Source organism: Clarias gariepinus, chromosome 18 (genome assembly GCF_024256425.1).
Source record: "Clarias gariepinus isolate MV-2021 ecotype Netherlands chromosome 18, CGAR_prim_01v2, whole genome shotgun sequence".
Classification (NCBI taxonomy): Eukaryota; Metazoa; Chordata; class Actinopteri; order Siluriformes; family Clariidae; genus Clarias; species Clarias gariepinus.
The window spans coordinates 2,596,397-2,668,485 of record NC_071117.1 but is presented as its reverse complement, the minus strand read 5'-3'; the positions used below and the strand labels follow the sequence as shown (position 1 = coordinate 2,668,485).

The following is a 72,089-nucleotide window of genomic DNA, read 5'->3' as shown; positions in this document are numbered from 1 at the left end:
GATGCGACCTCACCATTCAGCCAATCACAGCCCTGCAGGAACGCTTGAGTAGCTCAGCTTTACACACCATTTACGCAGTCGGATTTCATTACGACGAAAATCAAGTTTTACCAACTCAAACCAAGAACAGGATGCACGTCGATGTTATTACTTTATTTATAATAAATTTGCTAAAAATAACCAGTTAACCAGTTTATCATCTTTATAAACACTTTACCCTCATTACATGTTTGTAAATCAAGACAGAGTTTTTAATTTGGAGAATAGATGTTTCTGTGGGTCACAGGGTTTTCTGTTATATCTGAATGCCACCAGATTTGCTGTTATTTCATTAACAGCTCAAATGTGTAGAACATAATGGATTAAAGCTGCATGATTGCAAATTCACTTTGGTGCGTCACTGAGCCAGAGAGCGGGTGTTATTTATAGGTTTTATTAAACAGCTTCACAAACCGTCTCTTCAGTCACCATTATTTGTTATAATATGATTTCCTTGCTATAATTTAAATTATCAGAGGTCCTAGGATAAAAGTTTTTATTTCTGAGATAAACAATAATGTCTACAATGCAAACCGAGTTTTTGAACATTTTAAACATTTTAAAAGTAACTTAGCTTTAAATAAAGGTCGTATCAATTGTATGAAGAGGTGAAGACAAGTGGTTGCAAAAATGTACTTCATTCATTCATTCAATCAAGAGATTAGTTAAAAATGTTGATTTATCCAGTAATGCAATAAGTAAAGCCTTGAGTCTTGTGGGAGAATTATGTTTATTGTAAAGAATCAAAAATCATGGCTCTCCATTTATCCATTCATGCAGCTTAGAGTGAATTATTAACAATTATAAAAGACTGGAGACAGGTGACAGGAGTTAATTGATAAAAAGAAAATAACACCAGCATTACATAGCAGCTGACAAAACCTATATATATACGCAGCAAAAAAAGAAACGTCCTCTGACTTTCAAGTGTTTTCACTTTCAGTAAACTTAATGTGTGAATATTTGTATGAACACTAAAAGAGTCAACACCATAAGACATGAACTAAAAATGTTTCCCAATGTGTCCCTGAAGGAAGGGAGGCTCAAAATCTAAAGTACCAGTCAGTATCTGGTGTGGCCACCAGCTGCTTGAAGTAAGGTGCTGATTAGACAGCATGAATATTGCACAGGTGTGCCTTAGACTGTCCACAATAAAAGGCCACTCTGAAATGTGCAGTGTGAACCTTTGAGGGAGCGTGCAATTGGCATGCTGACTGCAGGAATGTCCACCAGAGCTGCTCATGAAATTGTTTTCTCTACCATAAGCCATCTTTAAAGGCATTTTAGAGAATTTGGCAGTACATCCAACCGGCCTCACAACCGCAGGGCATGTGTAACCACACCAGCCCAGGACCTCCACATCCAGCTCGTTCACCTCCATGATCGTCTGAGACCACCCCAGCCACCCGAACAGATGCAGCAACAATCGGTTTGCATCATCAAAGAATTTCTGCACAAACCGTCTCAGGGTAGCTCATCTGCATGCTCGTCGTCCTCATCGAGGTCTGGACCTGAATGCAGTTTGTCGTCGTAACCGTTTTGAGTGGGCAAATGGTCATATTCGATGGTGTCTCGCCCTTTGGAGAGGTGTTCTGTTCACGGATGAGTCCCTGTTTTCACTGTTTAGGGCAGATGGCAGACAATGTGTGTGGCATCGTGTGGGTGAGCGGTTTGCTGATGTCAGTGTTGTGGATCGAGTGACCCATGGTGGTGGTGGGGTTATGGTATGGGCACAACCCATACCATATGGGTACATTTTATTGATGGCATTGTGAATGCACAGAGATACCGTGATGAAATCCTGAGGCCTAATGTTGTGCCACACATCCATGAACATCACCTCATGTTTCAGCAAGACAATGCACGGCCCCATATTGCAAGGATCTGTACACAATCACTGGAAGCTGAAAACATCCTGGTTCTTGCATGGCCAGCATACTCACCGGACATGTCACCCATTGAGCATGTTTGGGATGTTCTGGATCGGCGTATACGACAGCGTGTACCAGTTCCCACTAATATCCAACAACTTCGCACAGCCATTGAAGAGGAGTGGACCAACATTCCACAGGCCACAATTGACAATCTGATAAACTCTATGCGACGGAGATGTGTTGCACTGCGTGAGGCAAATGGTGGCGACATCTGTGGCATTGTGCTGTGTGATCACACTGCACATTTCAGAGTGGCCTTTTATTCTGGACAGTCTAAGGCACATCTGTGCAATATTCATGCTGTCTAATCAGTACCATAATATGACACACCTGTGAGGTGGGATGGATTATCTCGGCAAACGAGAAGTGCTCACTAACACAGATTAAGACAGATTTGTGAACAATATTTGAGAGTAATGGGTCTCTTGTGTATATAGAAAAAACAGATCTTTGAGTTCAGCTCATGAAAAATGGGAGCAAAAATAAAAGTGTTGCGTTTATATTTTTGTTCAGTGTATGTGAATTGTATATTATGAATATGTATATTTTTTTAAGCATGTGAATTGCGTTACGCACGTGAACATCGTGTCTATTGTGTGAATTATTTATGAGACCGATCTGCCTCCATAATTCTTCTGATGTTATAGAGAAAAAACCAGCAATGAAGTGAGTAGGGTTAGCAGTGTGTGGGATAAATGCCAGCTGATTGTCTAGAGTTACCGAAAGTTAGTGACCCAATAGTTGTCCAGAGATCACAAGATCCTGACGGAGATAAATCACCTGGTATGAGCAGCGGTTTTACTGAGTGTTTACTTTAGTCTTTACAGGAACTGGACCAACAGCTTTAACCATAAACAAATTAAGAAATCGGAATATTGTTTCACTAAAGTTTACTGGATCCTATCTTTGCTTCTTATTTGAATAATGTACATTTTGTCGTGCAGCCCAGCCTTTTCTACTTTCACCAGTTCTGAGTAAAAATCAAAAACCTCTTCCTGGGTTTGGGAAACTGTCTACTGCTTGACCAGGTGTATATATTCAAATATCAAGGTAGATGAGACAGTTTGTGTTGCCATGAAGTGTTAGCAAAACAGCACCAACTGTAGACAAGTAGCATCAGTAATATATTAAACACAATACCTGGTCAAAAGGAAATCAGATTTTTTTTTCCCCTCATATACCAAAACACCTTCCACCAGCTCGATGCTCAACTCCACCCAGTGCTGCTCTACTCAGGGTTCTGGTTTTAAGAGCTACAGGAAATAAGGCTATGCACATATGTACAGTAGCAGCCACCTGGTAATGCATGAACCTTCTTTAGCTTTCTCTGTGAAGCCTGAAACAGGACGTGAACTGCTTGGTGAGCTTCCCAACATGGCGTTTCCATTCCCAGTATTCTAATAGACTGGATACTGTCAGTGTAATGCTGCCCTCCCAACTCATACATTCCACAGGCAGCACAGTGTTTCTTTAATAAAGTCTTGGAGAAGACAGTTAGCCTTCAATCCACAAACATGGCGACAATTAGCGCCTATATTTCATCAGCAAAGTAGAACAGGAAGTGGTCAAGTGTGGGTGACTGCTTTTTAAGGAAGGAAGGAAGGAAGGAAGGTGGGAGGATGGGAGAGAAAAAGAGAGTATCAATCCCTTCCTTTACATTAGGCTTCATTACTTTCTTAGTTTTTCCCAAACCTTTTAAACACATTTCTTGAAAGTGTCTCAGTTTCCCAAAACTCTAAACACAAAATAAAGAGTTAACTACTATTTTTTTTCTAAATGCTACAAAATTATAAACTATGTTCTGACTTCTCAAAACTGATTCCTTACACCGAAACACCACACACAGCTATCAAGTGAGAATCTCCAACAAATAAACACTGATGTGATAAAGTCAAATAAACACCACCAAAAGTGTTCGTGTATGCTTTGGCTTCACGAGGCATGTTACAGATTCAAATGCATACAAGTGTGTGAAAATAAGTTTCCTGTTCCCGTTTTTTTTTTGTCCCAAAATAGTATTACACAGTACTACATGTAACCCACACAAGTTTTTAAAAAAAACCTCAGTAATTTTATCTGCATGAGTACAATCTGAAACACAATGAACAAAATCAGAGCAACAGCACATAAAGGGAACAAAAGTATTTATTTGTTACTCCAATACAGAATGTTCAGTCGAACCCACAAAAGCAATTGCCAAATGCAGTAAAACAGGTCACTCTGCATCCCTCCTCTGATCGCATCCCACCTCTGATCGCATCCCACCTCTGATCACATCCCACATCTGATCGCATCCACATCGGCTGCCATGTTCACTTGGGCAAGCAGAGAAAACCAGTCTCTCAGGGAGTGGCTATCAAGTAAAGCCCTAGTTTTATTTATTTGTTTTTTAAGTATATTTATCTATTACATATTTTTTTTTTACAACATATTTATTTTCTTGGGATTCTTGGGATTAGTGGAGCCATGAAAAAAAACAACACTTGAAGGAGCCTCAACATAATCAGCCTTCAAATAAACCTTTCATATGGTTCAACCAATGAGATACACCTACACAGATAGAAATAATAAATTAGGGCACAACCGAATCATTAATACTTTAAAAATGTTAGGGTTTCTGTTCTGAATTAGTGATGGGAAGTGGGAATTGTTTTAGTGACTCGTTTTTTTTTTAATCTTGTTCATCAAAATGAACGAATCTTTTTAAATTTAGTTCATTTCGTTCTGTTGATCAGAAATAAATTAAAATGTTGCATTTTCAATAAAAAGACCCCCAACACGTCTACATACACAGACTTAGTCTAAAGTTCCAGTAATGAAAATATTACAATGTAACTAAGGGCATATTATAACAAACGGAATGAGTAGCTCACCTCTCATATCTTCTAGTCCGAGTCGTTCGTTCTTTTGAACCTATTGCACTGCATAGCGTCTATGGGAGTCTACCGAGCGCATTCAACTGATCCTTCGTGTCCTCCAGGCATGCCGGCCCTTGACATTCTGGCTGTGCCTGGCCTGACTCTTGCAGGTTCTTGACCTCGATTCTGCCTCAGGTTTTGGATTTTCTGTTATTAATATATAATCAAGTGTTGATTTCCACTTGCATTTGTTTACCTCCATCACTATCGTGACGATTACAACTATTTTTAACTTCTAATGTCTCGTCTAAAGGGATTTGCAACAGCACAGACAAAGCTCATCATGATGAGATGAAAGGAAATATAGGAGACAATGTATTACATAATTCATGGCGAGCTTAAACATATCATCTCTTTATTAATGCAATCTGTCCAATTTAAAATTGATCAACAGTGATGTGGAAGTATTACAACATTTTCAGTGGGAGGTTGAAGAGGTTGAGTAACAGAGAAGACGCTGAGACATATCCGCAACGGAAATAGATAGTATATGACAAAGTGTAAAAAGTGGACTAACGCTATAATATTGACGGAAACGTTTTTTAACCTGAACTTCAGTTCAGAATGAAGAGCTTCATCATCATCATCATCATCATCATTACCCTCTACCTGATCTCAGGTTAGTTATTGTACTTTAGATTAGAAACTACATGTGAGTGTGTGTGTGTGTGAGTGTGTGCATGTGTGTAAGGGTTTACGACAATGCTGTCGGATATGGGTTTAAAACTAATCTCAGTTGTTTTTATTGTCCCAGTAATATAAAAAGAACCCAGTTTAACAAACATTCATGTTAATAACACTCAATCTGCCTGAAATGTTTAAAACCTTGCTCATTGATTGTGTGCATTATTCTTATAATATAATGCTTTAATCAGGTTTATGGAAAGGTGTACACTCTTGCTCCAGCACATCTTTATTAAAACAGAGAAGAGCTCTTAGCGAGGTTTATAACGATGAAAGTAAAGAAATTCAGCCATAAAACTGATGAGTTTTGTAAACTTTGATCAAATTGTATATTAACTGTAACATTTCCAAAGTTTTGCATGTTCTTATGTATAATATAAAACATTTTATATTGAAATTTGTCAGTATCTTTACATATTATATTTGTTGTTACATTGAATATTAGGAATTTTGCCTGTCCACATTAACCATTAGGATAAATCAGAACATTACGTCTGGAATCTCAACAAAATGTTAAGTAATACTAACCCCCTTTAGTTGTACTGACAGACAGTGACATCATTCATGTTCAGAAGTGATGTTCGCACACATACAGGCTTCGTCAATCTCAACAATCCTACCTAACCAGGTTTTACCAAAAAGTGCTTTTATAGCTAAGAAATAAAAGTGATCCAATTTGGATAACACCTTGGGTCAACATTGTCATTAACATCAGATTAGCACAAAATCTTCATCCCTGTCACAGGGATGATACTACCCTACTACGAAAGATAAACACTACTAAGTCACATCATAACGCCCCAAAAAATATTTGAATACATACTTTTTTCAGCTTACTTAAATACAAATGGCACTAATTCCATAGAAGCAGCCTATTAATTTTATGCATCAAACAGGACCTACTATATATAGTCATTTAAATGATTCATACAGGGAAAATCCTGGATTTCTCATTTAGCAAAAGATACAGGTTCTAACAATTTATCCCAGTCCCAAGCATCATTGTGAACAAACATATATAGTAAATCATGTTCTTAAGCGTTCAAATTAAATGATTTGTTTAGATCCTTTGTTAGTGGCTGTTAATGCATGTGATGAATAAACAACTGTGTCACTACCTCTTTGGTTCAAGTGTGATGAATCACTCACTATAGCCTTTTGCTAACGATTGCAGCATACATTATGCGTGCGGAAAGCTCTGCACATTTACATCACTCACCAAACACAGTGCTCTGCTCAGAGCTCACTGACTTCTCAATTCCCTTCCATTTGAGCTGCCTTTAATTCAGGATTATCTCCTATTTCAGAACTCTGATGACCTTACCAATTATAGTCGAAGCTAAATTCTTGTAACCTGACTGTGCCTGTTAATGCTAGAACGAGCACCAGTGCCCTCAACTGCACTGTGAAACACAAAAAATATATTGAATGCAATCCAAAAAAGTCTGGCCTGCTTTGGCAGGCATAATCACTTTCTTTGGTATGTGGTTCTCCAGGATGTCTGGAGAACCGGATCTGACTCTGTCATGCTGCGAGCTAGACCATAACAGACATCAGTAGCAGAAAATTGACTGCCCATTGTGATACAACTCGCTCCACCAGTTTTCAGAAGGCCTTGGTGTCTGGGAGTGGCCCCTTCCTAGCCTTGGCGGTAGTGCCATCCACTGACAGCAGACTTCAAAGGAGCCAATACTCAGTGCAGAAGTTCCTAAAATTGAGTCTAATGGATTCTGAAAAAGGTGTGGACAACCTTGGCAAATGAGGACTCTCCTGAACATATCATCCTTCACTCATCCTCCACTTTCAACACTGGGGTAACACTTCTGAGATGTTCAGAGAAATAAAGGATCAAAAGATGGCTAGGGGAATCTTAAGTTTTATTCTTGTACCCTTGTATTGTGGAACATGCACACTGTCACACTGTCACCTTCTCTTCACCAAGTCTCGCTTTCTCCTACAGCCAAAACAAAGACATATACACCTGAAATGCATAATGAGCCGATAGTGGAATGCATTAGGTGTTTCTGGTTAGCTTTATCTGCCTCTAACCATCTGTAGGTTTAAGATTGACCACGCCCCTCCTGTAGCATATTGCATCTACTATTTGAAAATGCAGTGTGAGATCACAGAATTCTTTCCTTGGTAAAGAAAAACCCTTTCACAATATCTAACTATGTCAAGAACACTCTGATGGACCATCATGGTTAAGACAGATGAAACCAAGATGAACTTGTAACCGAATTGTGGGAGGAGAAGAATATGCAGAAGAAAAAGTAAGGCTAATGAGCCACAGAGTCATTTTTTTAATTTTATGAAACATTCAGCTCATGTTTTTTCATGTATACGTTTCAGGATACAGTGCCGCTAGATCAGATAGAATCAATGGCCTTGTTTAAGGGCTCAACACTGGAAGCCTATCCGCGGTGGGGCTTGAACCCAAACCTTTTGATCAGTACCTCCACTGAGGAGCCACCACTGCCCCAAAGTATTCCACATCATCATCAAACATGGTTTAGGCTGTATTTGTTGTTGCGACTGAAGACAGCTGCAGTGAAGCTTGAGCAGCAAACTCAGCATGTGGTGTTGAACATGAGCTCCAGACTCCAGGAATATTGTCTATGAAAATGCGAAAATGGCTGTAATTATTGAACAGTTGATGCAATATTTTAACCTCTTTCACTTAAAAGTCAAAGTCTACCCTTCCTGACTGCTTCTTTTCAAATCCATTGTGGTCAAAATGTAGTGATTTGTCAAAATGTAGTGATATCCTTCCATTTTTATTGGCAGGTCCAGTGGGCTGTGGACAGGTCCATGATGTGCCTGGTTACGAAGGAAGTCGTGTTGTAATCTACTGCTTCTTTCCCCAACCTGGTGTGTATTTCTGCAAATATACAACACAATCTATATGCAAGAATCTGATTGAACCTGAGGCCCAAGAGAAGAACAAATGGATTAATAAAGAGAAAGCTTCTCTGCTTGACTCCAGAGGATCATTTGCCTTGGTGTTTAGAAACCTGAGCTTACAGGATGCTGGAATGTACCAATGTGGGGAGAACGGAGTGTGGAGTCATGAGATTAACCTGCAGGTGAATAGTGGTGAGAACATTTTATTATTATTATTATACACTTGCCTGAGATATTGTTTGGGAAGTAATTTAGTTTTTAATTCTTGAGAAGTCTTCTTGTTAGGATTTTAACAATTCTGCACTAATTCGTGGTCTGATTGACAGATTCCTGTTGTACTGAGACCAAAACAAAACAAAGAAGTTATTTGGGACAGACTGTGACGATCAGCTGCTACTATCCAGGACAATTTGAAACTACCTATAAGTTCTTCTACAAACTGGACCATCTCTCTGAAACCGAATTGATCCGGACCAGAGGAACAGAACGAAGCCAGGATGGCAGATTCTCCATTTTTGATGACAGGACAAACAAAGTTTTCCATGTGAACATCAGTGATGTGAGAGAAGATGATGGAGGTGTTTATTCCTGTGCCTTGTGGACAGGGGATGAATCAGTTGGTTTTTGTTCCTTTTTCAAAGAAATTCATCTCCATGTTACTGGTGAGAGAACTGGTGTTACAGCATCCATGTTACTAGAGCTATTGGGATTACGGGTGTTATGTTTAAAACGAATATAATAACTTGTGTTTTCATCAACAGGGAATCAAAACAGCACAGACACACCCCAGCCTGGTAAGCCTTTACAAGACATCCATTTTTGTAAATTATAGATTTTTAAACCCTATTTAGAGTTATAGTTTGAATTTAATTTTTAAATACTCTGTGTATATATTGTAGAAAAGAGCCTACTGTATATTATCAAAAAAGTTTTTTCTAAAGGATGTTATTCTGTATATATAAACCATTTATGTATGGTACACTGATCAGCCATAACTATTGTGAAGGTCCCTTGTCTAGGCCTGGACTCCACTAGACCTCTGTGAGGTACTGATGTAAGCCATCAGTATTAGATTCCTGTAAGTTTTGAGCCTGAAGTGGAGCCTCCTTGGATCAGAATTGTTTCTCCAAGGACATTTAAACAGATTGTGATCTGGAAAATGTGTCATGTTCCTCAGACCATTCCTGAACAATGTCTGCAGTTCCCTTTCATTCAATTCACTCGGTACAACACATATTGTATGGGATATCACGCCCTCTCGTGCCCTGGTCAGCCAGCCACCTTTATTCACGCCGTAAAGGCAGGCAAACCTGTGGTGAGGTAGGTGTAGCCCCGCCTACACCTATAAACCATCGTCGCCACGGTTGACCCTCAGTTCTTACGCTCTTCACCTCGCTGTGAACACCTTTTCCGTAAAGTTTTCTAGGTGCTGCTAGTTAACTCTACATTTTACGTTACAAGACTGCGCTTAAAATCAGCTTAACTGCTCTTGTTGGTGTTAGCGACAACAGCCTCATTTTGGTGAGTCGTCTACGCGCAGAGCGCTGACTTTCAATTTCTCTGTCAGTCAGAACATTAGCGACATCTCAGTTTAGTTGGCTTCTGTTTAGCTGTGCTAACAGCGCTAGCTGGCATGAGCATGGAAGCTAATGTAGCAAAGAAGAGGTCCGCTGTTCGCCCCTGTCCTCAGGAGTGCGGCTTCTCCTTGCATAAGAAGGACCAGCACGAAGCGTGCCCCGTCTGTCTGGGAATTCTCCATGCTAGGAGAGCTCTAGCTGAGCCCGAATCATGTGCGCTTTGTCACCAGCTCCGGCGCTCAACGCTGGAAAGACGGGTCACGTTCGTGGAAAGGATCCTGGGGAGAAATACAGTCGCTCAGCAGGACCCCCTCCTTGTCGAATTAGCCGTCCCAGCTTCGTCTGTGCCTGCTGACGAGGAATATTCGTCAGAAGTTCCCGCACTTAGCTGGGCGGACCAGATGGAGTATCTCGAGGGGCCGATGGACCGTGGGCTCTCCTACAACACAACAGTGGTGTCGTAAATAAACAGACAAGAAGGGACTCGTTCACTTCCTCTGCTGAAACTATCTCATTCTCTATTGCTAGGGTCCAGTGTTCATCTTCTGTCACTCAGGGCCTATGACCTCTGTTCCCTGAAGGAAATGAACGAGGTACAACACATTGCTGCCCCGCCTCATAGTTACGCTCGGCGAAGAGCGGCTATCGAACTGAGGGTCAACCATGGCGATGATGGTTTATAGGTGTAGGCGGGGCTACACCTACGTCACCACAGGTTTGCCTGCCTTTACGGCGTGAATAAAGGTGGCTTCAGCCAGGACACGAGAGGGCGTGATATCCCATACAATATGTGTTGTACCTCGTTCCTTTCCTCCAGGAAACAGAGGTTATAGTCATAACCATTCGTTTGTCAGGGTGCCTTGTCCTGCTAAAAGAGGAAACTGCGATCAGGGAACACCGTCTTCATGAAGGAGTGTAACTCTGTCTGTAACAGTGTTTAGGTAGGTTGGACGTGTCAGAGTAATATCCACATGGAGGGCAGAACATCGCCCAGAGCATCACACTGGCTCTACTCGCTCGCCTGCTTTCTATGGTATATCCTGGTGCCATCTCTCCCCAGGTGAGCAACGCATGTGATTCGTCAGACCAGGCCATCTTCTTTCATCCCTCTGTGGTCCATTTCTAATGCTCACATGCCCATTGTGGGACCTTTTGGTGGAGAAAATGGGTCAGCGTGGGCACCCTGACCAGTTGACAGCTAGGGAGCTCCATACAGAGCAAGCAGTTCTGTCACCTTTCTAAACTTTCTATCATTTTTCTATACATTATCAGTAATTTATTAATAAACTTTTTCATCGGTGTGAGCCACAGTAGTTATTCTGTGGGATTAGACTACACGGGTCAGCCTTTATTCCCAACGCGCATCCGTGACCCTTGACTGCCCATGACCCCAACACTGGGTCTCCCCCCTGCTTGAAGAACGTTTGGTATATCCTCTCCATTGCAGTCCAGGAAAAGCTGCAGTCGTGGAGACGTTCTGACCCAATTAAGTCACTCTGCTCCATACACTTGCCCATTTCTTCTGCTTCCATCACATCAACTTTAAGAACTGTCCACCGTGGATGTGAAGTAAAGCTGAATTATGTTAGCGAAAAACAGTGTCATTTGTTTACGGATTTGTTTGTTTGTTTTTGTACTTTTTAGGCCTAAAATTGTACTTGAAATGTGCATTTTCTAAAATGCAGTACAGGTTTGTATAGAAGTAGTGATGTTATGCCTAGATCTCCGTAAAGTTACTCTGTAACAAGGTCTATTGATAAAAGGGCAATGCTTTAAATGTCGTCACCAGGTTCCTCACTCACTGCCGTTGTGTGTTCCTCTGTGACACTGTGTGTACTGGTACTGCTGATTGGAGGATCTGGACTATATAAACTGAAATTCAGCAAGACACAAGGTACTACTCTCTCCTAGACACATACACACACACACACACACACATCACTGGCCGTGCATCACCTGTGTGTTTTCTGTTTTTGTAGACTCTGCCCAGCAAATGGAAGGAAATCACACGGTAAGCAACATCCTGCCGTGCTGCAAAGAAATACACTGTAAAAAAAAACAAAAAAAAACAAGCCGCCTTAACATAAAAAGTTTATTAACAAGTTGCACAGCTTTTTTAAATTTCCTCAACTTTAAGAGGAATTTTCTGGCCAAACTAAATATTTCACAGTGCTGTTCAGTTCATACAACATCAGCCCACTGATGTCGTTCCTTAAACTGATTGGTTGGCCTAACAACACCCCAACAATTAAAACACACAAACAGTATTTAAAAAAAAAACTTTATTCTTACAAAACTAGTCAAAGTTAAAACAGTGATCTCCACAACACACATTATTGGAGACCACTAGATGCTTTTCAGGCTCTTACTGATTCTTTTACATCATAATATTTATAAAAACTAGCAAAGATTTGACTTTTGAAGACTGTGTCAGACACTGAAAATATTCTCTTTAGCAAAAAGAGTTTGTTTCTCAGCATGTGAATCTGAGGACAGTGTGTCTCTCCAAGTCATATATAGTGTCTTATAAATCACGTGACTACATCTCAATGAAGGTAAATTACTGGCCCAACTTGTTTTTTATTTAGTTTATTTACTCTGGTTCTTCAAAGTTTTCAAGAACAAAATGTCACCTGTTTTCTCAACAAATACCACTGTAAGAAGTTGGTCAACAATACAGTATTAATTCATTAAACATTTATCTAGTTGGATTTTTTACAGTGTATACACCTGTATGAGTGTAAATGATGTGACTAGAAAATTTAAGTTGTTCAGTCATTATATGAAATAGCTCTTGCCTTGGCTTGATGCAGGACAATAAATTGATCCTTCTGAAACACATTAACACCATTTTCACGACCATGGGACACGTCTTTGAACATGGTTGTTTAAGTAATGAAAAGGTTAGGATTGAAAGAATTATTGTAGCCAAAACACATCAATCACTGCAGTAATTATCTAATCACAGACTCTTAGGTATTTACTTATTTATTTATATACAGTATTTAAATACAAACTGTGACTTCTTTTTGGTTGGGCTCTTGTGGTTGTGTGCAAAATCTAAATGTTAAATGTTTTGTTCTGATGTGTTGTTCATCTCTATTTATTTCAGACTGATGCTGATCAACAAAATAATCTACTCCAGATTTCCAACATCACAATACAGTCAATGTACCAAAATCACAACACCAGCCAATCAGAATCAGCCTACCAAAGTGTAAACCCATACACCAACCAATTAGATTCAGCCTACCAAAGTCTAAATCCAAACACCAGCCAATCAGATTCAGCATACCAAAGTCTAAACCCAAACACCAGCCAATCAGATTCAGCTTACCAAAGTCTAAACCCAAACACCAGCCAATCAGATTCAGCCTACCAGTCTAAACCCAAACACCAGCCAATCAGATTCAGCCTACCAGTCTAAACCCAAACACCAGCCAATCAGATTCAGCCTACCAGTCTAAACCCAAACACCAGCCAATTAGAATCAGCCTACCAGAGTCTAAACCCAAACACCAGCCAATCAGATTCAGCATACCAAAGTCTAAATCCAAACACCAACCAATTAGAATCAGCCTACCAGAGTCTAAACCCAAACACCAGCCAATCAGATTCAGCATACCAAAGTCTAAACCCAAACACCAGCCAATCAGATTCAGCCTACCAAAGTCTAAACCCAAACACCAGCCAATTAGAATCAGCCTACCAAAGTCTAAATCCAAACACCAGGCAATCAGATTCAGCTTACCAAAGTCTAAACCCAAACACCAGCCAATCAGATTCAGCATACCAAAATCTAAATCCAAACACCAGCAAATCAGATTCAGCCTACCAAAGTATAAATCTAAACACCAGTCAATCAGATTCAGCATACCAAAGTCTAAATCTAAACACCAGTCAATCAGATTCAGCATACCAAAGTCTAAATCTAAACACCAGTCAATCAGATTCAGCATACCAAAGTCTAAATCCAAACACCACCTAATCAGATTCAGCCTACCAAAGTCTAAATCCACACAACAGCCAATCAGAATCAGCCTACCAGAGTCTAAATCCAAAGACCAGCCAATCAAATTCAGCCTACCGAAGTATAAATCCAAACACCAACCAATCAGATTCAGCCTACTATAGTCTAATCCCAAACATAAACTTTACGAGAAATGGAATCATACTTGTTTAAATCAGCACTAATTTATTTTTCAGCACTTGTACATTTTGCATGAATGTTGCTTTGATAAGATTTGTTTGTTTTTTGTTTTGATAAATTTTCCTAAAATTAAAATGCTTGTTTTGAAGTATGGGGGGAAATGTAATTGTGTATGGTCTGTTTTTGTTGTGCCCCCTCTAATTTGTGTTTGTTCACAAACCGCTTGTATCATACGCAACAAATAAATACGATGCACTGACAGTAGTGCCTCACAATCGCATTAAACAATCACAATCTGGACCTGTGCAATTATTTAATTTGAAAATGCTGCAATTTATTACAGTTAATATACACATAGTCAGGATTTTATGTATTTGAATATCAGTAACTTAAGTAATTATTTATTGTGTAATAATTTGATTGTAATAAAGTTTATAAATAAATCTCGGTAAACATCCACTTAATTAGATCATTTGTCCAATTACGATGTTTCTTTAAGTGTTTCTTTTCTTATTAAGTACCAAGGACTCAAATCATCTCTTTCAACTCCCTCCCACCCATCCCTGCCTCCCCCCACCCTTCATCCAAGAGCCTAGCTGCGTTCCGTTCCACAGCGTACTTTAGAATTGATGATCCATGTGCAGGGAATGTTGGTTATTTTTGACATGCAAGCGACCTGATTGTGCGTGTATTCGGTTGCACGTATGCCCGTGGAAAGTCAAGCAAAAGGAGTTTATAAACTTGGGGAATTTGCCTTTTTTTTGTTAACATTTTGTGCAGGACGGTAGCAAGAAGAAAAGGGAGCCGCTTTTAGTTTGGTTTTTGAAGCAGTCGGTGCCGAGAGGAATCATAAATTAAGATTAAGTGAGGTTTATTGTCTATTTATTTTAAAAAGTTTTCCTTCATTTACATGTCTTTTCTTAATGTTTTGATTGTGTTTATATGCAAACATATGATATTATTGTTGGAAATTGGTCATATGTTTTGGTGGCGGGAATGGATTATCTGTATGAGAACAGTACAAATTTTCACTTTAAGAACTCGCGGAACGGATTAAATTCATATGCCAAGGTTCTGCTGTATAACTGATTTTTAAAGATTGTGCCACTAGATCTGTTTAAACAAAACTTAAGCTGAGAAAAACAAGCATCCTGCTATTGTTAATTATTTATAATTGATGGATTATTGATTAACATGAACTATCTGTTAATAAATCCAATAGCGTTTATAAATCTTTAATTTGTGCTGTTTTGGTGCCATTTTTTAGTCTTTCGTACCTTATGCTAAGCTAAACCCGCTGTACATATTAGCTAGCTAACTAGCACATTACAAAGGGATATCTACTATTAGTTCATTATTTTATTTTTTTTTCCTGTTTTTCACAATCCAAGCTACATTTCTAGTTTCAGTAGAAATAAAATATACACTGTGTATACATGTTTTTCCTGAACTAAAGTCTACTCTTTTTAATTATGTTAAATTAAAATGACTAACCTGCATCAATCGCTTTCGGGTGTAAAATCCTCTGTAATTTAAAAAGAAAGAGGCAGGATTTCATTCTACATACTTATTGGTCAGATTCACTGTCAAACACCAGCCTCATGATGTGAAGTGATTCTAAGAAGTTTCTAAGAATTTCATCATGAATACGGGCCCAGGTCTAACAGGAAGAACATACTGTATGCTACAGTACTGTAGATTCACAACATGAATCTGGATTTACACTTAAATTAAATGTAAATAAAAGTTTGGACATGCCTACTAAATCATTGTTTGTTTTTTTGTTTAGTCATGTATTTTCTACAGTCTAGAACAATACTGGAGGTTTTAAATCCATGAAATAACAAAATAAAATTCAGAAAAGACAATGGAATTAGGAGGGGTACACAAACTTTTGACTGGTAGTTTAGATTAAGATAATTACAGTATTCTTGGGTGGCACGGTGGCTTAGTGGTTAGTGCTTACATGTCCAGGGTTGTTGGTACAAATCTCACCTCTGTTTGTGTGGAACTTAAATGTTTTCCCATTACTCTAATACAAAAATCTCCAAATAAAGACATTCCTGTCCATAGAATTGCAAACTAATTTTGAACTCATCTCGACGCATGTAATTGAATGCCAATTATTAAAGAGTAGGAGCCAATTTTACATTCATGGTGATAAATCTGGGAAACTTTTAGCTAACCAGTTAAGAGGTTTTAGAGCACAGCAACACATTACAAAAATTCGGATGGAGGATGGTACCATCACTACCGATCATCCTAAAATTAACGATGCATTCAAGAATTTTTATTCTCGATTATATACTTCTGAGTTTCCAAGGGACTGTAATTCACTTGAGAATTTCTTGAATCAACTAGATATCCCAACACTGTCCCCTGATTCTAGATAAAGATTAGAAAAGCCCATATCACAAGAGGAGATCAGTTCCGCTATCTCATCATTGCAATCTGGTAAGTCCCCGGGTCCTGATGGGTTCCCTGCAGAGTTTTTTAAATCATTCTCCTCATACCTTGCACCACAACTAGCTTTGGTTCTTTCTGAATCTTTTAAACAAGGTAAGATGCCTGCGTCATTTAATGAGGCTTGCATCACCTTTATAGCAAAGAGAGATAAAGACCCAACAGAGTGCTCTTCATATAGACTCAATTCAATTCAATTCAATTTTATTTGTATAGCGCTTTTAACAATTTACATCATCACAAAACAGCTTTACACAATCAAAAGAATTAAGTTTGTATGAAATGTGAATGTGTATGAATCAAAATTATATGATTGTCCCTGATGAGCAAGCCTAGGACGACGGCGACAGTGGCAAGGAAAAACTCCCTGAGATTGTAATAGGAAGAAACCTTGAGAGGAACCAGACTCAACAGGGAACCCATCCTCATCTGGGTGAAACAGATAGCAGGGATTGATCTGCATAATAGTACGCGAGACTGGAAGTTCAGTATAAGAGGAGATGTGTAAGATTAAAGTCCAGTTTGTTCCTGGAGGCTCAGGTAGACTGTGAAAAATTCCAGTCCTGAACTATTGAGCGACTGAAGTCACAGGTCCTCAGAGAACAGCTGTCTGCATCAGTCGAGGACAGGACCACCTTCATGGAAAAGTGGAACCAACCCCAGTCACCACACGCATTCCAGGCAGACCACACGGGGGCATCCATGTGATGAGATCTCCAACCAGAAGCAGGACTCCAGGATGAGTTAGAGAGGTCCAGCGGGCAGAGGGGGTCTGGATCACTGGCAGCTCAGGAGCGACATGTATAGCTCGACAGAGAGATAGGTAGAGGAAAAAAGAGAGAGGGAGAGAGAGAGAGAGGAGAGAGCAGAAAAGGAGAGAGCAAAGAGATGGAGAAATAACAGTTAGGTATGGTCACAGTCGAACAATGTAAAAAGTGAATGTATATTAACTGTAGAGTGCAAGCAGAGACTCCGGCAGGACTAACTATGACATCATAACTAAAAGGGAGAGCCAGAAGGAAACACAAACATGAGGGGGAACTGAGATGTAAAGCAACCAATCACCTCACCGTCAGCAAACCTGAGTGATCAATGAGAGTGAGGAAGACAGCATCTAAACATACCAGTTCACCATAATACTCTACGTCCATGAGTCCCCCAGATCTGCTCCTTTACCTATGGCAAATCTATTTATAAAAATGCTTGGCTAAATAAATAGGTTTTTAGCCTGGACTTAAACACTGAGACTGTGTCTGAGTCCCGAACACTATTTGGAAGACTATTCCATAATTTTGGGGCTTTGTAAGCAAAAGCTCCGCCCCCAGCTGTAGTTTTCATAATACGTGGTACTGACAAGCAGCCTGCATCCTTTGATCGAAGTAGGCGTGGCGATCGTAGGACACTAGCAGTTCGCTTAGGTACTGCGGCGCGAGACCATTTAATGCTTTATACGTCAAGAGTAGTATTTTAAAATTGATGCGAAATTTCACAGGAAGCCAATGCAATGTAGATAAGATAGGGGTGATGTGCTCATATCTTCTGGTTCGAGTGAGGACTCTCGCTGCTGCATTCTGGACTAGCTGAGGCTTATTTATGCACCGAGTTGAACAACCAGACAGTAAGGCATTACAATAGTCCAACCTAGACGTGATAAAAGCATGAACTAGTTTTTCTGCATCGTTTAGTGACAATATATTTCTTATCTTAGCAATATTTCTGAGGTGAAAGAATGATTCACAATGAATCTCTTAAGTCCTGCACACATTGCTCAACTTTAGTAAACTGTTTTTTTGTATCTGGTTTTGCTGAAATGTATACTTGTGTGTCATCAGCATAACAATGAAAACTAATACCATGTTTACGAATTATGTTGCCTAGAGGAAGTATGTAAAGGGAAAAAAGCAGTGGGTCTAAAACAGAACCCTGTGGAACACCAAACTCAACTTCAGAACATGAGAAATGGTCACCATCTAAATCTACAAACTGATAACGATCAGTCAAATAGGATCTGAGCCATAAGAGGGCCGTTCCCTTAATTCCTACTACATTTTCTAATCTGTGAAGAAGAATAGCGTGATCAATAGTGTCAAAAGCTGCACTGAGGTCGAGTAACACAAGTATAGTGACACAACCCTGATCAGAGGCCACTAGGAGGTCATTTACTACTTTAACGAGTGCTGTCTCTGTGCTGTGATGAGGCCTAAATCCTGACTGATACAGTTAATGTATGCTATTCCTATGTAGATATGAACATAGCTGCTGTGATACTACCTTTTTCAGAATCTTAGAGATAAAGGGGAGGTTTGATATCGGCCTGTAATTGGAAAGCTGACAGGGGTCAAGGTCAGGTTTTTGGATTAGTGGTTTAATAACTGCTAATTTAAGGGATTTAGGAACATACCCACTGCTGAGTGAACAGTTAATTACTTTTAACAGGGGTTCTGTTATAGCTGGAACTATCTGCTTGAGAAAATGTGTCGATATAGGATCTAATTCACAGGTTGATGATTTTGAAGAGGAACATTAGACGCCTTATGGATATCCTGTACACACCATCAGAGGGGATCCCTGAGTGTGTCCTTTCTTTGGATGCTGAAAAGGCTTTTGATCGTGTGGAATGGGAGTACTTATTTAGGGCTTTAGAAAAATTCAATTTTGGTCCAAGTTTTATCACTTGGGTTAAATTATTATATTCAAGCCCTACTGCCTCAGTTCTGACAAATGCTCAGCAGTCCCAACCAATCAGCCTTCAGCGGGGAACTCGTCAGGGGTGTCCTCTTAGCCCATTGCTCTTTAACCTTGCCATTGAGCCACTAGCAATTGCATTCCGCAGTTGTAGGGATATATCTGGGATTTGGAGGCAGGGAGAAGAACATAAAGTTTCCCTTTATGCAGATGATCTTCTACTTTTTATATCAAATCCAATCTCCTCCCTTCCACCTGTGCTGTCATTGCTTAGTGAATTTAGCTACTTTTCAGGATATAAATTGAATTTGCGCAAAAGTGAACTTTTTTTGTTTAATAACACAGCAGTAACAACTGGTATGCACAATTTTCCATTGAACATAGTGAAAAATCAGTTTACCTATCTCGGTATTACAATCACAAGGAAACATAAACACCTTTTTAAAGAAAACTTTACTAGGTTGTTAAACCAAACTAAAAAGGACTTGGGAAAATGGTCACCACTGTCCATGTCCCTGGTGGGCCGCATTAATGCCATTAAAATGAGTATTCTTCCTAAATGTTTATATCTTTTCCAGTCTATACCTGTTTTTATTCTCAAATCTTACTTTGGTGCTTTAGACTCAATTATATCTTCTTACCTTTGGAAAGGTAAACATCCACGATTAAATAAGTCCCTACTTCAAAGATCTAGAAGAGATGGTGGCATGGCTCTGCCTAATTTTCGTTTTTACTACTGGGCAGCAAACATTCGATCTGTCATCTTTTGGGCATATTTTTATAACCAACCTAATCGGCCTGCCTGGGTGGAAATGGAGATAAAGTCTGTAAAAAATCTCTCTGTCTCTGCACTCCTTGGATCTGCACTCCCCATTCCCTCAATAAAATCTATCAATAACTCAGTTGTTAGGCATAACTTGAGAGTATGGGCTCAGTTCAGAAAGGACTGCGGTCTTCTGGGCTTTTCTCTTTCCAGTCCTATCGTCTCTAACTATCTCTTCCAACCTTCTTTACATGATTCAGTGTTTCAGGAATGGTACAATAAGGGCATCAAGCTTTGCAAAGATCTGTTTGTTGACCATAAGTTTGCATCGTTTGAGCAGCTTTCTGAAAGGTTTAACCTACCCAATTTAAACTTTTTCCGATATCTGCAAGTAAGACACTTCATTCGTTCTTTAATACCAAATTTCCCTGAAGCTCCTGATGTAAATATTCTAGATAATCTCCTATGTTTGTCCCTGCTGCGTAAAGGCCTAATATCCACTATTTATGGTGAATTGATGGGTTTGAGTCACACCCCTTTAAGTAAAATTAAAACTGCTTGGGAGAAAGATTTAAATCTCTCACTGTCAGATGATACGTGGAATTCAATTCTTAAACTTGTCAATTCAACTTCCTTATGTGCCCGCCACTCTTTATTACAGTTTAAGGTTGTACACAGGGCTCATTTCTCCAAACTTAAACTTTCCCGTTTCTACCCAGGCATTGATTCTTGTTGTGAGAAATGTAAAAGTGGAGAGGCGTCTCTTATTTATATGTACTGGACATGCCCAAATTTGAAAAAAATTCTGGGGGGATGTTTTTAAAACCTTGTCGTACATATTGAAATGCAACCATGAACCAGACCCTCTGATCGCTCTCTTTGGTGTCACTGGAGAGAAAGACAAGCGTCTAACTCTAGCTAAACAGCGTTTGTTATCTTTTGCGACACTCCTGGCTAGGCGTTCTATTTTATTCAAGTGGAAGGATGCCACGTCACCCACTCACGCCCAGTGGCTCAGAGATATTATGTCCTGTTTGTCCCTGGAGAAGATCTACTTCTCTATCCGTTATTCAGACTTAAAATTCCAACAGGTGTGGGGGCCCTTCCTTCGCTTTTTTCATATACATTTATAGTTTGATTCCCTTTTTATTTAATCGTGTTTGTTTGTTTTCTTTTCCCTTTTTGTTGTTGTTGTACGCAAAACTAAAAAACTTCCAGCTCCAGGTTCTTTTTTCTTTTTTAGTTTCTCTCCTTCTTTGTTATGCCTGGCGTCTAGCCTTTCCTTATACTTGTAAAGCTGGCTTGGAGCTAGGGAGGGGTGGGGTGGGTGCTATAGGGATTTGTAAGGAGGTTTTAAAATTCTGTATTAAAACATTACATGTCTACCCTGTAATATCCCTGTTTTAAAATCAATAAAAAATATTGTTGAAAAAAAAAGACGTTCCTGTCTTGGTAAACAGATAGAGCTTCCATTGTTTTGTATTTTCTGCTTAGATGTCTGAAACCAAAGCTAATGACTCGAATAGATTTAGATACTGTATATCATCACCAATCTTGGGCCAACACCAACCAAACACTGCAGCGCCCCCTAAAGGCCATATTTTGGTTTACTGCTCCCACTGTCACCACTTTTACTAAAACAACCAGAGCTGGCAGCAAACACGAAATCCATTCTCTTTTATATAAAAAAATCACAGTTTATGCATAAATTTAATTTCATTCATCAGTCTTAAGAGTATTAAGAGTTAAAGAGTTTGTAGCAATAGTTAAAATGTTAAATCTAATAATAATCTGATCTGATCTTTAATGTAATCAGTGATAATATTATTATTATTACTATTATTTGAGGTTGAAGCCCACGTACATGTCTGTGTGTCTCTCTGTACAGCAGAACTCTCTGTCTAACTTATTAATACAAAGAAATCCCATTCTGTAAGGTTGAGTATCTTACGCCTTGTTTACACTCCCTGTTTAAAGCAGATTATTACATCAGGCACGTGACTGTTCATAACATCACTTTTACTCAACATGTTGACGTTAGTGCATTACAGGTCAGGTATTTTACACGCCCTCAGCTCAAACTGCTGTGGATGTGTTTGCTCTAACGGCCCGTGTTTTAGCTCATAGCGGCGCTTTATGTTACTGCTTCTATTAACACCGTGGTTTTGGAACATACAAGACAAACTTCCCAAATGAAAAATAAACATACATTGATCTGTCCATATACCTTTTAATGTTCAGTTTTCCTACTGCACTTTGATTTTCTTTTGGACTAAGCCATGATGGGCCACAGGATTGTTTGTGTTTGGTGAGAATTTGGGCGCTTTATAGAGGCGATATGGTAGTTTCTGTGTCTTCTCCATACTGTGTATTTACAATAACCTATCGTGTTTATTGGCTTTGTTGAGTGACACCTACAGCCATGCCCAGCTTGTAGAGAAAAAGCACTATATTAGTCCAAAAAAGGCTAATAATCCAGTAATCTGGAACTAAACAACTCTAATTCAACATTCTAATTTTATTATTGGCTCACATTTAACTTCAGGCAAATACAAACTGGCAAAGTTTAATTAACATTTAAGTTTATATATATTTCAACCGCCATATGCGTGACCAGCATTTTGTTTATTTCTTCTGCATTTTTAATTAAGTTTCCTTCCAATAAAAAAAAAAAAAAAAAAACTAAATCTTATAAAACCTAAGAAACCTAAATGCACACAGGGCGTCTCCTCCAAATGTAGACGTAGAGCTAAATCTGACTGGAATGTGATCTGAAGTTAGTGTTCATACTTTCATATTGACATAGTGATGTGGTTTAAAACACAGTTGGACTTCCTGTTAATTATAAACATGCACTAATATTTAATGGTGGGACAACGGCTTATAGAATCAGAAACACCTTTTCCATTAACAGAAAGTTCATACTGTTGGTTTGGCTTGGCTTGATGTGGAGAGGAGCGGCATGGTGCGAGATGAACAGTAACTCAGGTTCTTCACGGAGTTGTACTTGTATTTGCAGCACTTCTGGCTCATTTTACATTTCCAACATCATTCCAGTTTTTCCCAACACAAAACAAGTGCTAATTATTTTCCTACTGCTTATAAACCAATTTGCTCAGAACACTTATCCACACTTATTTTCAATAATACACTTCAGAACTATTTGCATTGTTCTTGAACCTGGTTTTGAGGTCCAGACTCCAGCGTATACCTGCTGGTTTCACCGAGGTCCAGTGCAGCACCATACGGGCAGTAAAAAAAGTGATTCAGTTGCACCTCTGAAACTCCCACGAGATCTACGAGCTTGACACAGAACTAAGAAACTAAAAAAAGGTCATAGAGGTCAAAGCTCTTGCCTCCTCTTCTTGTTCTTCCTCTCCCAACTCTACCCCTTCCACATCTTCCTCTTCATCTAGAAAGTCGAAAAACAATTCTTTCTGGTTGGCTTCTTCAGGTTCCTCTTGAACATCTTCGTCCCTTGCTTTCTCTGCAGAAACCTCAGGAAACTGCTCCATCTCTTGATCTCCTCCTGCCTCCGAGGCTTGGGCAGTCTGTTCATCGGATGGCTCCACCAGATCTCCTGCTTGTGCATCTGGAGCTGCCCTTTGCTCTGCAAGCTCTTCTGGCTTCATTTCAGACCCAACCTGCCTGTTGAGAGCCTGAGGAGCATTCATGGTTAGTCCAGTCAATGCTTTGTTTTTCATAGAACTGGTAAGAAATGATCATGATGTTTACTAACATGCTCTAGAGCTCACGTGAGCAGAATAAAAACACCCCCTCACCTTACGGTAGAGCCTAAGGTTCTTGCGAAGAGAACTGCGACTGAGGATCCTCCGGGCGTACGCCAGTCCTGAGTTTTTAGATTCCTCCATCATAAGCTTCAGGAGTGCATAAAATGTACAGAAGTCAATTATGAATTTAAGCACATTTCCGCCGCAGTAATGCTCTGTAGATGTAGACGATGTGCTGAGTTTATTTTGTCTACCTTGCAGTTGTGTTTGTGATGAGGGGACTTGAGGTGACTCTGCAATAAGGAATTCTGCATGGGGAAGCAGGCATCACACGCTAAACAGTGGGCGGCTTCTACCTTCCTCATGAAGTGCTCCATCCCTATACCTACACACACACACACACACACACACACACACACACACACACATACATACTCAAAATCAACATGCGACATATGAAGCAAATACAGAAACGGTAAACTTGGACAGAAACCTTGCGTCCTGTCCCGGTCCTCGTACAGCTGACAGATGGCAGCGCGGTGATCTGGTATCTGGTTAACAAAATCCTCCACCTTCTTCTGCTTATTCCCGAAATATAACTGCACACACACAACACACACACAGAGTGCAAAGTCATATTGCAAACACACTCACACACCCTCACTGTCTACTGGCTGAACGATGCATTTAAAACGCTTATGTCTCTTATTGACTTCATTAGCTAACCGGGACACACCGTTAGCACAGGCTTACACTATACTGCCAAAAGTATTCGCTCGCCTGCCTTCACGTGCACATGAACTTGAGTTACATCCAGTTCTTAATCCATGGAGTTTAATATGATGAGCGTCCACCACCATGTTTCAAAATGAGAATGTTTCAGGTTTCAGGTGTTTAGGGTAATGTGCAGTGTTAGCTGCATTTAGGTTAAAAAGTTTAATTTTGGCCATGTGACCAAAGCACCTACTTGCACGTTTGTTGTGGCTTGTCGCAGACTGGACGTCTATGTCCATGTCTCTGTACAGTAGGTTTGCAGTTGTGGTTTTACCCTTTCTATTTTTGGATGATGGTTTGTACAGTGTTCGATGAGATATTCAAAGCTTGAGATAGCTTGCAGGCTGCTTTTCAGTACCGCGTATTATGAAAACTACAGCTGGGGGCGGAGCTTTTTCTTACAAAGCCTTAAAATTATGGAATAGTCTTCCAAATAGTGTTCGGGACTCAGACACAGTCTCAGTGTTTAAGTCCAGGCTAAAAATCTATTTATTTAGCCAAGCATTTTTATAAATAGATTAGCCTTAGGTAAAGGAGCAGATCTGGGGGACTCATGGACGTAGAGTATTATGGTGAACTGGTATGTTTGGATGCTGTCTTCCTCACTCTCATTGATCACTCAGGTTTGCTGACGGTAAGGTGATTGTTTGCTTTACATCTCAGGAAGCCCTCATGTTTGTGTTTCCTTCTGGCTCTCCCTTTTAGTTATGATTTCATAGTTAGTCCTGCCGGAGTCTCTGCTTGCACTCTACACTAAATATACATTTACATTATACATTATATGACTGCGACCAGTTATGACTGTTATCTCTTCTCTTCTGCTCTCTCTCCTGCTCTTTCTCTTTCCTCTCTCCCCCCGTTTCCCCCTCTCTCTCCTTCCCTCTCCCTGTCGAGCTACACATGTCGTTCCTGAGCTGCCAGTGATCCAGACTCCCTCTGCCCTCCGGACCTGTCTGACCCATCCTGGTGCCCCGCTTCTGGTTGAAGATCTCGTCACATAGATGCCCCGTGTGTCTCTTTGGGATGCGTCTGGTGTCTGGGGATGATTCTCTCTACCTAGAAGATGGTTCTGGCCTTGACTGGTGTTGGCAACTGTTTCTCTGGGGACTTGACAGTTCGATAGTTCATGACTGGAACTTCTTACAAGTCTACCTGGGTCTTCAATAACTACCTGGACTCCATATTACCATCAATTAACCTGCCAACTAACACACAGTATGAGTGCAGATCAATCCCTGCTTTCTGTTATCACCCAGATGAGGATGGGTTTCCTGTTGAGTCTGGTTCCACTCAAGGTTTCTTCCTATTACCATCTCAGGGAGTTTTTCCTTGCCACTGTCGCCCTCAGCTTGCTCACCAGGGACAAACTGACTATTCTGATTCATATACATTCATATTCCATACAAACTTAAATAATTCTTTTGATTGTGTAAAGCTGCTTTGGGACAATGACAATTGTTAAAAGCGCTATACAAATAAAATTTAATTGAATTGACTAGATATTTTTATTGACCTAACCCTGCTTCAAATTTCTCCAGAAGTTTCTCCCTGACCTGTCTGGTGTGTTCCCTGAACTTTATGATGCTGTTTGTTCACTAATGTTCTCTAACCAACCCTTTGAGGGCTTCACAGAACAGCTGTATTTATACTGAGATTAAATTATATGCAGCTGGACTGTTTACTAATCAGGTGACTTATAAAGGTGACTGGTTCCACTGGATTTTGGTTAGGGGGATCAGAGTAAAGGGGTTTAAATACAAACGCATACCACACAGATTTGTAAAACCTTTTGGACACTGTAAGCAGGGCTGTACCTGTAGGAAGTCCACAGTGGTTTTAGGGAGGTGCTCCGACAGGAACCTGAAGTGATCTTTGTGGAATTCGCTCTCCAAATGGGCCTCAAAGTTCTTCTTGTAGAACGAGTGGAACTTGCACACAGAACATATGAAATCTACCCTGTGACCCACGCGACACACAGGAGAACACTCCATGAAAACTCATCTACTCAGCCTGGTTTATGAGAAGGTCTGTTTCTATGGCATTTTTATCTGACCTCTGGACTGTGATCTTCATTTCTGGGTTCTCGAGGCAGCTCGGTTCCTCTTGTGCACCATCTGGAGGATTAACGTGCTCCTCCTGCTGCTCTGTACTGTTTGTCACTGTGGAAATTATACGAGCTGAACAGGAAAATCCATCGCACATTAGTATCTGTTATTGAAGAGCTTTAGGTAGGAGTGCAGTACCATGGTCATGGGCAGACTCGGGTCCGGACTGCTCCTCATTCAGGGTCTCTCGATGAACAAATTCCACTTTTGTAAAGAAAAACAAAGCAGAAACAGTGGTTTAATAAAAAAAGGGATATGGGTGAGAGAAAGCAGAACCTAAATGTCCAAAAATATTCCTTAAAAATTTATATAACAGTCCTGTGCATATAGCCTTCTATAAGCGAAAACTTATAGAACTTTCTCAACACTGCCAGCATGTGGCCAAAACCTGGAACCGCCTAAGGAAACGAATCTCGCACGTCAAATCTAACAATGTCGTCTCTGCGCCTTTAAATCGCAGGGGGGATTTTTGTCATTTTGTGACGCCATTGTGTCTCAGAGCTGTTTTCCACTGTATTGGACTGTGCTGCACTGTACAATACACAAGAGCTACTTCTGTGATTTCTTCGCATCTACGAATGCTCAAAGAACCACAATATGTTCATATCTCTGGAAATTCGTAACTCGAACGTTCGTAAGTCTACATGTATACATTATTTTAAATGGTATTACATTTTTTTTATTAATTTTAAGCTGAGCAAGAACAGAGTAATGGACATGGCTTGATAAATGCTGTGTTTAAATAGGATTGTGTTGTGAGAGGGACAAGGACGAGGCTCACCGCTGGACTGTTCTTCAGCTTCTGGATTGGCGATCTGGAGAGAGACAAAGTGTGCAAGAAAAGTGTGAGATATTTAAATTAAAAAGCTGAGACCTGCGAGTTTTTATGAGTCACTGATAATTAGGCACTAAATACTTGGCCAGTAGAACAGAATTGAGACTGAACAGCTGTGTGTCCATAAGAGAACCACCTGGAGCGAAGATTAGACTTTGGAGCGATGGAAAAGGTCATGTGACCTGATGAGTCCAGACTGATCCTATCCCAGAGTGATGGGCGTGTCAGGGTGAGAAGGGAAGGACATGAAGCGATGCTCCCATCATGCATAGTGTCCACTGTACAAGCCTCTGGAGACAGTGTTATGATCTGGGGTTGATCAGTTACTCAGGTCTAGACTCAGTAACGTTATGGGGCAATAAAAGTCAGCTGACCACCTGAATGTACTGAACCACTCAGCTATGGAGGTTTTCTTCCCTGACGGCACGCAACATATTCCACCACTCAGAGTGTAAGAGAGCAGCTTTGGAAGCACAAGGAATAAATTCAAGATCTCGTACCATAAGGTTGTTAACGTGAACGTTTGTAGCGGAGCAGTGTACTGTAGATTACAGATGATGTTTCCATCATCATGGACCTTATCCTAATCAATCTTAACTTAAAGATAGGCAAGTCTCTTAGAACTAAACATAAAAGGAAATAAAATGTGAAACGTACAGTTAGAAGAGTCTCAGGCGTCTCAGCTGCCTCCATGTTGTTTGTTGAATCTTTTAAACACACAAAACAAAAGGTGAAAATAAGAAAGTAAAAGACTTGTTAATTATTAAAGACAGAGGTTGTTGGTCTGGTCACCTCCTGCACACTCGGTCTTGAGCATTTTACACTCCGGCCCGCCAGCTGCGGATGATGAGCTCTCCTTCTTCTCCGGTTTTAGCTGCGGATCCACACCTCATAAATCACGGTACATTTTTTCACAAAACACACAAAACACTCTAGTGTGTAGCATCCAAATAAAATCCTTATTGCAGAATTAAAACAGTCCAGCAGGTTTTATTCTGGTCAGGTTCTCCAAGATTAGCGCCCTGGATACACACTTTAGATTCTTCTGCAATAAATTTTATTTCAATTTAAAACATACAAGCTACTGCTTAGAAGTCCTCACGCACCATTTCCGTGGCTTGGAAACTCAAGGCCTGCGCTGCCAGGGATTTTACCGCAGCCTTCAAAACCTTGGATCTGCGTCTCCTGATCCTCGCTCTCTCCTTCCTCCTGCTGATGACCGCAGGCTCCGCGTCAGGCTCCTTCCTCGATGAGGTGGATGATCTCTCAAAGTCTACGCTTCCGTAACTGGACATTTCATCGCTGATGAAGTCATCCGGTTTGTAGAGATCCAAATTGTGTGGACAGGTGAGCTGTAAAAAGCGCTTATCCCTGCACACACACACACACACACACACACACACACACACACACACACACACACACAGGTACTAATTTGAACAAGTAGAGCTGCTGAATCAAAGTCCACAGGTTCACACTACACACTTGGGAAATTATTACTAATACCTGTCTAAGACCTGTGTCTTTCTACCAGTCTTAAACTTCCTGGAATAAAAGCTCTAACCCAGTCAAATAATAACTGATATTTCTGAATTAAAGCATAAAACAGGCGATTAACATTTTCAGTAAGGTAATCAAAAAGTATTTTAAAAAAAAGCAACTCTCTAAAACCAATCATAAACCAATCAAAAATCTCAAAATCCAATATGAAACCAATCAAAAGTTAAAATAATAATAATAATTTAAATCAGAAACCAATCAAACCCCCCCGAATACTGAGAAACCAATCACAACTCTCAAAAATCAATAAATCTTTTAAAAAATCCATTTTTATATGTTTGCAGCATACGTCCGTAAAGAATGGAAGGCGGAAGCCCAAGCCAGTTCCAAATGTTTGCAAACAAAAATGAAAGGAGTTCCTGGGAGGCCAGCGTTTTAGACGTGAATCCTATTCATGGAAACGTTCTACCTTGATGGTGTCCCATCACTAGTGAAACACTGGGATAAGTGCATTAGTGTAGCAGGAGATTATATAGAGACTTTTTTACTCTCAGAACGTTCTGGTCTCTCAGGTGTTCTGTTCTTCTGTACAATCAAAAGTCCCAGTTTGACTCGAACACCATGTTTAATGACCTGTGTAATCTCATTTACAACCTCTGTAAATTATTGGTTTGTTCTTGCATAAAAACAATACGAAATTTAAACCGCGCGTTACCTGTACCCTTGAGCTGCATCTCTGCTAGCTTGTTGATTGAGCGCGGTGATTTGTGGGTCGACTTGATTAGCCACGACGCCACCTGTACAGAGATACGGGGTTCAGATGGTTAAAAACAAAAAAAGAACAGGTCATGAGAACAGGTAAGTGGCTCCATTACATCATGGAGACATCACGTCAGACATCAGTCAAAGGGCAGAGACACCGTAAGCCCCGCCTCCAAGTTAAATGTGCAGGAGGTGTGGCGTGAGAAGGAGGTTAGGAACAAACAGGTGAGAACAGGTGACCCTTTTACGTTCTTTTAAATGATTAGGTAAATACATGCAAATACAGGCTGGATTGAGTTGTACATACAGTGCTGTGAAAATTTATTTGCCCCCCCCCTCCCCCTTTTTTTCAGAATTTTAAAATAAAGTTTGATATTATACAAAATGCAGTTCATTTTTTTAAATAATGATTTTATTTACTAAATAAAATAAATCTGTCCAAACCTGTCTGGCCCTATGTGAATAAGTAATTGCCCCCTAAACCTAATAACTGGTTGTCTCACACTTGGCGGCAACAACTGCAATCAAGTGTTTGTGATAAGAATGATGTCAATGAGTCTTTCACATCGCTGTGGAGGAATTTTGGGTCTTTTTTTTTTTTTGCAGAATTGCTTTAATTCAGCCTCAGTTGAAGGTTTTCGAGCATAAACATCCTGTTTAAGGTTCTCAATCAGATTTAAGTCCAGAGTTTGAATAGGCCATTCAGAGGTGGACTTGCTGGTGTGTTTCGGACCCGAGCGCACTTGACCTTGAGGTCATGAACTGATGGCCGGACATGCTTCTTCAGGATTTTCTAGCAGAACGCAGAATTGAATTACTGTGTTAGTTTTTTCGCAGCTCTTTAGATCAGTGATGTTCAGTCCTGGTCCTGGACGAATACCTGCCCTGCACATTTTAGTGTCTTCCAGAGAAAAGGCAGTGAATGATCTGATTAGTTACATGAGGTTTGCTGGGAGCAGATAAAACACTAAAATGTGCAGTGCAGGTGTTCCTCCAGGACCAGGCCTGGGATCCACTGCTTTTATATGATGCTCTGGGTTCTTCCATGAGCTCCTGGACGGGTCGCCATTGTGCTGTTTGAGTAAATGTTTCTCCACTTGGACGATGTCTCTCACCGTGGTTCGAGTCCCAAAGCCTTCGGAAACACCTTCCCAGACTGCTATCATGTCCGTTACATTGTTTCCTCACCTGCTCTTTCTTTAGATTGCTTTTAGTTTCACTTTGTCAGACAGGTTCTATTTCAGTGACTTGAATCATTTAAATGTAACAAATATGCAAAACAGTAATTCAGGAAACACTTTTATTCCCAACACTGTAGTTTTATAAATGATTAATAAGCATTAGCTCTTTATCTAAAACACCTCACTAACTCACCTGGGCTATGAATGAAAACACCACACTCAGTGACGTCATTCCTTACACACACACACACACACACACACACACACACAGACTAAATGTTTCAAACACACTTATTAAAATCACATTAATTCCCTTTATATCAGTAATAATTACCTGCCCCGACTCCAGAACCGGCCATACCGAACCCGAACCCGAACCCGAACCTCTCAGACCCGAGCAGCACTCTCCTTATGTTTCACTTCCGCCTCCAGCGTCTTCTTCTTGTGCTGAGGACTAACTGACACCACAGCGCCCCCTAGAGCTCCCTCCAAACACCACTGCTGTATTATTGTCTACAATATTCTCTTTAAGACTCATTTTTATTATTAAATAATCTTCTCTTTCTCTAAAAATAATAATAATAATAATAATAATACTAATAGTAATAGTAATTAAATGATAAATAATTTAATAAAATAACGTAACATTATTTATAAGTATTAATAATTAATTCAAATTCTAATTTTATTAGTCACATAGACACTCATACACAGTACCATATGTAATGGAATGCTTAGACAACTGCCAGTGACCTTAAAATAAAAGACTATGAATAGGAAATAAATATAAAAATTTAAAAAATGGTAAATTTAACTAAGAAAAAAAAAAATAAAATATAAATTTAAAATGAAATAACATAACTGTACAATACAAAATATACAATATAAGACAAATATATGAAAAAATATAGAAAAAAGCTGTACAATACTGAGATATAGACTTTAAGGACTTTTTGTGTGGGAATGAAGTTGGAAGATGTCCCATATTTAAGGTGTTTAAAGTGCATCCGGGTAACAGAAGGGGGTAGTATGCAAGTATGCTTGAAAGGGACACAAGAATCGAGGCTTGCCCTAATCGAATTCAAAAGTGTTCAATAATTAGTATATACCATTATACACACACAGTATACACCACACTACACTGTATTATACCATCATACACACACAGTATACACCACACTACACTGTATTATACCATCATACACACACAGTATACACCACACTACACTGTATTATACCATCATACACACACACAGTATACACCACACTACACTGTATTATACCATCATACACACACAGTATACACCACACTACACTGTATTATACCATCATACACACACAGTATACACCACACTACACTGTATTATACCATCATACACACACACAGTATACACCACACTACACTGTATTATACCATCATACACACACAGTATACACCACACTACACTGTATTATACCATCATACACACACGTATACACTACACTACACTGTATTATACCATCATACACACACACAGTATACACCACACTACACTGTATTATACCATCATACACACACAGTATACACCACACTACACTGTATTATACCATCATACACACACAGTATACACCACACTACACTGTATTATACCATTATACACACACAGTATACACCACACTACACTGTATTATACCATCATACACACACACAGTATACACCACACTACACTGTATTATACCATCATACACACACAGTATACACCACACTACACTGTATTATACCATTATACACACACACAGTATACACCACACTACACTGTATTATACCATTATACACACACAGTATACACCACACTACACTGTATTATACCATCATACACACACACAGTATACACCACACTACACTGTATTATACCATCATACACACACACAGTATACACCACACTACACTGTATTATACCATCATACACACACAGTATACACCACACTACACTGTATTATACCATCATACACACACACAGTATAAACCACACTAGACTGTATTATACCATCATACACACACAGTATACACCACACTACACTGTTTTATACCATCATACACACACAGTATACACCACACTACACTGTATTATACCATCATACACACACAGTATACACCACACTACACTGTATTATACCATCATACACACACAGTATACACCACACTACACTGTATTATACCATCATACACACACACAGTATACACCACACTACACTGTATTATACCATCATACACACAGTATACACCACACTACACTGTATTATACCATCATACACACAGTATACACCACACTACACTGTATTATACCATCATACACACAGTATACACCACACTACACTGTATTATACCATCATACACACACACAGTATACACCACACTACACTGTATTATACCATCACACACACACAGTATACACCACACTACACTGTATTATACCATCACACACACACAGTATACACCACACTACACTGTATTATACCATTATACACACACAGTATACACCACACTACACTGTATTATACCATCATACACACACACAGTATACACCACACTACACTGTATTATACCATCATACACACACAGTATACACCACACTACACTGTATTATACCATTATACACACACACAGTATACACCACACTACACTGTATTATACCATTATACACACACAGTATACACCACACTACACTGTATTATACCATCATACACACACACAGTATACACCACACTACACTGTATTATACCATCATACACACACACAGTATACACCACACTACACTGTATTATACCATCATACACACACAGTATACACCACACTACACTGTATTATACCATCATACACACACACAGTATACACCACACTACACTGTATTATACCATCATACACACACACAGTATACACCACACTACACTGTATTATACCATCATACACACACAGTATACACCACACTACACTGTATTATACCATTATACACACACAGTATACACCACACTACACTGTATTATACCATTATACACACACACAGTATACACCACACTACACTGTATTATACCATCATACACACACACAGTATACACCACACTACACTGTATTATACCATTATACACACACAGTATACACCACACTACACTGTATTATACCATTATACACACACACAGTATACACCACACTACACTGTATTATACCATCATACACACACGTATACACCACACTACACTGTATTATACCATTATACACACACAGTATACACCACACTACACTGTATTATACCATTATACACACACAGTATACACCACACTACACTGTATTATACCATCATACACACACAGTATACACCACACTACACTGTATTATACCATCATACACACACACAGTATACACCACACTACACTGTATTATACCATCATACACACACAGTATACACCACACTACACTGTATTATACCATCATACACACACAGTATACACCACACTACACTGTATTATACCATCATACACACACAGTATACACCACACTACACTGTATTATACCATCATACACACACAGTATACACCACACTACACTGTATTATACCATCATACACACACACAGTATACACCACACTAGACTGTATTATACCATCATACACACACAGTATACACCACAATACACTGTATTATACCATCATACACACACACAGTATACACCACACTACACTGTATTATACCATCATACACACACAGTATACACCACACTAGACTGTATTATACCATCATACACACACACAGTATACACCACACTACACTGTATTATACCATCATACACACACACAGTATACACCACACTACACTGTATTATACCATCATACACACACACAGTATACACCACACTACACTGTATTATACCATCATACACACACACAGTATACACCACAGTACACTGTATTATACCATCATACACACACACAGTATACACCACACTACACTGTATTATACCATTATACACACACACAGTATACACCACACTACACTGTATTATACCATTATACACACACAGTATACACCACACTACACTGTATTATACCATCATACACACACACAGTATACACCACACTACACTGTATTATACCATCATACACACACACAGTATACACCACACTACACTGTATTATACCATCATACAAACACACAGTATACACCACACTACACTGTATTATACCATTATACACACACAGTATACACCACACTACACTGTATTATACCATCATACACACACAGTATACACCACACTACACTGTATTATACCATCATACACACACAGTATACACCACACTACACTGTATTATACCATCATACACACACACAGTATACACCACACTACACTGTATTATACCATCATACACACACACAGTATACACCACACTACACTGTATTATACCATCATACACACACAGTATACACCACACTACACTGTATTATACCATCATACACACACACAGTATACACCACACTACACTGTATTATACCATTATACACACACAGTATACACCACACTACACTGTATTATACCATCATACACACACACAGTATACACCACACTACACTGTATTATACCATCATACAAACACACAGTATACACCACACTACACTGTATTATACCATCATACACACACACAGTATACACCACACTACACTGTATTATACCATCATACAAACACACAGTATACACCACACTACACTGTATTATACCATCATACAAACACACAGTATACACCACACTACACTGTATTATACCATCATACACACACAGTATACACCACACTACACTGTATTATACCATCATACACACACAGTATACACCACACTACACTGTATTATACCATCATACACACACACAGTATACACCACACTACACTGTATTATACCATCATACAAACACACAGTATACACCACACTACACTGTATTATACCATCATACAAACACACAGTATACACCACACTACACTGTATTATACCATCATACACACACAGTATACACCACACTACACTGTATTATACCATCATACACACACACAGTATACACCACACTACACTGTATTATACCATCATACACACACACAGTATACACCACACTACACTGTATTATACCATCATACACACACAGTATACACCACACTACACTGTATTATACCATCATACACACACACAGTATACACCACACTAGACTGTATTATACCATCATACACACACAGTATACACCACACTACACTGTATTATACCATCATACACACACAGTATACACCACACTACACTGTATTATACCATCATACACACACACAGTATACACCACACTACACTGTATTATACCATCATACACACACAGTATACACCACACTACACTGTATTATACCATCATACACACACAGTATACACCACACTACACTGTATTATACCATCATACACACACAGTATACACCACACTACACTGTATTATACCATCATACACACACAGTATACACCACACTACACTGTATTATACCATCATACACACACACAGTATACACCACACTAGACTGTATTATACCATCATACACACACAGTATACACCACACTACACTGTATTATACCATCATACACACACACAGTATACACCACAGTACACTGTATTATACCATCATACACACACACAGTATACACCACACTACACTGTATTATACCATCATACACACACACAGTATACACCACACTACACTGTATTATACCATTATACACACACAGTATACACCACACTACACTGTATTATACCATCATACACACACACAGTATACACCACACTACACTGTATTATACCATCATACACACACACAGTATACACCACACTACACTGTATTATACCATCATACAAACACACAGTATACACCACACTACACTGTATTATACCATTATACACACACAGTATACACCACACTACACTGTATTATACCATCATACACACACAGTATACACCACACTACACTGTATTATACCATCATACACACACAGTATACACCACACTACACTGTATTATACCATCATACACACACAGTATACACCACACTACACTGTATTATACCATCATACACACACACAGTATAAACCACACTACACTGTATTATACCATCATACACACACACAGTATACACCACACTAGACTGTATTATACCATCATACACACACAGTATACACCACACTACACTGTATTATACCATCATACACACACAGTATACACCACACTACACTGTATTATACCATCATACACACACAGTATACACCACACTACACTGTATTATACCATCATACACACACAGTATACACCACACTACACTGTATTATACCATCATACACACACAGTATACACCACACTACACTGTATTATACCATCATACACACACACAGTATACACCACACTACACTGTATTATACCATCATACACACACAGTATACACCACACTACACTGTATTATACCATCATACACACACAGTATACACCACACTACACTGTATTATACCATCATACACACACACAGTATACACCACACTAGACTGTATTATACCATCATACACACACAGTATACACCACACTACACTGTATTATACCATCATACACACACACAGTATACACCACAGTACACTGTATTATACCATCATAAACACACACAGTATACACCACACTACACTGTATTATACCATTATACACACACACAGTATACACCACACTACACTGTATTATACCATTATACACACACAGTATACACCACACTACACTGTATTATACCATCATACACACACACAGTATACACCACACTACACTGTATTATACCATCATACACACACACAGTATACACCACACTACACTGTATTATACCATCATACAAACACACAGTATACACCACACTACACTGTATTATACCATTATACACACACAGTATACACCACACTACACTGTATTATACCATCATACACACACAGTATACACCACACTACACTGTATTATACCATCATACACACACAGTATACACCACACTACACTGTATTATACCATCATACACACACAGTATACACCACACTACACTGTATTATACCATCATACACACACACAGTATAAACCACACTACACTGTATTATACCATCATACACACACACAGTATACACCACACTAGACTGTATTATACCATCATACACACACAGTATACACCACACTACACTGTATTATACCATCATACACACACAGTATACACCACACTACACTGTATTATACCATCATACACACACAGTATACACCACACTACACTGTATTATACCATCATACACACACACAGTATACACCACACTACACTGTATTATACCATCATACACACACAGTATACACCACACTACACTGTATTATACCATCATACACACACACAGTATACACCACACTACACTGTATTATACCATCATACACACACACAGTATACACCACACTACACTGTATTATACCATCATACACACACAGTATACACCACACTACACTGTATTATACCATCATACACACACACAGTATACACCACACTAGACTGTATTATACCATCATACACACACAGTATACACCACACTACACTGTATTATACCATCATACACACACAGTATACACCACACTACACTGTATTATACCATCATACACACACAGTATACACCACACTACACTGTATTATACCATCATACACACACACAGTATACACCACACTACACTGTATTATACCATCATACACACACAGTATACACCACACTACACTGTATTATACCATCATACACACACAGTATACACCACACTACACTGTATTATACCATCATACACACACAGTATACACCACACTACACTGTATTATACCATCATACACACACACAGTATACACCACACTAGACTGTATTATACCATCATACACACACAGTATACACCACACTACACTGTATTATACCATCATACACACACAGTATACACCACACTACACTGTATTATACCATCATACAAACACACAGTATACACCACACTACACTGTATTATACCATTATACACACACAGTATACACCACACTACACTGTATTATACCATCATACACACACAGTATACACCACACTACACTGTATTATACCATCATACACACACACAGTATAAACCACACTACACTGTATTATACCATCATACACACACACAGTATACACCACACTACACTGTATTATACCATCATACAAACACACAGTATACACCACACTACACTGTATTATACCATCATACACACACAGTATACACCACACTACATTGTATTATACCATCATACACACACACAGTATAAACCACACTACACTGTATTATACCATCATACACACACACAGTATACACCACACTACACTGTATTATACCATCATACACACACAGTATACACCACACTACACTGTATTATACCATCATACAAACACACAGTATACACCACACTACACTGTATTATACCATCATACACACACAGTATACACCACACTACACTGTATTATACCATCATACACACACAGTATACACCACACTACACTGTATTATACCATCATACACACACAGTATACACCACACTACACTGTATTATACCATCATACACACACAGTATACACCACACTACACTGTATTATACCATCATACACACACAGTATACACCACACTACACTGTATTATACCATCATACACACACAGTATACACCACACTACACTGTATTATACCATCATACACACACACAGTATACACCACACTACACTGTATTATACCATCATACACACACAGTATACACCACACTACACTGTATTATACCATCATACACACACAGTATACACCACACTACACTGTATTATACCATCATACACACACACAGTATACACCACACTACACTGTATTATACCATCATACACACACAGTATACACCACACTACACTGTATTATACCATCATACACACACAGTATACACCACACTACACTGTATTATACCATCATACACACACACAGTATACACCACACTACACTGTATTATACCATCATACACACACAGTATACACCACACTACACTGTATTATACCATCATACACACACACAGTATACACCACACTACACTGTATTATACCATCATACACACACACAGTATACACCACACTACACTGTATTATACCATCATACACACACAGTATACACCACACTACACTGTATTATACCATCATACACACACAGTATACACCACACTACACTGTATTATACCATCATACACACACACAGTATACACCACACTACACTGTATTATACCATCATACACACACAGTATACACCACACTACACTGTATTATACCATCATACACACACACAGTATACACCACACTAGACTGTATTATACCATCATACACACACAGTATACACCACACTACACTGTATTATACCATCATACACACACACAGTATACACCACACTACACTGTATTATACCATCATACACACACAGTATACACCACACTACACTGTATTATACCATCATACACACACACAGTATACACCACACTAGACTGTATTATACCATCATACACACACAGTATACACCACACTACACTGTATTATACCATCATACACACACAGTATACACCACACTACACTCTATTATACCATCATACACACACAGTATACACCACACTACACTGTATTATACCATCATACACACACAGTATACACCACACTACACTGTATTATACCATCATACACACACACAGTATACACCACACTACACTGTATTATACCATCATACACACACACAGTATAAACCACACTACACTGTATTATACCATCATACACACACACAGTATACACCACACTACACTGTATTATACCATCATACACACACACAGTATACACCACACTACACTGTATTATACCATCATACACACACAGTATACACCACACTACACTGTATTATACCATCATACACACACACAGTATACACCACACTACACTGTATTATACCATCATACACACACACAGTATACACCACATCCTCACTAACAAATGCACCTACTGTTTATTACATTTCTAATTTACCTTTCATATTCAAATTACTGGAAAGTACTGTTGCTGCCCAACTCCAGTCTTATCTAGTTAATAATAATCTCTTCGACCATTTTCAGTCTGGTTTTCGCCCCCTCCATAGTACCGAAACTGCACTTGTAAAGGTAGTGAATGATCTACTTCTTCCTTTGTGATTCTGGTTCCCTGTCTATACTGCTGCTACTTGATCTTAGCTCTGCCTTCGACACTGTCTCCTATGATTTGCTCATTTCTCGTCTCTCTGGTCTGGGTATCTCTGGTACTGCTCTTTCTTGGTTTTCTTCCTATCTTTCAGATAGACAATTTTATATTTCTGTTAAGGATTTTTCGATCGCCCACCGTCCCACTGAAGCGAGGTGTTCCCCAGGGATCTGTCCTTGGCCCACTATTATTCACAATTTACATAATCCCACTCGGCCTGATCCTTCAACGTCATGGTCTTAACTAACACTTTTATGCCGACGACATTCAACTTTACTCTATCTGCACACCTACTCCATCTGCCCCAAATCTCTGCTTGCGTAAAGGACATTAGAGATTGGCTTAACGTAAACTTCCTGAAACTTAACATGGACAAAACTGAAATAATTTTCATCGGAACCCTAGCACTCACCAGCAACATCTCCACCAATATCACCTGTGAGATTGCTGGCTCTCACATCAAAACATCTACTTCTGTCAAAAATTTAGGAGAAATATTTGACTCCGCACTCTCCTTTCAGCCTCACATTAAATCTGCCACTAAATCTGCATTCTTTCATTTACGCCGCATTGCCCAACTCCAACTGCGTCCATTCATCAGTACCAAAGATGCCGAAACTCTCATCCATGCATTCGTCTCATCACGCGTTGATTTCTGTAATGCTCTTTTAATTGGTCCACCTGCCAGCTCCATCTCCAGATTACAATATATTCAAAACTCTGCGGCTAGAATACTCACTCATACCAAACGCTCTGCTCATATAACCCCAATCCTGTCTGATCTCCATTGGCTCCCAGTTGTTTACCGTATCAAATTCAAAATTCTTCTTCTTGTTTTCAAATCTATACATGGCTTAGCTCCCACTTACCTTTTTAATCTGCTTGCCCCCTACATTCCGACCCGTTCATTACGCTCCTCCGATTCTGGTTTCTTTGCTGTCCCTCGGTACCGCCTCTCTTCAATGGGCGGTAGATCATTCAGTGTTATTGCTCCCAAACTCTGGAACTCTCTACCTCACTCTCTCCGTTCTGTTAACAACATCTCCATATTTAAATCTCTACTCAAAACTCATTTGTTTTCAAAATGTTACATTTGAATCCACCTGTCCTCTGCATGTTTTTTTTTCCTTTCTCCTTCCTCATTGTAAAGTGTCCTTGAGCTCTGGGAAGGCGCTATATAAATAAAAATTATTATTATTACAGTAACTTTACTGCCCAATGCTGCACAGTTATACTGCACATTACTATATCACCATATGTTAGAATTATTTTATATATAAAGGAGTAATTTCTACTCTCTTGCTCGATTTCTCATAGATCTGATATTAACTTTTATCAGATCAGTGTTAAATCTTTCCTGCTGCTATCTTCCTGTCTCCTCTTGGATCTGTTCTTAAAGGTGTGAACGCTCCCACGCTCACCTTCCCATACTCTCTTTATGTCCCTTGCTCTCTCTCTCTCTGTCTCCTTCGCCCTCTCCCCCTAACTCGAGCCAACATCTTGTGATCTGTCTCTGGACGGACACCTCTCTATCTTCCTTTCCTTTTGATTCTTCAGGATCTCACCAGGACATTTACAATGGTTCATGTTCTTTGTAGTAACATATGTCTATGGCACAGGCGTTTGGTCAAACAATATATAGACCCCATCTTTTGCTGTTAATAAACAGAGACCTTTTTGACAGACAACATGTCACACACATGTGTGTGTGTGTGTGTGTGTGTGTGTGTATTTGACTCACTGCAATTTAGTCCTGAATCCAATCTCTGAAATGTCATGAAGAGGAAGATGGAGGGTCAGAAACCATCAAGTAAAGCTGAGCTGTTTGCATAAGGAGTGCCGTATAAAGTTACCCAACAGCAATGTGAAGAACTGGTGGGGAGACAAAACACATGAAAGCTGTAACAGCAAATCAGGTTATTATTCCACTAAATACTGATTTATTCATGTTTTTCAGCCAAAGCATTAACACAACTTGTTTACAAATAATTTGCATTTTGTTTTATTCGCTTCTTCGGTTATTTTAATGTGTTGTGATGATGTCATTTCCTTTAAGTATACACTCTAAATAACAAGATCTATATTTTGAATTTAGCAGAAATATTGTCAGCAGTACACACAAAAAATTAAAACTTTTCATCTCACCAACACATAATTTCAACAGAAAAATTCAACAGATGGCACTATATTAGAAACATTTTTATTTCATTATACATTTGAGGATTAAAGGCCTCGCTCAAAGTAGTGCTGGGGTTTGAACCTGGGACCTTCTGATCCAACATCTACATCAAAGTCCAGCATCTCCACCACTGAGCTACATGTACCTCCTGCCAAAGCGAGTGAACACACTCACTCGGAATTAGTCAACTGGATAAACCCACGTCTCAGAGGTGTGTGTACTGTGGTGCACTACTGTAACAGCTGTACTGTTTTGTTGTCCGGAATATCAGTCATGAATAAGACATGTTTCCGTGGACACACTTTACTGTTCGTCTGGACGTCGGAGTGACGCTGTACACTGTGTCTGAAAACCCGGAACCTATTCCATAAAGTAACACCATGTACACTGATGATTTATTTTGTTGCTCAACATCTTCCCGTCGCTTCCTGATTTTTAGCGTACACAAGATCAACTCCCCACCAACCACCCCCCACCCCCCACAAACGTCTGTCAATGCCGATCCCGGCGGGGCGAGGTGGTTCGGAGCCCACTGCAGTCGGAAACGTTGTGAATATTTGAGGCCTGATTCTTGAAAATCGATGTTGCTTCAGAACTTGCAGAAGTAAGAGACACATCTGTGTGTGTGTGTGTGTGTGTGTGTGTGTGAGTGTGTGAGAACTGTACACGCACTCATTCACCAACACCACTTACACATTACGAGAACTCGCATGGGAGTTATTGCTACATCCCCCATACAGTCCTGACCTCACTCGAAGCCAAGGAGTTCCTGGGAGGCCGGTGTTTCAGATGTGAATCAGACAGGCAGTCTAACGAGAAAACTTTCTACCTTAATGGTATCCAAGTACTAGTGAAAGTCTTTGATAAGTGGTTAAGGACATTGAACTATGGTTTGGAAGGTCACAGGTTCAAATCCCATGACCACCAAGTTATCTCTATAGGGCCCTTGATCAAGGCCCCTAAACCTCAACTCCTTAATGAGGTAATAATTTAAGTTGCTCTGGATAAGGGCGTCTAAATGTTCTGTGAAGTCACAAAAAGTCCCACTTTGACTCGAACACCTTTTAGCTAACTAGAAATCTTCCCCTTCAAGATTTTCCACACTGAACTTCTACTTGTCCGACTTTCCCTCAGCCCCTCACACTCTTTCACACACACACACACACACACACACACACTCGTTCCCTTTTATTTTCATGGTTTATTTTGTTATGATAAGGTCATGACATGGCACGGGTTCGTGTGTGTGTGTGTGTGTGTGTGTGAGAGAGAGAGGTTAAGTAAAGTCATGATTAGAGGAACATTAGAGGAGAACCATCCTGTAATGTGATTATAATGTTTATATGTTCAGCTTATTATAATAATAACAATAATAATAACAATAATAATAATCACGTGTCCCAGTGCTGTGTGTGTGTGTGTGTGTGTGTGTGATAATGAGTTACACTGTATCAGGTTAATGTTCAGAGTTTCAGGCTTTAAGTCCGAAGTTCTGAGTTTTACAGTTGTAGAAGCCAACCGTCATCCATCTGTCAATCAGAACCCGGGGGAGTTTGACAGGCAGTTAGGCTGACCAATGAGAGCGGAGGGATTCCTGCCTGAGGGCGGGGCGATAAGAGTTTCCTGACTGTCTCCTGACCGGATGGGATCAGTTCTGGGTTGTTTTTCCCGTTACTTTTCAGCAGCTCGCCTTTAATCATCATCATCTCGGCAGTGTGTGTGTGTGTGTGTGTGTGAGGCGCCGGAGTCATGGGGAACCGGGGCATGGAGGAGCTCATCCCGCTCATCAACAAGCTGCAGGACGCCTTCAGCTCCATCGGACAGAGCTGTAACCTGGACCTGCCGCAGATCGCCGTGGTGGGCGGACAGAGCGCCGGGAAGAGCTCCGTGCTCGAGAACTTCGTGGGCAGGTTAGCGCCGGGGCTAATGCTAACCGCTAGTGCTAGTGCTAACCGCTAGTGCTAGTGCTAACCGCTAGTGCTAACCGCTAGTGCTAACCGCTAGTGCTAACTGCTAGTGCTAGTGCTAACCGCTAGTGCTAATGCTAGGCGCTAGTGCTAGTGCTAACCGCTAGTGCTAGTGCTAACCGCTAGTGCAAACCGTTAATGCTAACCGCTAATGCTAACATTCTGTTGGGAGGATGTTTTTTTTTCCATCACCTTATAGTATTAAGTTTAAAAACAGCAAGTGTGGTTCAGTTATGTGTGGAACCTGAAACACACACACACACACATATATAAATAAATTAACATATATAAACATATACTAATATATACAGTATATAGTGTGTTTATGTATATATGTGTGTGTATGTGGGTCAGTCAAAAACTACACTGACTTCAGGGAAAAAACACACATTTTATTACTGAATGTATTTCTGTATGTTGTCTGATAGATTATTAAGATTATATTAATATAATATACTATTATACATGTTTTAATTTTCCTGAAGTGTGTATACTCTCTATCTGTGTATCCATCAGCATAAAAATATACACACAGCCTGTTTATATAAATATATAAATTTGTTGAGTTTTAAGTTTGAAGTAAGTCAGTCGTAATGTTTATAGTATTATTACTAAGGGTGTCACGATCCTCCAAACCCTCGATTCGATTACATTTTCGATTCTAAAGTCACGGTTCGATTCGATTATCGATTTAAAAAAGGAAAAATTTGAAAGCACAAGCTATGCCATTTTAAAACTTTTATGCAATATAATAATATCTGATCTTTGTTCGCAATGTACCACACACTACATTGTCCAATTTAAAATGTTTATTAACAAGATAATGTAACAATAACTTATATCTTCAGTCAATTGGAAACTTATACAAAATAACCTGTATAATAATAGAATCTAATTTCTCTTTTGTAACTGCAGTTTTCTTCACAGATGATGACATTCAAGTTCACAAAAAAATAGCAGGTTCAAGTTCTTGTTAAAGAGGAATATGAAAAGAGAACTGCTAAAAATTTCTTAGGATTTCGTAGTGCGGTTCTAGCACACTTATTAAATGCCTAAAACCAGAGTTTTCTACCACTGAATAAGGTCGCATGTCCGCAGCTATAATTACTCCTACCGCGCTTGTAATTGCCTTTGCATGTGTTGAGTTACTTGGAAGTTTTATTCCAAATGAAGACGGGAGAGTAGTTTGTGTTACCCTTGTGGGTTCAACAGACAAATCAATGCTTTTGTGGTGCCTGCGGAGATGCCCTGCCATGTTAGTCATGCTGCCGGTGGAATAATGTGGTATACGTACATAGCAGAGCTTGCAAACTGTGTTTTTGCAACTGTGTGAGTTACGTTGTCAACATAACTCACTGGAAATCCAAAATACTTCCACACCAGCGACTTCAGTGACTGAGGAGGGGGTTCATGTTCTGTCGACGGGTCTCCTGCGTCTGCAGTTGCCATGCTATCTTTTGGCTGTTGTAGCTGTTAGGTTGATTCGCAGCACTTCAACAAGCGTGTTTTTTTTTCGCTTGGCAAGCCAAACTGACGTGACATGGGGCGTGGCAGCATCGACGATTCCATTTTTTGATTCGATAATCAAGATTGAGCATGAATTTTGATCGATTTCGATTTAAAATCGAAATTCAATTCGTCTGTTTTGTGATGTTTAACGTGGCGAGTGTGTGTGTGTGTGTGTGTGTGTGGAGCTAAAGTGTATTGTCAGAGCCTTGTGTGAACTCTTCAGGATGAGTCAGAGAGCTGAAACAGTCGATTCCAGGATTGAGGCAGGAGGTCCAGAGCTTCTCACGAAGCCGAGAAAGCACTTTCACTTCCTCCAACTGTGTGTGTGTGTGAGATAGTGAGAGATGGAGAGAGAGAAATTGTCATGAAACGTCTTTTGAATCTCCGTCCCCACTTTTAGAATTTTTGCTACAATTGGTTACAGATTCTTAAAGTGTGTGACGAGTCAGGAGACTAATCAGTCTGGGATTCCCGGTCCTCACTTTTACACTTTTTCCTAAGTGTGTGATGAGTCAGAGGTGTATGCGTATGGCAGTGTTTCCCCACATATTTGCGTGGAACGGAACCAACATGACCTGCAGCATAAAAGTGGCCTGTTACTAAAAATTAAATACAATATTAACACAATATTTTGATTTATTTGTTTTTTTTAGACATTTCACATTTTAGAGATCCAACGTACTAACCCTAGTGGAAACGTAAAGTGTAAGACAAAGTAAAACAACAACAACAAAAAATATTAAGAACCAAACACTTTTGTGTACACAACCCTTAAAAACCAGGGAACTTAAGTCGTGTTTTGCATTAATAAGTTTTATTAAATATAACATGGAGTCATGACTATACTGTATATAGAGTTATCCTTGGACATAACATTTTGTTTGTCAGCGCAAGCTAGGAAATATGAAGAATTAAGGTTTATTTGATTTTAACCAGCTATACACACATGACTGAGCACAAAAAAAAAAAGAAAATGGCACAGATTCGTAGGATCACTCATTTTTATGGTTGTTTTTGGTTCTTTCTGTGACCTAATAATAATAATAAAGCACATTTTATGACTTCTGCATTTTAAAAGTAATAATAACTGCACGCTAATATGTTTTGCATGATATTTCTCTGTAGCACTCATAGCTGTAAGATTTTGACTTGCAGTCCAGGTGGTGCTCTAATCGTACCTAGGTGAGAGTGTGCTTATCTTTTGTCTCCCTCTCGCTGTCTCTCTCTCTGTCTCACACTAACTCTCTTAGGGATTTTCTCCCCCGAGGTTCTGGTATTGTTACTCGTAGACCCCTTATCCTTCAGTTGGTCAACCACAAAGCAGGTTTGTATACACACACACTCTTACACATACACACCCCTGGTGTGGTGTGCATTGTCCGAGAGTGTTTACGTCTCCACCCACTCCCCTCCCCCCACCCCTTGTAGAATATGCCGAGTTCCTGCACTGTAAAGGTCGTAAGTTTGTGGACTTTGATGAGGTGCGGCTGGAGATCGAGGCCGAGACGGACCGCATCACCGGCTCGAATAAAGGAATCTCACCCATTCCCATCAACCTCCGAGTGTACTCTCCTAACGGTAACACGCTGAGATCTAACTAGATCGAGTCCCTTTTTGATAGAACGTTCCCCAGAATCATTAATACGAACAAGATGACTTTAGTTAAGATAAATAGCGACATGAAAATTGTGTGTATTTTGGTTGAACATGTACAAGTAGTAAAGTACAATTTCTAATAAATGGAATTTTATATTTTCCTAACTGGGTCCCTTTCTGTCTCTCAGTGCTGAACCTGACTCTGATTGATCTTCCTGGTATGACCAAGGTTGCCGTTGGCGATCAGCCACAGGATATCGAATTCCAAATAAGGTAATCGGTTAATTAAGGGTGGTAAGCCGCAAGCTAATTGGTCGGAACCGTATAAGTACTGCTTTCTGTCAGTATTAACTCTGTGTGTGTGTGTTGTGTGTGTGTGTGTGTGTGTGTGTGTGTGTATACATACACAGGGACATGCTGCTGCAGTTCATCACCCGGGACAGTTGTCTGATCCTGGCTGTCACTCCTGCGAACACCGATCTCGCCAACTCGGACGCGCTGAAGATCGCCAAGGAGGTCGACCCCCAGGGTGCGCGTTTGTTTGTGTTCACACATGGGTGGGTGTGATTGAGCCTACTTGGTGACCTTTAACCCCGTGCCTTGTAGGTCTGCGCACCATCGGCGTGATCACCAAATTGGACCTGATGGACGAGGGGACGGACGCCCGAGATATCCTGGAGAACAAACTGCTGCCTTTGCGTAGAGGTACACACACACACACACACACACACACACACTTTGGGTCACATCACAGTGGTTTTACATTATAGTAGACTCCTGAAACAGTCTAGATTCTGAAAAATATTCCTGGTTTAATAATAAAAGTTTTAGATTTAATAAAAAAGTAAAAAAAAAAAAAACTTGGATTATGAAAATACTTAATCACTTATGAGATTGTGGTTTTAAATCATAATTGTGTGTGTGTGTGTGTGTGTGTGTGTGCGTAGGCTACATCGGCGTGGTGAACCGCAGTCAGAAGGACATCGATGGGAGGAAGGACATCCGCGCCGCTCTGGCCGCCGAGAGGAAGTTCTTTCTGTCTCACCCTGCGTACAGACACATGGCCGAGAGGATGGGGACGCCTTACCTGCAGAAAACACTCAACCAGGTACACACACACACACACACACTCTGTACAGGGTAGTGCTTTATTAAATATAAAGGCAGTGATGTTAATGTTTTAATGTTATAAAGGTTGTGTGTATAAATATTAACCCACATGGATTATAACGTGACCTGTCCGTCTCCATAGCAACTGACCAACCACATCCGCGACACGCTTCCCAGTCTGCGCAGTAAACTACAGAGCCAGCTGCTCTCTCTGGAGAAAGAGGTGGAGGAGTACAAGAACTTTAAACCTGACGACCCCACACGCAAAACTAAAGCCCTGCTGCAGTGAGGACACACACACACACACACACACACGCACTTGACTAGTCACAGTAGTCATTTTGGGCTCATTTGCTAAGTGTGTGTGTGTGTGTGTGTGTGTGTGTAGGATGGTGCAGCAGTTCGCTGTGGACTTTGAGAAGAGGATCGAGGGATCTGGTGATCAGGTGGACACTCTGGAACTTTCTGGAGGAGCTCGAATCAACCGCATCTTCCACGAGCGATTCCCCTTCGAGCTCGTCAAGGTCCGTAATAAACCAGAGAGAGATTCTAACAGGAAGGAGGAAATTAGAGAGAGAGACAGAGGCAGACGTGAACTGGACGTGACACAAATACAGAAGGAGATTTCAGGACAATGTGAACATGAATCAGAACAGCGACAACAACTTGTGTTAATGTTGTGTGTGTGTGCGTGTTTTAGATGGAGTTTGATGAGAAAGAACTGAGAAGAGAAATCAGCTACGCCATTAAGAACATTCACGGTGTGAGGCAAGTGTATACACACACACACACACACTGATTATTGTGTTTCTGTAATTCCTTTTACAACACTTTCTTAAGCCAGTGTTTTGCATGAACTGTGTCGTGACCTTCCCGAAAGTATCCAGCAGAGGGCGCGTTACCCCATCGACCCCTCCAACACCATGTGCCAATATAATGCCACACAGAAAGCTATTAATCACTTTTCAGCGCAAGTTAAAGACATCGTCACAGCTGACCCGTTTGAGGTATCAAAAATCCCTCCGCAATTTCGCGTCCTCAATGTCTTTAGATCACATCGGCCCAGTTTGGTGGCGATCGTATAAATTCCCTAGGAGGAGTATATCAAAATTCATCAGGTGCGTTTTGCAAACGACCCAAAATAACTGCCTTCCTGTTGAGTAGAGTCAATGACATGCAGTGTGAAAATTGTTCGGCTCAATGAGGTCTAAATATATATATGATGTCATAGTGCTTGGGTCCTAATTAGAAGATGTGAGGAGGATAATTGCTTTAGGCAGAGGGGAAGATAATGAGAATGGAGACAAGAGACTGAAAGAAAAGGAAAAGACCAAGTGAGAAAGGAAGGAGGAAAGTTTAAGGGTAGATAAGAAACAGTAGATAAATAATGGAGGAAAATAATAATGAAGGCAGGAGAAAATCTTCAGGAAGAACTAAAACAAAAAGACTTGTCTCATAACCTTCCCAAAGGTATCCAGCAGATGGCACGTTGTGATTCAGCAGGATAAAAGAGAAAAAAAAGGACAATAAAAATGGAGTAAAGAGAAAATAATTGAAAAGAGGAGAAACAAGACCAAAGAGATAAAGAAGTGTAAAATAAAAAAAGAATGGAGATAGGACAAAAGCAGATTTCTCTCAGCAGTCACACGTGTGTGTGTGTGTGTGTGTGTGTGTGTGTGTGTGTGTGTGTGTGTGTGTGTGTGTGTGTGTGTGGCATGTATCAGGACGGGCTTGTTCACCCCTGACCTGGCCTTCGAGGCCATAGTGAAAAAGCAGATCATTAAGCTGAAGGAGCCGTGTCTCAAATGCATCGACCTGGTCATCCAGGAGCTCATCAACACAGTCAGGCAGTGCACTAGCAAGGTAGCGCATGCAGCTACCAGAGGGGGGCGCTGCAGAGGCGAGCAGGGGAGGGGAACGATCTGCACAGCCTCTGCATGGAGTTTAATTTAAGATCTTTTTTACTTTAGACTGAAACGTCTCACAGTTCTAACAGTTAAAGGGATTTAATCCCAATAACTAGCTCTGGATGGGTGGTGGGCGGGGCTTCGGTTCAGTACTGGTACACCTGACCGTGTTAGTAAGATCAAACTGGAGCTGTGCAGATCGTGCTGGTCTCTCCACCTGGTCTTACCCCATCCTCTGAGTGAGCATGTAGAGGAGGTTGGTTTTAATCCTGACTCTGGTCTCGATTAAAGACGAGCTTCTGGATTCGACAATTTCACCTACACACCACATGATCATCATTCACATGATACTGCAAACTGAAGTAAAACCATGGCATCTCTAAATACTGTGGATGAATAGGCATGGATGCATGGATGCAGAACTGGATAATGAAAATATAAATGATGGATAGATATTTAGATAGATGAATAAACGGGCTGAGTAAATAATAAGCAATGATGGAATAAGATGAAGAAGTGGGATGGATGGATTTGTGAAATATTTAGCTGACAGGCATCAAATATACTTTATTTAAGGGGCAGTTATAAAAATTGTCTGTGGGTGGGTGGATGAATTAAGGAGATGCCACTGGTGATTTGGATAGGAAAGCAGCGAGATACCATTAGTGGATTAGAAGAATGGGTATGATGGATGGATGGTGGTAAGCATTTGATGGATGATGTAGAATGATGGGCAAATTTGAATGCAATAAACAGATCAAATATTTAGGTGACAGGCATCAACTAAACTTTATATAAGAATGGTCCTTATGGGTAGATGGATATATGGATGGATGGATGACGTAAACGATGCTATTGGTGAATTAGATAGGATAGATAGGATGAATAGATGGATGACTGGTGACTGACATTTGAAAGATTATATAAAAGGATGGGCAGATATAAGATGCATATGTGGGTGAATGATAAATGCATAATGGATGGATAAATTCTTAGATTAGTGGATGAGTAGATAATTTTGATGAACAGGTAGAGTAATCATTACTCATACCTTCACCTACTCTAACGCACCTGAGGTACACTGAATAAATAAACGAGTAGCATCTTTACCTAACCAGGTGAGATTTGTAGAAACCAGAAGCTTGTCTGCTTTGAGGCGAAGTGTACTGTAAAAACTGAACTAAAACGTTTTGCTCTTTTTCCCTTATTTCTTTCCTGTTTTCTCTTTCTTTACCTGAACATCCTTTTTTTCGTACGTCCCTGTTTTTGTATCCTCCCTTCTTAAACCTGGCCACCTTTTTTCACATTACCCTGGTATAAAAATGACCCCATCCCGCCCTGCTCTACCCATTTCCCATGATCCCTCAGGACGGGCTTGTTCACCCCTGACCTGGCGTTCGAGGCCATAGTGAAAAAGCAGATCGTTAAGCTGAAGCAGCCATGTCTCAAATGCGTGGACCTGGTTGTGTCTGAGCTTTCTGCTCTCGCCCACAAGTGCACAGAGAAGGTAACTGACCATGATCTGCTGGGAGAAGGGAGGTGAACGAAAGATAAAGTTAGATGTAAAAAGTGATTGGATAAATAAAATGATAGATTAATAAAATTTAGATAATCTGCAGAAACAGTGGAGAAACGGTGGAAATGATTAGGACAGTGTGTGGAAGTTTGCAATTTCTTTTGAAAGGTTAGTAGATGGGTTACACAGATTGCTAGGTAGGTTAAAGGGAGTAGCAGAGATTATGGATTGATGGATTACAGACAAATAAATAAATCAGTTACAAATTATGTAGATAGTTGGATACTGGCAGATTAGTCAGATATAAGAGTTGGATAAGTAAGTAGATTAGACAGATGATGGTATGTGATAGATGGATTAGACAGATATTAAAGGTGGATGTGTTTGAGAGATGTAAAGGTTAAATAAGTAGATGGATGTAGGAGCTGGATGGAAGGATAGATTAAAAGATGTATGTGTTGGATAAGTGTATGGATTAGACAGATGTCGAGGCTAGATGGGTGGGTGGGTTAAATTATATTGAGGTTGGATGTGTAGATAGATTAGATAGATGTAGGTTTTGTTTGGGTGGGCGGATTGGGTGCATGTAAGGGTTGGAAGGGTTAGGGGTTAAATAAGTGTAAGGGGTTGGAGTGGATGTGGATTAGACAGGTGTAGGGGTTGGATCAGTGGAAGGAGTAGGCCAATGTAGGGGTTGGATGGGTGGATTAGACAGATGTAGGGGTTGGATGGGGGATAAGACAGATGTAGGGGTTAGATGGGGGGATTAGACAGATGTAGGGGTTGGATGGGTGGATTAAACAGATGTAGGGGTTGGATGGGGGGATTAGACAGATGTAGGGGTTGGATGGGGGATTAGACAGATGTAGGGGTTGGATCAGTGAAAGGAGTAGACAGATGTAGGGGTTGGATCAGTGGAAGGAGTAGACAGATGTAGATGTTGGATGAGGGGATTAGACAGATGTAGGGGTTGGATCAGTGGAAGGAGTAGACAGATGTAGGGGTTGGATCAGTGGAAGGAGTAGACAGATGTAGGGGTTGGATGGGTGGATTAGACAGATGTAGGGGTTGGATGGGTGGATTAGACAGATGTAGGGGTTGGATGGGGGATTAGACAGATGTAGGGGTTGGATGGGTGGATTAGACAGATGTAGGGGTTGGATGGGGGGATTAGACAGATGTAGGGGTTGGATGGGGGATTAGACAGATGTAGGGGTTGGATGGGGGGATTAGACAGATGTAGGGGTTGGATGGGTGGATTGGACAGATGTAGGGGTTGGATGGGTGGATTAGACAGATGTAGGGGTTGGATGGGTGGATTAGACAGATGTAGGGGTTGGATCAGTGGAAGGAGTAGACAGATGTAGGGGTTGGATCAGTGGAAGGAGTAGACAGATGTAGGGGTTGGATCAGTGGAAGGAGTAGACAGATGTAGGGGTTGGATCAGTGGAAGGAGTAGACAGATGTAGGGGTTGGATGGGTGGATTAGACAGATGTAGGGGTTGGATGGGTGGATTAGACAGATGTAGGGGTTGGATGGGTGGATTAGACAGATGTAGGGGTTGGATCGGTGGATTAGACAGATGTAGGGGTTGGATGGGGGATTAGACAGATGTATGGATTGGATCAGTGGAAGGAGTAGACAGAAGTAGGGATTGGATGGGTGGATTAGACAGATGTAGGGATTGGATGGGGTGGATTAGACAGATGTAGGGATTGGATGGGGTGGATTAGACAGATGTGGGGATTGGATGGGGTGGATTAGACAGATGTAGGGATTGGATGGGGTGGATTAGACAGATGTGGGGATTGGATGGGGTGGATTAGACAGATGTAGGGGTTGGATGGGTGGATTAGACAGATGTAGGGGTTGAATGGGTGGATTAGACAGATGTAGGGATTGGATGGGGTGGATTAGACAGATGTAGGAATTGGATGGGGTGGATTAGACAGATGTGGGGGTTGGATGGGTGGATTAGACAGATGTAGGGATTGGATGGGGTGGATTAGACAGATGTGGGGGTTGGATGGGTGGATTAGACAGATGTGGGGGTTGGATGGGTGGATTAGACAGATGTAGGGGTTGGATCAGTGGAAGGAGTAGACAGATGTAGGGGTTGGATGGGTGGATTAGACAGATGTAGTCATTGGATGGGGGTGGATTAGACAGATGTAGTCATTGGATGGGGGTGGATTAGACAGTATTAGGGATTGGATCATGGGTTAGAGAGGTACTTTATTGAAACTTGAGATTTGATACAGTCGGGTAAATATTGTAATCATATTGTGTATGAATATTAATTCTTGTGTATGTGTGAGAGCTTATCGTTTCCTCGCTTGTGGTCCCCCCTCCGCTTTTTCCCTTTAAACCCTGAATCTCACTACCAACCCCCCCCCCCCTCCCCCCGCCCCCCACATTGGCGCATCAGATCAGTCAGCTCAGCCCCTGATGATTGTTTTTAACCACGTCCAATCCAGTACTCATGGCTTTTTTGTAATGATTGTCCTTTTAGTTTTTTGTCAGTAACTTTTGTCCTTTTACGCAAAAAAATAAAAAATAAATCCAATTTCTTGTCCAGTTCTTGTCCTTCTCTTGATTTCATGATAAAGCACTTCCTCCTTTTTTTTTTTTTTTTGCTGACTTCATGTTTTTTTTATTCATCACCACAGATCTAACTGGCATCCGGATCTCTAACAACCATAACCTCTGTGATTTTATTCTAATCCTGTGTTCGTACATAGCTGATCTAAAACAAATCTAACCTACAAACTTTCAGATTACTATAATGCCTGGTATCGCATGTCTTCTGTGCAGCCCTGGTCTTTACTGCTTGTAACATTCTCATGTGTGACTGTGTTATAACCACTGATGATACTTGGTGTGTGTGTTTGTGTCTGAGAAATAGAAATACTTATTCTGGTATTACAGCTGAGCATATGGGCGTGTGTATGCGTTGATGCAGTGATGTGTGTTTTTATTAGCTGAGTTCATATCCCTGCCTGCGAGAGGAGACCGAGAGGATCGTCACCACCTACATCAGAGAGAGGGACAGCAAGACTAAAGACCAGGTGGGTGATGACAAACATCTGTCTGGACTTAATGTTTTGCAGAATATTTCTCTGTAGTGTAAGTTTCTCTTCACTTGTAAGGGGGGTTGCAGTTTCGTTTTTTTGTTTTTGGTCTTTGAATGATTACAGGGAGACAAGAGCAGTGTCTTTGTCAGCCATATTGTTTTTTTTTTTTTTTTTGGTGTATTGTTAATAATTAGGTAATTATTGAATAAAAAGTAAAACTGTTTAAGAAAAAAATCTTCTTTGCTGTTTGTTCCCTCGCTTCTGCTCCGTCCATGCTTTTGACATATCGACAGCGCTCCTGCTCTGGTACGTTTGTAAAGATCCTGTTTGCTTATTGTGATGTTCCTCCCACTGTACAGCGCCCCCTGTTGCTGTGGAATGATCACAAGTTGCTTTTTTCGTTTCAGAAATGCATCTGGCTTTGTCCTGTATCTGTGCCCTCTTTTTTTTTTTATCTCAATTTGCAAATTTTTGTACTTATATTTTCACTTTGTTTTATGTTCACTTCTTGTGTTGTGTTTTATGTGGTATTTAAACATAGCTACTTTATGTCCTTAATTTTTTGTTGCACTGTGTGTGTGTGTGTGTGTGTGTGTGGTAGGTAATGCTGTTGATCGACATTGAGCTTGCCTACATAAACACCAATCACGAGGATTTCATTGGATTTGCAAAGTGAGTAACCCCCTGACCTTTGACCCTAAAGTAAGATACAATGTCTAGAGCAGCATTAAGCATTAATCCATTAACCTTTAATTATAAGTAAATGTAAAGATTATCGGATGGTGTTGCTTTTGTTTCTTGTCGTCTATAGCGCGCAGCAGAGTTCCACGGTCACCAAGAAGAGAGCTGTTCCAAACCAGGTGCTGGTCCAATTAGCATATTCATGTCGCTGCTAATGGGTGTGGCTCTCTGAACTCATTACCATAACCACACCCCTTTTGCAGGTGATCAGGAAGGGTTGGCTTACGATTAACATCAGCATCATGAAGGGTGGCTCGAGGGACTACTGGTTCGTCCTGACCGCTGAGTCACTCTCCTGGTACAAGGACGAGGAGGTGTGTGTGTGTGTGTATGTGTGTGTGTGTGTGTGTGTGTGTGAGGGAGAGACGGAGAGAATTCTGCATTATAATTAGTTATAAAAGCTAAACATACCGTGTGTGTGTGTGTGTGTGTGTTGCAGGAGAAAGAGAAGAAGTACATGCTCCCTTTGGACAACCTGAAGATCAGAGATGTAGAAAAAAGCTTCATGTCCACCAAACACACCTTTGCCATCTTTAACACTGAGCAGAGGTTTGTGTGTGTGTGTGTGTGTGTGTGTGTGTGGTGGCTACTTTTGTCACCATATCCATTACTACAGGTGAGAGTGACTATAGTCTTTTGGCTGTGTGTGTGTGTGTAGGAATGTGTATAAAGACCTGCGTCAGGTCGAGTTGGCCTGCGACTCTCAGGAGGACATGGACAGCTGGAAGGCCTCGTTCCTGCGGGCAGGAGTGTATCCCGAGAAAGACCAGGTATCTGCCTGTGTGTGTATTAATGATGATGATGATGATGACGGTCAGTACAACCAGGTGAGGTCATGTCTTTGTTTCCAGGTGGAGAACGGTGAAGGAGCTCCAGTAGACACCATCTCCATGGACCCTCAGCTGGAGAGACAGGTCGAGACGATCCGGAACCTGGTCGACTCCTACATCGGCATCGTCAACAAAAGCATCAGGGACCTCATGCCCAAGACCATCATGCACCTCATGATCAACAGTGTGAGTTTCACTCCAGCACCTCCACCTTTTAGCATTCTGTTTCTCTGTATCATTATTTAGGGTGTATAACTCTGTATACTCTTCAGTACATGTTTCCACATTACGTTCTGATTGTCACTGTTTTACTGATGACCTGAGAAGGTAGGATCAAGGTAGGATCTTAGATACGTAGGACCCTGGAAACACAGGACCTTAGATACGTAGGACCCTGGAAACACAGGACCTTAGATACGTAGGACCCTGGAAACACAGGACCTTAGATACGTAGGACACTGGAAACACAGGACCTCAGATACGTAGGACACTGGAAACACAGGACCTCAGATACGTACTGTAGGACACTGGAAACACAGGACCTCAGATACGTACTGTAGGACACTGGAAACACAGGACCTCAGATACGTAGGATTTTGGATGTGATATTCCTCAGATATAGTAAATGTAAATTTTTGATTTTTTATAATTATGTAATTTGTTATCTTAATCCTGCGTCCACTTGGACGTCTTCATGTTAACATGTTAATCCTGCGTCCAGGCCAAAGACTTCATCCACTCGGAGCTGCTGGCCTTCCTGTACTCGAGTGCGGATCAGAGCGTGCTGATGGAGGAGTGTGCCGATCAGGCTCAGCACAGAGAGGACGTCTTGAGGATGTACCACGCCCTTAAGGAGGCCCTCAGCATCATCAGTGACATCAGCACCACCACCATCTCCACCCCTCTGCCCCCACCCGTGGACAGTAACTGGATTAATTCAGAGGCCAGGTTCATACACTGTTTATTTATCTGTCTGTCTATTTGTCTGCTTGTCTTTCAATACACACACTTAAATACCTAAATCCTCCTCTCTCTATCGTTCAGTCCTCCTGCTCAGATGAAGCCTCCCAGCTCCGTCCCTCCTCCTGGTCGTCCTCCGGGGGGAAGGGGTCCCGCAGGTGGTCCTCCTGCAGGCTCTGCTCCTCCACCTCTGGCTCCTCCGATTCCATCTCGGCCCGGTCTCGAGTCAAGCTCCGCCCCTCCACCACAGATCCCCTCTCGACCTGCCCGCGTGCCCCCTTCGGTACCACCTGGAATCCCTAGGTACGACCTCTCCCTCTTTCTCGCTTTCTCTTACAGTATCACTTAAGACTACCTGCTGAGATGATATTAGACACCTCAGTGCAGCGCTAATGAGTGCTTTCAGTAACATATAGATCTGCTTCTTTCTAGCAGAAGACCTCCGGCAGCTCCCAACAGGCCGACCATCATCCGCACGTCTGAGCCGTCCCTGCTCGACTAAACGCGTCTATACCAACGTTTTCTTTTCTACATAAAATAGATGTCGTATTTCGGGAATAAACTCACAAACCGACTACACTAACTAACCCATGCTAATTTTCTAAGGACGACACCAACTACGAACCTAATTTATGTAAAAATAAATTAAGAAAATGCAACAAATATCACTAACAATTTATTTGACTAAAGCAGGTTTTAATCATTGTGTTGTAGCTACAGTGTTTAAAACAATAACATTTCATAGCGCAGTATAAGAATTCTGTATTGAAAAACATCTGCGATTTATGTTTAACTTCTTTTTTTTTTTTTAAACATTTCATGAACAACAGATATAACGTCATAATGTAACACGTATTTAAGAAAATCATCACGTTTACAGATTCTGTACAGATAATGTTTAGAAGTAACTCTAAGCTGAAAAGGTGCTAGGTTTCATCTAACAAGGTTTGTGATCATAATCAATTGTGATATATTTACTAACACAATAAACCTCACTGATCGCTAACATGCTAACACGCTAACACTCTAACACGCTAACACTAATTAGGGACCTAAACTGGAAAGTGTTTTGTTTTTTAAAAAGTGCCTTAACTACGACACTCCATTCTGTTCAAGCGTCTCGCACGAACGCTCACGTTCAATGTGCTTGTACGTATATATACGCTTTTTTTTTACGTGCATCGATTATATGATTTTACCACTATAGAAGTGTGTGTGGGGGGAGGGGAGGGTAATTTAGTGCAAAGAGCTGCAAGTAAATTTGTCAAAGAGATTGTGATTTAATTAACTACAAATTTAGTTGATAATAGAATCCGTTTTGTGACGGCTACGGAAAATTGATTTCTGTACGTTACAACTTTCAAACTTTCAGGAATCATTACATGTTTAAAGTTGTAATGTAAGAATTTTGTAACAGTAAGAATGAAAGAGGCGGGCCATGAGTGTGAATATCTACAAAAAGCTTTTAAAAATGTTTCTATGAGTCGTGACGACGGAATTGTAACATCGTAACATCACGCGAGCATCGACTCTAAGCGAGTGTGTAAAACTTTGGAAATGGATTCGACTGCGATCCGTTTTGACGTCACACGCAGTTACAGAAACACAGCTTTATAAGCGGCGCTGGATTTCAGCTTTGCGATCGCTCAAATCTTCCTGCTCACGTTAGTACATTAGCTAGCTGTGTTTATCACTACAACGGCTTAATGCGTGTGTATCTCTGCTCTCTGCCGTTAGTTACCCAGTTATGGAGCTAGCTTAGTTTTTTAGTCATACAGCATTAAAGGCGATATTACGTTATTTTAGTCTGCCTTATTTTTCTTATATATCATCCTATCATTATAAGTTATATTATTATTCAATTCTGACGCTTTCTTGTGTATGCAACTTTAATTATTCTTTTTTCAGTCTGAATTCTTGAGTTTTTTTTTTTTTATATTTTGTATTACAGCCGCCTGTGCCTTGTTGTTATAAGTGCCTGCTTTATAATAATGTTCCTCAATAATGCACATACATGCAACTCAATAGAAAATAAATAATAATAGTAATAATAATAATAAAGGGAATTACACTCATTAATGTTTTTCTTGATTTTTTTATTTTTTATATTTTATGTAGTTGTTATGCTTTACAGCTTAAGCATGATATTCTAAGTTAAAAATCTTTTTGAGTCTGGAGAGAAATCAGACGTAGGATCAGTTGATCTGGATGTAGGACGCAGGGACGTATCCCATGTTCCCGTTTGTCTTCTTCACCCTCACCCATCCGTCTCCCATGTCCACCATCATGCTGAGACGCTCCCCGGCCTGCATGCTCACCTCCCCCTCTTTCACACCTTAGAGGAACGACAGAGAGACGTGTATTAGAGACGAGGTCACAAGCAAGGGGTGGCAGGGGAACGGCGTATGTGAACTTTGTTACTGTACTTAAGTAGATATTTCACGTATCTTGAGCTTATTTGAGTTGAATCAGAAACCAGATTTTGCGTCTTCACTTTGGTGCCACTTTGATGCCTGAGTGATCAATCGAAATATTTGTCCTCTAGTTTTCAGAAGCATCACCACCCTCACTGCACGTGAAAAATTATTGCACGTGACCACAAGTCAAAAAGTTCTGCTCTAATAATACACATCCACTCAATCTCTGTAGTAACGCGGGTGTCCATGTTGTTTTCACATTCCGACTTAAAAGCACAACTCGGACCATCTGTGTGAACGCAGCAATAACTGAACGCTCGCTCTGACGGCTGCAGGTAGCGTTAGCTCGCTAAGCTAAACGCTTAAATTAAAATGCCTAAAGCTATACGTTTCTTAATTGTGGCTGTATTTCACAACAAAGAATTTTGACACCCTGACACGGGATACATTTTCAACATTTTTGTGTAAAAACACGCGTGTCCTCGTCCCCAATCAGACCGGCTCTAGCAAAGTCCGGAAATGTCATTAATTTTTTTTCCAAATATGGTCATGTTTCTGCAGGATGTTTGCCAAAATTTGAAGCTGGTTTGTAGCAGATCAAGAATCCCACTACCAAAACTCCTTTACTGTTATTGGTGTTAAATTATTGAAGTTGGGTTAGGTAATATATTATTATTATTATTATTTTAATTTACTTATATTTATGTATATTTTAAACTTTTAATATATTATTCTCTTTAATGCTATCCACAATTTTTTCCTATCAATTCTGGGACCGGTACTGTTTTAAAAGTATTGATTTGGCTCTGGTTTCGTACTCTAGTGGCGTGTGCGTGGTATTTGAAGCAGGAATGTCGCCACCTGCTGACTATTATGCATAATTGCATGACTGGCCTTCCTTGAGAAAAGGCTAATGACGTAAGCAGTGTTTCAAATCTAAAGCATAGCTGGTTGCAACAGCGATGGAAAACTGCATTCGAGAATTCACAGTTGAAATCGGAGAGTTAGAGAGATTTTTCCATTAAAAAGGCAACTGTGAGCTAATACGAACCCTGTACTTTTGTAAAATTGTAAGTGAGTGCTTCTGCACTTTTAATTAGGTACATGTACTGTAAATTGAGGACTTTTACTTCTGCTTGACTACGATTTGCGCTAGGGAATTTACTTTTACTCAGGTCCAGGATTTGTGTTCTTTGCCACAATGGGGATAAAGAAGGGAACAGGAAGGATGACATGAGACGCTGAAGAGACATTGAGAGGACAACATGAACTAAACAGGCAGTGAAGATGATTGGGGACGTAATGGGTGTGTATGGTGGAGCTACATTTGAAGACATTGTGGAGATAAATGTAGAGATGTTGTATAGAGAGAGAGAACGGTTATATGTTGTTTATAGGTAAGACTGTTTGGGGACAAACTATGGGAGGCTAGTTAAGATAGTTTGAACATGTCCAGAGGAGGGATGAGGGGTATATCGAGTGACAGGAGGAGAAGAGGAAGACCCAAGATGAGGTGGACGACAGAGTTAGATGGAGACAAACGGTCCTCTTTGGCGCAACTAATGGGATTATCAGAAAGCAGGAGAAGATGGAGACAAAAGGATAGATGTGTAGAAGATGACAGAGGTAATAAGGAAGGTAGAGAGGAGACTGGAGTATAAAGGAAGATGTATTGGGTATACAGTATTAGATGTACTGTAAGAGACCATGTGACTGATCCTTTTACCATTAAAGTTGTAGAGGGCAAGGCACTGGGCGATGGGCACGTCTTCATCAAAGTCTTCATCAAAACTGCCTGGGAAATCATCATCTGATGGCTCAGTGGGAATTACCGTGTGGTAATAAGGACTATGCCGTGCGAGATACCAGAAATATCAGATGAGAAAAAAAGTGTTACACACCTGAATTCATTTCTTCATAGAGAAAACCGTTTATTGTACTTTCATTCTTCAGTCTTATTTTCTGAGGATCTTAATATATAAACACACACACCTGGTCTGGCCATCACTGTGTGTGCCGCCGCCGCCGCCGCCGCCTCCAGCCTCAGCCAACCAGGCCTGCAGAAACACAGTGCGTTAACAGTGAGCCATCGCCCCCTGCTGTTATTCTATTTAAAAGAGAGGTAGTCAGCGATTCTCATCACGATGTGCTAGCTCTCTGTGTGTGGGCTGAAAAATGTTTGTACACAAATGTTCGTACACAAATGTTCGTACACAGCCTTGTAGGGGATTGGATAGGGGGATAGGGGGTTTATCCACATGCGTTCCGATACATCGGGCGATGGATACTTCCCACCCTGGAGATATACACGTCATTTTGTGGCAGGTACTTGGGTTGGGATGCCCAAGTGTACCTAAGCACATGGGGGGTGAGGGGACTTTGCTCAAGGGTCCAGCAGCAGCTTTGTAGCATCAGGGCTCAAGCCAGGGACTTCCTGATCTGCAGTGCAACACAACCACCGAGCTACCCCTGCCCCCCTGGTTCTGTAAACAGATAATTACCAAAGTGGACCATAACAGGCCACATAACCCTGTTCCAGCCAGTCAGACAGGTATTGCTGGATCCCCTTCCTGAGGCAACCCCCCTCTTTTTCTAACGGGGTTCGGGACTGGCACTACATGCACTGGCTTGGTATGTGGTGTGGCAACTTCCTGACAGCGGCGCTCGACCGCGGATCATCAGACCCCCAAATCAACAACCTGGAGTCTTGGACGTCTGAGCCACCACTGCCCTTTAGTGACTGATGATGTGATATCTTAATAGTGATCAACTCGTCTGGTTGTTAGAGGCTCTGCCTTGAGAAAGCACGTCTATGAATTTTGGCAGTGGAGCATCTGAAGCTTATGCATTTGTGTTAATAACAAAATAATCATTTTTCTCTGGAATCTCTGATCCAAGTGTGTGTTTATACCTGGTGTCTGGAGAGATCCGCCTTCAGTCGGCTGATGTTCTGTGTGGTTTGGGTAATCTGAGGCTCCAGACTGGCCGGGTCTCCCAGCTGATTGTTCTGCTCGTACACCCGTTTCATCTTATTCAGAGCTTCACTGTACAGAACATCATCATCATCATCAGCAGCAGCAGCAGCAGAAGCAGCACTGATGCTAATAACCGAGTGTGTATGTAATGCTACCTCCGGTCTGTCTCTTTATGGAATTCCTTATTGAGTTCGTCGATTTTCTCCTGAAGACGTTTCTTTCTCTGGTCTGAGGGCAAGTGGGAGAAATCATCTGTCGAAGGAGGCTACACACACACACACACACACACACACAGAATTATTATTATTAATAATAATAATAGTAATTATTATTATGATGATGATTATTATTATTATCATTGTTATTACCATGTGTTTGTCCCCAGTGGCACCTTGCTGTAAAAAACATTGAAAGGAGAATATTTAAAAACATGTATTTCACACACATTATAATGTATTATAATTACAAATAATAATACAGCACCTCTCAACACCTGCTTATGTAATTTTATTTTATTTTATTATTCCAAGTCCAGTGTTCCACACCGCAGCACTGTACCTACAGTCTATGGGTTAGTGGTGAATTCTGCAGGGCTACACAGTATTTTGCATGTTCTCCCCGGGTTTGGTGGGTTTCCTCCCACAGTCTAAAGACGCACTGATTAGTGAGTGTGTAGTGTGTGAATAAGCGTGCCAGTATGCCTGTGTGCCCGGCTATAGATTGGCACCCTGCCTTGTACCGTGGCTCTCCTGTTTAAACTGTGCAGTTCTTTAATGTTGTGTACTTCCTGTGGATAGTTTACTGTATTCTCTTTAATATATGTGGCCAATAAACCTGATTCAGATTCAGATCCGTATAAAGACAACATATCAGATACCTGATGTACTTTGGTCATCACTTTGGTACCCAATAAGAACCCTGAGCTTCAGTACAAGGGCAGATGCTGGACATAAACCCAGAGGTATAAAGTATAATGTTACAGTATATTTATGTGTGTGTGTGTGTGTGTGTTTATGTACAGTATGTGTGTATACCTTGTTCTTTTTAAACAGCTGTTTGATGCGGACTTTAGGCGCGTGGTGTGCGTTTTCCACAACTGCAGCTCTGGTTCCTTGACTGTAATCCTCAAACTCTACATCAGCAGGGGGCATCTGACCTGATTTATGCATCTCGATGACGGTCATTGAGTCCTTAAACACACACACACACACACCCATACACAGAGTAATGACCTTGTTATATGACAAGTTGCTGTGGGCTACAGGTGTTTCGAGCATGTCTTAACATCTGGTGGTGGAGCTACGTCTCTCAGGACTGCTACAGGTCCGAGGAAAGTTTTTCTAAGTCTATCCAAGAGCATCTGTGGCCTTCTATAGTCAGTTATGGGGCTTTGGAAACCCGCAGAGCTCTACTGTAAGGACACGGCATACAGCAAGTAATTACAAATAAACAAAACACAGTACTGTTTCTGTTTTTATTTTTTTATGTTATACATATCATACAGAAGGTGTGTGTGGCCAGAGAAGCTACTTCTGAAGTTTATGCAACATGGAAGTAACCGATCTCACTTCCTTAAAAATTTCAAGTTGCTAACTGCGTTCGTTTTGGAGAGATGACTTTATATGAGCCCCAAACATGGCCAGTTTTCATCGTTATACTATTTCACTTCAAACAATAATCATTTCAAATGTTAATTATTTCTTTCTTTGAGTATTGATACTAAAATTGGTGTAAGCTTCTAGAAGCATATGACCTGTAAAAATTTTGCTTCAATAAAAAAAATTCTGTTATTTTGTAAAAGTTTAAAAAGCAAAAAATCTGTAGTGTCCGTAACCATGCCAAATTCATGTTGCAATATCTTAACAATTTAGCATTTTTTATCGAAACACGTTTTCAGGTTTATGTCTTTTCTTGTGAAATTTTAATCAGCCTTCAACTGAATGACAATTAAGAACACTGAGAATTAAGGATTTGAATTTTAAAAAAAGGTTACGGACACTACAGACATAAAAGAGCATGAAACTTCACTTTTTCCAGCAAAGTGAGACACTTTTTTCTTTTATCACCAATACAATGTTTTGGCCAAAAGCAACATAAAAGGTAACACTGAAGTTCTCAGAGCAACTCTGAGGAAGGAAAGTACAAACCCCTTTATCTTAGTGAGGGGGTGTGGTCGACCCTGTTGTTAGGGATGATACAGGAATTCAAGGACTGTGATTGCGCTCTTTTTTTTCGTGAAAATAGACTATATGATAATAGAACAGACAGAATAAATTATATAATCATGACTACAGGCTACTTCATTCAAAGTTTCTGTTATAGACTAAATATCTTAAAGTTAATTACAGACAAATACTAAAAATGTTGAAATACTTTTGAAGCAAACAATTTCCACACAGTAGTTACTATATTTACGTTCTTACATTTATTTATTATACTGATTTTATTACTTGTGATCCATTCCAGATTGATGGGAGCAAAATGTCTCACCTTTCACCAATTTACATGATTACAGGACGGTCTGTTTAACTTACACTTTGGGATGGAATTGGACACTTTTATCTTTATGTTCAGTGTTTGGAGAATATTACATCTTTCCATCATTTCGTCCTCTGCTATAGAAACTCTTAAACCTCTTAAAAGTCCTCCTCTCTACTCTTAACAATTTATAACTTAGGAGCTGTTTTTCGATCGAAGATGTTTCGCGAATCATGTGTGTGTGTGTGTGTGTGTGTGTGTACCTGTTTCTCATGTGTGCTGCTGCACTGTGTGATGATGTGCTCCAGACTCTGGCTGATGGAGGGCAGCGTTTTCCTCTCAGTGTCGGCCAACAAGGCGTAATTTTCCCCCAGTTTCCTGATCCTCCTCTCCTCCATCCCCTGCAGCTTCTGACGGACACGGAAACGGCAAGGCAGGTTTATTTATACAGTATACAGTACAGCACATTTCATACACGTGCTTTACATAAAAGAGAAGAAGCTAATCATAAAAATAAATTGAAATCAACAGCAATAAAACAGTTAAAATGATTTTAAACAGTTTGCAATGAAACTTTTAAAACTATTTAAAATGTAACACTTATAATCAAAATAAAACAGTTAAAAAGATACAAATAAAACACGGTGCTGTCGGTTCGGACACAGCACAGCGCTCGTTAAATATAAACACACAGCTTCTTATTCTGTTCTATTTGAGTTATGATTTTTTCCCTTTAAACTGGATAACAAGAACAAGCAGTTGGCCTCTGGGATTAATAATGTAAAAAGGGGCGGGGTTAATGCATGGGGCGGGGTTAATAGATAAGGGGCGGGGTTAAGCTGGTTTAGTTTCAGCACTGTGACATCTACAGACTTCTAATGAGACAGAGAAGTGTGTGTGTGTGTGTGTGTGTGTGTGTGTGTGTGTGTGTGTGTGTGTGCGAGCTCACGTTAAGAACAGTGGGGATGTCCGTGTGGTAGAAGTTGTTCTGTTCCTTGTTGTATTTCTGCAGTTGAACAGCGTACTCGTTCTTACAGTCATCTGACTGGTCCAGACGCTGACGAGCATGGATCTTAGCCTGGACCACACACACACACACACACACACACACACACACAAATACAAAACATTAACTAAAGTGTGTTAGTATCTCTACATGAATATCTCATGTATTTGTATTTGTTTGTGTGTGTGTGTGTGTGTGCACCTTGTCTACATCTGCCTTGGTGGAGGTGGGGTCTTGTCCTATTCTCTCTGCTTGCTGATTGGCTTTCTCTGCCTCCTTCCACTCCTTCTCAAAGCGCTTCTTACTCTGCACACACACACACACACACACACACACACAATTGCTCTCTCTCTCTCTCTCTCTCTCTCTCACACACACACACACACACACACACTCTTACGTTCTCCAGCTGTTTGTAGCTGACCTCCAGGTTCTGCTGGTATTTCTTCACATCACCCAGATACTGATCCAGAGAGAGAGGAGACAGTCATCTGTCAATCATCCACATTGCTATGGTAACAGATTACTGTCTAACAGACAACAACAGCAGGATACACAAACATCTCTCTCTCTCTCTCTCTCTCTCCCTCCATCACCCCACCCCTCCATATTTCTCACATTCTTTCTCTCCAGTTTGAGGTCGTGCAGGTACTTGTTGAGGTCCACGCAGATGTTCGCCATGTTCTCGGCCATGCTCTCCCTCTGAGTCGCGCAGTCATTCAGGTTGTTCACCAGCGCCTGAAAAGCCTGCTGATTGGAGAACCTGGTGTCACATGACCAGAAACACAGCATGTGATTGGTGCGGAGTTGAACAAACAAGAACAAACTGATACATAAGAAGTAATAATCGTGGACACGCTCACTTTGTCTCCAGATCTTCTCTGCTGCCACGTCTGGTGTACTTTTTATAAAGAGTTCTGCACAAAGAGAGAGAAAAGGAAAGCAATGCTCAAAAACAAATAAACACAATCTCAACAGAGTCCAACACGGTGCTTGGCTCGGACTGTAAGTGCACCGTCTTGTGGCGCACAAGTTAGTAGCTACTGTATGAGAGCTACAGAGAAATATGATGCAAAACAAAACATAATTGGTTCATTGATTTTTTAATCAGCTGGTCATAAGAATCAAATGTATCTTATCTTAAGTGCTAACAAAATGTCCACATGCTATTAACTTCTTAGGGTTAGTGATGGATGCTAGGGTGTGTTAACATGTCACTTTGTTCATACATAGTCATTTCTTTGGGTATTTAACAACTCATCTAAGGAAGATGTCTGGGACAAATTACAACAGTGTCCAGGGTGAAGATGGTCCACAAAGGTGTTGAAGGTAAGGAGATTCCCTGTACTGTACTGAGCGTCGAAAAGAGCTGAATGTGCAGGGCCCATTTCAAGGAGGTCTCCAGGATGAGGAGGAACCTTGTACCATAGACCAACAAGAGGCAGCCAGCACAAACCAATGACATTTGCAGTGCCATGATCCCAGTTAACCATGATGCTCGATGGTTGCTGGAGCTACACAAACAAGGTAGGGCTTCTCGCCGTTCAGCTGGAGTGATTTTGAACAGGAAGACCTCTGATAGCAGCCTCCAACCAGACCCAAGTCGTTTTTTTTTTAAACCCTGCCATGTGATACTAGAGGCAAGTCCTGAGCATCTGTGAGAAACGAAGGCTTCTCCTTCTTCCTAGTCCAGATATGTTTCCTGTTACCTCTGCTTACCTGAGCCCTGGTCTGGTTTGTCTGGATCATGAACTGAGAATACATAATTATGCTATGGTTACCCAGGATCATGCCCTGCTGTGCCTGGATCATGCTCTGCCTCATGCCATGCTTTATGGAATCAACATTTCTGCTCAAGACTTGCCCTCCTTCACCAGAACATCTGCTCCATCTCAGCCCAGCCAAGCAGCTCCCACTGGTGACGGGAATGCATCACCTTCTTGCCAGGTTTCCAACCTTACTGACGTCATGTTTGCTCTACTGTATACTCCAGCTTTTAGGAGCATCATGAGGGTGATCTCGTCCTGTAGAGGATATCAAGCTGGTGCCAAGCTTCTTCCTGCCTGATGCCTGATCATACTCATTCCCAGGTTTGGCCTCATGTGCTCATGACGATTTAAAGGTTCGAGGTTCACACATACAGGAACATGAGTAGGATGTTAACATCTTTCCCATGGATTCCCAGATTTCTTGATATTCTCCCTAAAGAACGTCATTGTTTCTCAACACAGTTAGCGTTTCTTGAGTTATCCAACAACTGTGAAATGTCTAAATCAGGTTTAATAGAGCAAATTGTTTTTATATCAAATTGCATGTTTTACCATTCCCTTATTTGACCCTGCCCCAGAGGACACGCCCCGTCTTTGACCTCTAAACATTCAGTGTAAGCCTGAGGCCCGGTGTGTAAAAGGTCACTTGCTTGAGCTGTTTGGCGTAGTTCTGCTCGATTTCCACTCTCTCTTTGACAAACTTCACGTAGCGATCGATGAGGTCCAGACCAGACTGTGTGTGTTTCTCGATCGCATCATGCTGGTCCTGCAACACACACACACACACTTCCTAATTTTTACCACTCAAACTCAGCATTCTTATCGGGTTTTATTACAGTACAGGTTTTATCAGTTGCTTTCACAGGACAGATGTTTACAAAAATAATGTGGTAAAACCTCCAAACTATACAGTTTCATATCTTTTGTCATGACATTTGGTCTCACTTACATGCACACACACACACACACACACACACACATAAACATGCACAATCTTGTCTGACCAGTTTGCTGTTTACGTTCATTCCTCCTGACAGACTGCCATTGAAACACACACACACACACACATTTCCTGATGTTCTCACTCAAACTCAGCATTCTCATCGCGTTTCTGTTGCTTCTCCTGAGACTAAAGCAGCGATACCCTCAGATTGCTCTTCTGCTTATGAGTTCTGAGGTCTTCTGATTGGTCAGAACCTGGTGAGGTGTTAATGAATTCTCTATAAGGTTTATATTAAAGCATCGCTCTGAATCGTTACAGGGATGTGTGTATAGTAACATGTTTGCGTGACATTAGTGTGGAAGGAGTCTCCAGTGTCAGTGCTGTGTAACACTCAGACGTAAAGCGGTATCTTCAGGTTTTCTGATGTTTTCAGGACTCAGGAGGTTATAGAGGAGTAACTGCTTGAATGCACTTTCCCCTCCACTCAGACACACGTCAAGTGCAGCAGCAGTGGAGTAAAAGTCACACAGCCATTTATTGGACATATATATATATTTTTTTACAGTCGTCGTATATTTTATGAAGAAACACCAGGACACGGGGAAGGTACAGTAGACGATCCAGGAGCGACCAGAGCTCAATTCTCAATTCCCTTAAATTTCTTCGAGAGTTTTTTGTAATGACGACCGTCTCGTTTCACTTGCTAATTCGGGTTCCTGACTCAGATCTGCTTAAAGCTCCTGAGAACATATAGGCATTAAAATTCACATTTAAATAACTAGGAAGCGTAGTGAGGATATGCTCTTCCCCACTACACTGGTCCCGTATTTCTGCTCAATGCTTGGAGTAAATAGCTTTTTTTTATGACTACAGCATTTTCCTACAGCTCACCTTGCACCTGCATAATCCCTACTCCTTAACACACTTCGATTAGTTTCTTAAGCAGATCAATGGCATTAATGGATGGGGAATAAGAGAGACATACCCAGAGTGCTGTTCCCCAATCCATAACCTCGACTTCTCACGCAGGAAACGTCCTGAACGTGCCAGAAGGTCTAATCTGCGTCTAATAAGGTCAACCTTCCTTTACGCTGGGAGTCCTCTCAGCAGGGCGGTGCACCACTCCCACTTCGCGCATACATGTGTCTTAAAGAAGCCTCAGCTTGTAACACTCTTGACTTCACTCCAGCCCACACCTCACCTCCAGCACACACACACACACCTAAACCAGTGTCTGTACTTCCTGATTCTGCACAAACCGGCTCAACTGCTTGGGGTGCATTTTTCCCCCCACTCAAACACACCCCAAATTCTGACACAAACATTAAAAATAAACACTTATGCAACCTAAAGCTGAAAAAGACCTACTGAAGAGCTAAGAACTGAATGCGTGATGATCTAACCTGATCATGTGGTTTGCACAAATGAAAACTAGAAACTATAAGCTTTACACCGAGGAAGCAACCGATCAAGCATTTGGAGAACACTGTCTACACACACATTTTTGATTGCACTACAAGTCTATTTATCCTCACCTGTGATTAAATGCCACCCAGATGATGGTGACATCTGGTGGTGAAATTAGGCATTGCATTCCAGAACCAAAGAAGATCTAGCCCTCAAAAAGCCACACAATAAATAGGAGCTGAGTGACGAGGACCAGATTGTGATGTCTAGACAGCAATCAAAGAAGGTCTGATGGATCATGTCTTTTCTTTTACATCATGCGGCTGGCTGGTGTGTCACTTACCTGGGGAAGAGATGGCA

General features: G+C 40.6%; 4 protein-coding genes across 7 annotated transcripts; 2 read left to right on the top strand and 2 right to left on the bottom strand.

The window, feature by feature from the left end:
* Positions 1–5,455: 5,455 nt before the first annotated feature.
* LOC128506960 (uncharacterized) lies at positions 5,456–13,483 on the top strand. Its single transcript, XM_053477575.1, has 7 exons — positions 5,456–5,510; positions 8,363–8,671; positions 8,806–9,141; positions 9,241–9,273; positions 11,846–11,950; positions 12,036–12,067; positions 13,169–13,483. The coding sequence occupies exons 1-7, from the start codon at positions 5,456–5,458 to the stop codon at positions 13,481–13,483; spliced, it is 1,185 nt and encodes a 394-aa protein (XP_053333550.1).
* Positions 13,484–22,117: 8,634 nt separating this feature from the next.
* LOC128506142 (A-kinase anchor protein 8-like) lies at positions 22,118–31,424 on the bottom strand. The gene is made up of 13 exons (XM_053476448.1): positions 31,340–31,424; positions 29,778–29,859; positions 28,669–28,933; positions 28,355–28,436; positions 28,220–28,269; positions 27,509–27,542; positions 26,866–26,931; positions 26,676–26,781; positions 26,437–26,578; positions 24,342–24,447; positions 24,103–24,233; positions 23,900–23,995; positions 22,118–23,776 (listed from the first exon to the last, which is right to left on the bottom strand). The coding sequence occupies exons 1-13, from the start codon at positions 31,362–31,364 to the stop codon at positions 23,441–23,443; spliced, it is 1,521 nt and encodes a 506-aa protein (XP_053332423.1). The 5' UTR covers positions 31,365–31,424; the 3' UTR covers positions 22,118–23,440.
* Positions 31,425–45,165: 13,741 nt separating this feature from the next.
* On the top strand, positions 45,166–60,809 carry dnm2b (dynamin 2b). 4 transcript variants are annotated; one of them, XM_053476502.1, is made up of 21 exons: positions 45,166–45,433; positions 48,250–48,323; positions 48,428–48,577; positions 48,784–48,868; positions 49,006–49,124; positions 49,202–49,300; positions 49,543–49,703; positions 49,848–49,990; positions 50,094–50,229; positions 50,406–50,473; positions 52,981–53,119; positions 56,111–56,197; positions 56,805–56,875; positions 57,015–57,063; positions 57,148–57,258; positions 57,384–57,493; positions 57,603–57,714; positions 57,796–57,960; positions 58,496–58,722; positions 58,819–59,037; positions 59,167–60,809. In XM_053476502.1, the coding sequence occupies exons 1-21, from the start codon at positions 45,273–45,275 to the stop codon at positions 59,234–59,236; spliced, it is 2,556 nt and encodes an 851-aa protein (XP_053332477.1). In that variant the 5' UTR covers positions 45,166–45,272; the 3' UTR covers positions 59,237–60,809. The 4 variants fall into 4 exon arrangements, with proteins under 4 accessions (XP_053332477.1, XP_053332478.1, XP_053332479.1 ...); XM_053476503.1 differs by lacking the exon at positions 52,981–53,119 and adding an exon at positions 51,430–51,568; XM_053476504.1 differs by having other exon boundaries at positions 45,167–45,433; positions 59,170–60,809.
* On the bottom strand, positions 60,810–71,458 carry trip10b (thyroid hormone receptor interactor 10b). The gene is made up of 15 exons (XM_053476501.1): positions 71,308–71,458; positions 70,030–70,145; positions 68,474–68,527; positions 68,229–68,373; positions 68,011–68,073; positions 67,812–67,916; positions 67,554–67,682; positions 66,868–67,014; positions 65,161–65,316; positions 64,495–64,521; positions 64,282–64,391; positions 64,063–64,195; positions 63,144–63,208; positions 62,878–62,999; positions 60,810–61,069 (listed from the first exon to the last, which is right to left on the bottom strand). Exons 1-15 carry the CDS (start codon positions 71,329–71,331, stop codon positions 60,930–60,932), a joined length of 1,536 nt encoding a protein of 511 aa, XP_053332476.1. The 5' UTR covers positions 71,332–71,458; the 3' UTR covers positions 60,810–60,929.
* Positions 71,459–72,089: the final 631 nt, after the last annotated feature.

What these genes read in the sequence shown, in the direction of transcription:
- LOC128506960 (XM_053477575.1), top strand. Translation starts at nt 5,456, where the DNA reads ATGAAGAGCTTCATCATCATCATCATCATCATCATTACCCTCTACCTG. An exon ending in TACCCTCTACCTGATCTCAG is followed by an intron (nt 5,511 to 8,362) that starts GTTAGTTATTGT and finishes TTTTATTGGCAG; the next exon opens with GTCCAGTGGGCTGTGGACAG. An exon ending in CACAGACACACCCCAGCCTG is followed by an intron (nt 9,274 to 11,845) that starts GTAAGCCTTTAC and finishes TGTCGTCACCAG; the next exon opens with GTTCCTCACTCACTGCCGTT.
- LOC128506142 (XM_053476448.1), bottom strand. Translation starts at nt 31,364, where the DNA reads ATGGCCGGTTCTGGAGTCGGGGCAG. An exon ending in GGACCGGGACAGGACGCAAG is followed by an intron (nt 24,234 to 24,341) that starts GTTTCTGTCCAA and finishes GTGTGTGTGTAG; the next exon opens with GTATAGGGATGGAGCACTTC. An exon ending in ACCTTAGGCTCTACCGTAAG is followed by an intron (nt 23,777 to 23,899) that starts GTGAGGGGGTGT and finishes AATGCTCCTCAG; the next exon opens with GCTCTCAACAGGCAGGTTGG.
- dnm2b (XM_053476502.1), top strand. Translation starts at nt 45,273, where the DNA reads ATGGGGAACCGGGGCATGGAGGAGCTCATCCCGCTCATCAACAAGCTG. An exon ending in GATTTCATTGGATTTGCAAA is followed by an intron (nt 56,876 to 57,014) that starts GTGAGTAACCCC and finishes TGTCGTCTATAG; the next exon opens with CGCGCAGCAGAGTTCCACGG. An exon ending in ATCTTTAACACTGAGCAGAG is followed by an intron (nt 57,494 to 57,602) that starts GTTTGTGTGTGT and finishes GTGTGTGTGTAG; the next exon opens with GAATGTGTATAAAGACCTGC.
- trip10b (XM_053476501.1), bottom strand. Translation starts at nt 71,331, where the DNA reads ATGGATTGGGGAACAGCACTCTGG. An exon ending in AACTACGCCAAACAGCTCAA is followed by an intron (nt 68,528 to 70,029) that starts GCAAGTGACCTT and finishes CTCTTTGTGCAG; the next exon opens with AACTCTTTATAAAAAGTACA. An exon ending in AGAGAAGATCTGGAGACAAA is followed by an intron (nt 68,374 to 68,473) that starts GTGAGCGTGTCC and finishes ATGTGACACCAG; the next exon opens with GTTCTCCAATCAGCAGGCTT.